This window comes from Lepus europaeus, chromosome 10 (assembly GCF_033115175.1).
Source record: "Lepus europaeus isolate LE1 chromosome 10, mLepTim1.pri, whole genome shotgun sequence".
In the NCBI taxonomy this organism is placed as follows: domain Eukaryota; kingdom Metazoa; phylum Chordata; class Mammalia; order Lagomorpha; family Leporidae; genus Lepus; species Lepus europaeus.
The window spans coordinates 117831574-117902486 of NC_084836.1; the positions used below are offsets into that span (position 1 = coordinate 117831574).

Below are 70913 nucleotides of genomic sequence, written 5' to 3' on the forward strand. Positions count from 1 at the left end.
GTCCCGGTCGGGACACCAGATTCTGTCCCGGTTGCCCCTCTTCCAGGCCAGCTCTCTGCTGTGGCCAGGGAGTGCAGTGGAGGATGGCCCAAGTCCTTGGGCCCTGCACCCGCATGGGAGACCAGGAGAAGCACCTGGCTCCTGCCATAGGAACAGCGCGGTGCGCCGGCCGCAGCGCGCCTACCGCGGCGGCCATTGGAGGGTGAACCAACGGCAAAAAGGAAGACCTTTCTCTCTGTCTCCCTCTACTGTCCACTCTGCCTGTCAAAAAAGAAAAGAAAAGAAAATCTGGAACCAGAATCATTTTCATCATGTAGCGCACACAGGGTGTAGCTGCGGTGTTCAATTTGCACCTTAACAGAAGTTTGGGGCAGGCGTTGCAGCGGGGGGGTTAAGCCGCTAGCCACTTGGGATCCCCCAGCAGAGTGCCAGTCCAAGTCTCAGCCACTCTGAGTTTCTGACCCAGCTCCCTGCAAACGCACCTGAGATGCAGCTAATGATGGCCCAACGACTTGGACCCCTGCCACCCACGTGGGAGACCCGGATGGACTTCCTGGCTTCAACTTGGCCCAGTCCTGGCTGTTGCGGGTATTTGGGGAGTGAATCAGATGGAAGATCTTTCTCAGTCTTTCAAGTTAAATAAATTAATCCCCATAAAATGTTTTTAAAAAGCTCTCTGGATCACGGTCATTCCGTTTGGGGCAGGGGTGAGGGCCCCATTGATTCGAGTTCACCATCTTCAGGTCCCACAAGCCACACTAAGCCCCAACCACTTCCAGAAGGTCTCAATGGAGTGATCCTGGAGTGGGGTAGGGGGCGAGGAATGGAGGTGGGAGACAGGAAAGCAGGAGGGAGGCAGAGAACAAGGGAGAGACTCCCTGCCCCCAAGACAAGCCCCCGGTCCTGCTCCCTCCAGGGCTCGACCCCTCCTTCCCGGGATATTTCATTTTAACTCGCACCTGCCTGCCCCACAGCCCTGCTGCAGGCTAGTGGAGAAGGTCCTGGCAGCCCCAGTCCTCCTCCTCCTTTTTTTTTTTTTTTTATGAAGCTGGGCTTGTGGCATTATCAGAAATGCCCATAAACTCCTGCCTTACTCAAGTACAAGGTCCTGGCCCTAGGTTAGGATCATAAATATGGCTACTTCGTAGAACTTTTGATTTATGAACAATGTTAGACATTCCAATAAAATTGTATCAAGTGTCATATTTCCTGCAGCATTTGAAATAACACAAATGTTCCACCTTTGAAAATTTGTCCCAAAGTGGAACACCAACAGGACATTTGTTGACACTAGCGCCACCTGGTGGTGACTCTGCACAGAGCTCAGTAAAATGGCGGCTTGGTCAGCTCCACAGGGAAAAACAATTTCAGGCGTTCCCTCCTCCCTTCAAGAAGGAACCCTCTGACACAGCAGGCAGAGGCGCGTTGTGCACCTCACACCTCACCCATGCAATCGAATCCTCAATAGCGCTTCAGCTAAACTCACAGAAACACCTGCTACAATGCTATCTCACCCATGAAACCGTGGCAGCCAGCTACCTTGCCCCGTGTCGAGAGCAGACTGAGCTCATCCCTGGAGGAGTCATAGCAACTTACTTCTCTGGGCCTCAGTGTCTTTGTAAATGGGGAGAAGCACAGTGACCATTTTGAGATAACGCATGGAAATCGCAGGCCGCCTCTGGCAGATAAAAGCAGCACGCTTTTATATCAAGTTGGGAGAAAAGGGGATAATTTTCAAAAAAGCTATAGGACAAACCCGTTTGTGTTGCTCATAATGGTAAACAGTAATATGGGTGTAGAGAAACATCTGGATAGATCCTAACTTCTTAAAAGTGGTGTCGTTTAAAATTTTTTTTTTATTTTAAAGGCAAAGAATGATAGAGGGAGAGAAGGACATGGAGGGGGCAGGGGAGCGAATCCTCCATCCACTCTCTCACTCCCCAGATGGCTGCAACAGCCTATGGTCCAGGATAAAGCCAGGGACAGGGAGCTCCAGCCAGGTCTCCCACATGGCAAGGCACAAGCACTTGGTCCATCTTCCGTGGACTTCCCAGGTCCAGCAGGGAGCTGGATCAGAAGTGGAGCACCCAGGACTCAAACCTGTGACACATAGATCCACTCTGCCCCTCTGGTCGACGTCCCCACCATACCCAGTCATCCTCCAACCTGAACGTCACACTCCCCAAGGCTGCCCCAGCAAGAGGACACCTGACCCCTCAGAGTCCACACTGGGCTCTCACCCAGGCCTACAGACCCAGCCCAGAGGCCTCTGCGGCCCCGGGGACACTTGGGGCATCACAGTTGGGGGAGGGGGCACCTGGCATCTGGTACTGCTGAATGTCCGGCGGTGCACAGGACAGCCCCCTCACCCCTCCTCACCCCTCCCCGAGAATTATCTGGTCCCAAAGGTTAACAGTGCTGAGGGCAAGGCCTCTGGTCTCTGTCCAGGCCGGACCCACAGAGCGATGCCCCGGCTCCAGCGGACTGGGGAGGCAGCACCAGGGCCACTGCCCCGGGCCCTCAGCAGGTCTGGGGGAGTCTGACAAGCTGCACTTCTGCCCATCTCGCCAGGGGCCCACAGCTTGAAGACAAAGGCACCACCGAGAGAAACCTGAGCTTGTCATTTAGTAACCGCGTCTCAGTGACATGGCCCAGATTGTGACAATAATTAAGAGGGAGGCTTCAAAAAGCTCATCAGAAGGGAATCCGTGCGTTTTCTGTCAACCTTGTGAAGGGTCCTGCGTGCCAGATACAGCTGGGAAGTCACTGTTCACGTCATCGAACAGTAAGAACTCTCTGAACTGGAACTGGAATACAGCAGTGTAACTCACTGGAGATTCTGCCTCATGTATTTTATTTATTTGAAAGGCAGAGACCTCTTGTCTGCTGGCTCATTCCCCAAATAACCAGGCCAAAGCCAGAATCGTGCAGCTCAATCCTGGTCCCCCTTATGGGTGACAGGGACTCAACTCCTTCACCTGCTGCCTCCCAAGGTGTGCATTAGCAGGAAGACGGCGTGGAGGGCAGCACGAGGACAGGAACCCAGGTACCCTGACATGGACTTAGAGGGACAGAAGTCTTCTGTCCCCTAGGCCACTCCCCAAAGGGCTGCAACAGCCAGAGCAGGGCCAGGAACTCCATCTGGGTCTCCCACGCGGGTGCCAGGAGCCCAAGTCCATTGGCCATCATGTGTGTGCGTTAGCAGGCGGCTAGAACCAGTGTCTAGACTTGAACCAGGCATTCCGGTATGGTTGTGGGTATCCCAAGCGGCATCTGACCAATACACCAGATTCCCTGTCCAAGTGGTTTTTTGTTTTTTAAGATGTATTTATTTGAAAGGCAGGGTAAGAGAGAGAGAGAGAGAGGCAGAGAGCTCTCCCAACCACTGGTTCACTCTGCACTGGCTGCCAACAGCCGGGGCTGGGCCAGGCCGCAGCCAGGAGCTTCTTCCAGGTCTCCCATGTGGGTGCAGGGACCCAGTACTTGGGCCATCCTCCGTCACCTTCCCATGAGCATCAGCAGGGAGTTGGATCGGAAGTGGAGCAGCCGGGACTCGACCTGCGCCCATGTGGGATGTCGCTGCCACTATGCCGACGCATCCACTCACTATGCACAGCCCCCGGCCCCAAAGCTGTCTTTATAAATAGTGAAACAGATCAAGAAACCAGGACCACAAGAAAGACCAGAACTCGAGACTGCAAAACACCAAATCTATATTTACATCCACATATAATAACATAACTTTAAGCTGAAATATATCATAAATAAAACAAGTAAATGTCTACTGTTTGACAACTTAAGTATCAACAATTAAAATAAATCAAACTGGAATGAAATAAATACATAAACAAAAATCCAACGAATTGTACCTCTATTATATGGACTGCTGTCTCAAAGAAATAAAAACATACAAAACCAGTAGTATCCCGATAGTTAATACTGATGGACAGTACAAAGGGCTGTGGAAAATTTAAAAAACTGGTATTTTTATGTATTCAGAATGTGGCTACAAAGGAGACATGTAAAAGCCCCAAAAATTTCAGCGTAACACAAATGGACTTGTTTTCAAATAGATTTGGTGATTTTTTTTAAAATACAGGTTTAAATTTCAGCCCTCTATTTATACCCCTCTTTTAAGATTTACATTTATAGTCACAGCAAGCTCTCTGGAACACTCGTCAGATTAGGCAAAGAGTGAGTCGATCATCTTGCAAAATGTGTTAATCCTCAAAAATAGGCTATAAAAGTGCAAAACTATGAACACAAAATCCAGGTTATGTACATATGGCTCAGCTTGTGAACAGGAGAACAGGCATAGTGTACACGTTCCTGATACAAAGCACTTCACGCAATGCCAGCAGACTCAGCTCACACGTCTCCCGGCGACACGGGAGCGGAGACTTCCATCCAGGATGCCCCACGTTGCATAATGAAACAGAATTCGGATTCTTTGAGGCCTCTCCCCGTGCTCCATGGAGAAGCGCAGGGCAGGGGAAATCAACAGTGCAAATTTACTTTTCAGAACAGTTTCTTAATAAAATATCTTGTGGCTTGCTCAAACCATGGGCTGAGCACACTCAGCCACGGACAGGGTTTCCAACAGCCACAGCGTGGGCTGGCTGGAGGGGACAGTGGGCCCCTCCCCACCGCCAGGAGGCTCAGCAGCCGCTCCTCCCTCAGAATCAGTGTGGCCAGACACGCCAAGATTTCCAAATACAAACCTAAAGTTTGCCCAAACAAAAAATCTTCCATTCCCTTTAAAACTGCTTCCTTCTCACCGTCTGTAATTCACATTGTATATTTTAGCACTTACACTCGCCTATGTTTACTTAGTCAAACACCCCCCCCCCAGAGTGAATTTTCCAACAGAAATGATCAATTTGATAGAAAACAAACTTAAGAAACTGCAAGCGCAGTTGGGTGTGGCCCCTGGCGTGAGGCTGCTCTGCAGAGGTGCCACGGCCCCCGGCCCACAGCCCCCACGTCGCCAAGGGCCACGGGGAGCCGCGGGGAGGCCGGGAGCAGGATGGCCTCGGCGCATGCAGCAGACGCACGGAGGGGCGAGGCTTTCGTTGACAATTTTGTTAAGACAACAAGGGACTGTGGGCGATTCCACATAATACAGATCATTGGGAATTGTTTAAAAAATACATTTAAATGAAAGCACAAATGGCAGAAACTGCTCGAAGCGACGAGCTACACGAGAAGGGGATACACACAGCACTGACACGAGCAGGCTAACAACGGAGATATTTACAGTTTACCTGAGGTGCGAGCGTCATAGACTCTCCCCCCCACCCCACCCCCACCCCAAATGATTTCTTTTCAGCAGCGCTCAAGTATACAAAAACTCCACTTATTTGGTCAACTGTTAAAAAAAAATATTATTCAGGGACAAAATAGAGATCTCTGGTCCCAACTGCTCCAACTAGTTTTTATTGCTATTTGGTACAAAAGTTAACAGAACAACTTTACAAAACTGTAGTGTTCCTTTTATGTTCCTTGCGTGTTGTATGTACAGTGCGGTCACAGCTTATTTCAGTAGCTTTCACCATTCGCTTTCCCAAAGGATGAACTCAAATCCGACCTCACGGCGCACGCGCCTCCACCCATCGAGACCTGCGAGGAGAAAGGTTTGGACAATGAGTAAGACGAAAGGCGGTGGTCAGCGAAGCTCAGGAAGAGGCTCAGGAAGCACACAGGAGTCCAGGCTCTCAGCAAAGCCAAGGGTGCGGGTGAGCCCAGCCTTGACCACGTCAGGACTGGGGCTGAAGCACAAACGCCACGACCTGGCGGTCCAGAAGGCACGGCTACCACCGGAAACTGAACGCTTACACAGGAAGAAAGGAATTGGTCGGGACAGTCAACAAGGCAAACGTGACCACAAGTAACTTCTGTCACCCAAACAGGCCAGGTGTCGACGAGGTGTCCACCCTCTGGCTCGGCCAGCGGTGGGCGAGAACACACATGTGAGGTGCTGGGCTGCGACAAAGCTCACCGCAGGGACCCAGCAAAGACGTGACAGAACGCAGGTGCGGAGCAGCTCTGGGGCAGAGAGAGGCGGTCAGGCAGAGGGGGAGGGGGCAGGGGGCAGGCAGAGAAGCCCAGAGCTGAGAGAAACAGAGACAGAGGTTGGGGCTGGACACACGGCCGTCACCTGTCATCTGCTGCCGCTGTCTGCTGCTAGAACCCACCAGCAGTTCTTTGGGGGAGCGCGTGCCAACGCCACCCACCCACTCTGCTTCTGGGACCCGGGAGTGACTGTCAGAGCCCCAGCCCATGGGAACAGCAGCAGAAACCCTGTCCTGACCACAAGCCTATGTCTTGTCGTCGGCACACCTGACTGGCCAGCAGGTGCTCGGGGTCTCTGTGGCAACAGTTTTAGGGGACAGAGCTGTCTGCGAGGCTGGCCGCGAGGGGGAAATGAGCAGGTTCTGTGACTCGCTGCTCCAACTCTGAGTCAACTCGGCAGACACAGCCTGCTCTCGGGGACCGTTCTGATCATACCACAGGACAGGAACCAGCGAGTCCAAGTGAGCCTCTTGCTTGCTCTGGGCCCAGGCTGCAGCCCCACGCAGGCACGGCCCGCGTCTCCACGTCTCCCATGAAGGCCCAAGGGTGAAGCTGCCCGTGCTGCCACAGCAACCCCGAAGCCACCGCAGGGAACACGGGCACAAGCGGGGGAGGCAGCGGGAGCGCCCCAAGAAAATGCTGAGTCGGTTCAGTCGCTGGCACTGCCGGGATGTTTACTGTTCGCATCATCACTGACAGCCAAAGACCCTGAGCGCTCCAACACAGATGCTAAGACGCCCAGAAAAATACTGTAATTAAGGCAATTTTATTTTGTGTTACAGTGGACAAGCTAGATGTTTATTTTCAAACGAGGAAAACCTGTACAGTACATATTTAATTGAAACATATGCTTACCTTTCCCCCCAAAAAAATAGGAAATCAAGTTTTTTTGTCATTTGGTCGGTAATGTGCGTTCCCAATAAAATTCTCATAGTTCCTCTTCGGCAGCATACTGCTGGACAGGTGCTGATACGACACAGGCCTCTTTCCTGATTGGAGAGAGAGAGATCGCTTAGAGCTACCGTGAGGCCACAGGTACGACGCGCACACAGGCTCAGATGATGGTTTTCAAACTTCCTACCGCAGGGTGCAACCACAACACATACACATCACACAGACGTCTGCACACTTATAGAACTGTTTGTATGAGGACATCTATTAGCACAGTTTCCCTAAGTTCCCAGGTCTCACTAATAAAGATTTAAGAAGCTAGAAGAAAATGGCAGCATAAAATTTTTTTTAATATTTTCATTCATTTGAAGGGCAGAGAGATAGAGACAGACAGAGTGCTCCATCTGCTAGTTTACTTCCCAGCCCAGAGCTAGGGTTGGGCCAAGCCAAAGCCAGGAGCCAGGAGCCTGGAGCTCCATCCAGGCTTCCCCATGGAGAGGCAGGGACCCAACGTGAGCCATCCCTGCTGTCATCACCTGTGGTCTTGCAGGAAGCTGGAATTGGGAGTGGAGCCAGAACTTGAAACCGGGCCCCCCGACACAGGAGGCGGGCACCCCATGCAGTACCTGTGCCACAACACCCACCCCGCCTGGAACACTTTAAACCTACACCCAGCATAAACCCCAACTGTGAAGAGGAGCACCAGCCACGACAGAAGATTCCACTGCAGCGCAGCCTCCGCTCCCGGCCCGCGCTCCGACTCCTGTCCGCTCTACACACCCTGGCGGGCTGGGAGGCGCACTGTGATCAGGACAGCAGGCCCTACTCCTTCCTCACAGGCACGTCAACCTGCAGGGGGGCATGGAAGCTGTTCTTCCACAGCAAGCTACTCCCGGCAGACCAAGGGCATCAGGCCAACCGACGTCACGACAAGAAAACAGCGCAGAAGCCAAGGGCTGAGGCGGATTTGCCTTGTGGAGCAGGCACTGCGGCTACTGGAGTCCCCGGGCACTCCCAGGTGAGCTGCCACACGACACCACTGCCAGGAAACCCTTCCACAGCAGCCCCAGGACTGGCAGCCCACACGCGCCCCCTCCCAGAGATGCGAATCCACGGGACCCCACAGCAGCCCCAGGACTGGCAGCCCACACGCGCCCCCTCCCAGAGATGCGAATCCACGGGACCCCACAGCAGCCCCAGGACTGGCGGCCCACACGCACCCCCTCCCAGAGATGCGAATCCACGGGACCCCACAGCAGCCCCAGGACTGACGGTCCACACGCGCCCCCTCCCAGAGATGCGAATCCACGGGACCCCACAGCAGCCCCAGGACTGACGGTCCACACGCGCCCCCTCCCAGAGATGCGAATCCACGGGACCCCACAGCAGCCCCAGGACTGACGGTCCACACGCGCCCCCTCCCAGAGATGCGAATCCACGGGACCCCACAGCAGCCCCAGGACTGACGGCCCACACGCGCCCCCTCCCAGAGATGCGAATCCACGGGACCCCACAGCAGCCCCAGGACTGACGGTCCACAAGCGCCCCCTCCCAGAGATGCGAATCCACGGGAGCCCACAGCAGCCCCAGGACTGACGGTCCACACGCGCCCCCTCCCAGAGATGCGAATCCACGGGACCCCACAGCAGCCCCAGGACTGACGGCCCACACGCGCCCCCTCCCAGAGATGCGAATCCACGGGACCCCACAGCAGCCCCAGGACTGACGGCCCACACGCGCCCCCTCCCAGAGATGCGAATCCACGGGACCCCACAGCAGCCCCAGGACTGACGGCCCACACGCGCCCCCTCCCAGAGATGCGAATCCACGGGACCCCACAGCAGCCCCAGGACTGACGGCCCACACGCGCCCCCTCCCAGAGATGCGAATCCACGGGACCCCACAGCAGCCCCAGGACTGACGGCCCACACGCGCCCCCTCCCAGAGATGCGAATCCACGGGAGCCCACAGCAGCCCCAGGACTGACGGCCCACACGCGCCCCCTCCCAGAGATGCGAATCCACGGGAGCCCACAGCAGCCCCAGGACTGACGGCCCACACGCGCCCCCTCCCAGAGATGCGAATCCACGGGACCCCACAGCAGCCCCAGGACTGACGGCCCACACGCGCCCCCTCCCAGAGATGCGAATCCACGGGACCCCACAGCAGCCCCAGGACTGGCGGCCCACACGCGCCCCCTCCCAGAGATGCGAATCCACGGGAGCCCACAGCAGCCCCAGGACTGGCGGCCCACACGCGCCCCCTCCCAGAGATGCGAATCCACGGGAGCCCACAGCAGCCCCAGGACTGGCGGCCCACACGCGCCCCCTCCCAGAGATGCGAATCCACGGGAGCCCACAGCAGCCCCAGGACTGGCGGCCCACACGCGCCCCCTCCCAGAGATGCGAATCCACGGGAGCCCACAGCAGCCCCAGGACTGACGGCCCACACGCGCCCCCTCCCAGAGATGCGAATCCACGGGAGCCCACAGCAGCCCCAGGACTGACGGCCCACACGCGCCCCCTCCCAGAGATGCGAATCCACGGGACCCCACAGCAGCCCCAGGACTGACGGCCCACACGCGCCCCCTCCCAGAGATGCGAATCCACGGGACCCCACAGCAGCCCCAGGACTGACGGCCCACACGCGCCCCCTCCCAGAGATGCGAATCCACGGGACCCCACAGCAGCCCCAGGACTGACGGCCCACACGCGCCCCCTCCCAGAGATGCGAATCCACGGGACCCCACAGCAGCCCCAGGACTGACGGTCCACAAGCGCCCCCTCCCAGAGATGCGAATCCACGGGACCCCACAGCAGCCCCAGGACTGACGGCCCACACGCGCCCCCTCCCAGAGATGCGAATCCACGGGAGCCCACAGCAGCCCCAGGACTGACGGTCCACACGCGCCCCCCCTCCCAGAGATGCGAATCCACGGGACCCCACAGCAGCCCCAGGACTGACGGCCCACACACGCCCCCTCCCAGAGATGCGAATCCACGGGCTGCTTCAGAGGCCAAGAGCAGCTCAACCCCAGGTCGGAGCACTAAGACCTGCGGAGGGGCCAGGGACGCCCACATGGCATCCACGGAGCACCCTTCAAACGCTGCCGAGCCCAGGGCTGCACGTGACTCAGGCATATGACACATGGTTTCAGCCACTGATGGCGTGGGGGGGAGGGGTGACAGGACACTGGAAGAACCCCAGGGATGCACGCTGCACACCGCGCATGTGCAGATGACAAAGAAGCTAGGATGAGGGGAGCGCAGGGGTACTCCGTGGCCCCTGGGATTCCAACGACAAAGCAAGAAGGGATCACACCACAGGCACTCAACCACTTTCCCCATGATCGCTCCCACAGCAGAGAGAGAGATCACAGGCTCAGCTGAGGGCAAGACTGAGCCAAGCCCTGACCAGCTAAGCTCTGCGGGCCCACAAACCACTGTGCTAAGCGTCCCCCCAGGGTGTGGGTCTTGGGCAGCCAGTGCAACTCCAACACAGCGCCCGACGCAGTACCTTCTAGAGCCGCGTTGGAGGCCGGGCCGCCGGCAGGTGCGCACGGGTAGAGCGGGCCTGCGCCGCTGTAGGGCTTCTGCACAGCCAGCACACCTGGAGACTCCACCTCAGCAGAGCCCAGGAACCTGGGCTTAGGGGGCAACACCGGCGACGGCGGGCACATGTACTCGTGGGGCAGCAGGGACGTGATGCCCCGGACCACGTGGTACTTGGGCAGCTCGTAGCCCCTCCTGTAATTGGGCCCGGGCAGGTCAACGTCAAGTGTGACCACGCCAGACTTCAGCCTTTTCGGGAGTGGCTCGCCGAATTCCACGGTCGTGGTGCTGCTTGCATTCCGATTACAAAAGTAGTCTCTTCCCTGAGGGGCCCAGGGGCCATCGCTCTTGGGCGCACACTCGCTGGAGCCGCTGGAGCCGCTGGAGCCACTGGAGGCATTGCCGCCGCTGCTGCCGTGGGCGGGCTGAGCTGGGGCCACAGGCAGAGGCTTCATCTTTGCCTCGGGTCGTCTCGTTTTCTCCAGTGCAGGACAAACACTGGTTTTGGAAAAGCCCTCGGGCTGCTGCGGTCGGGGGGCGGCAGCGCTCTGCTGCCTGTGCGACTTCAGGTTACTCGGGGCTAAAGTGCTGGAGTCTGTCCCTGACGTCGGAGGGGCTTTGGCCGGCCCCGAGGGGCTCTGCTTCGTTTTCTCTGGAGGCAGGGGCTTGGGCTGCGCTGGGAAAGCTGACCTGGACCTGGGCTTGTGGAAACCAGACAAGGGAGGCACGTCTTTCCCCAGCAGGGCTGGCGGGCACCCAGTCCGTCTACTTCTAAGCAAAGCCTTGTTCCTACAGTTTTTGTGAATATCGGGATTGTACTTGTGCTCCAGTCTCTGGTGCATCATTAAAACCTCGGGGTAAAATGTCCTGAAGGTACAAAACGGGCAGGTGATACTTGGGATTAGATTTTTACTCAAAGAAATGGCCGGGCAGCTGTGCAGAGCACCAAGGGACAGGTTCAGAGGCTTCTCCTGACACTCCAGGCCAGTCTGGCACCTGCTGGCCCCTGTGGTATCCATTTTCGTCTCTGGGTGACCGCCATCGGCGCGCCGCGTGGCGCTGCTGTCTGCGGGAGGCACCCCCGCTTCCGTTCTGCCGACAGGGCCGTCTGCCTGAGCTTCCCCTGCCGACCTCTTTTTCAGCAGATCCACGAACACAGGGGTGGGAGCTCTGTCCACTGTCTCAGCACCGTCACTGGCTGCGTGCTTACTGAAATCCTGAGTATCTTTGTGTGCTGGTGTCTGGACAGGACTGCCCAGGACATTCTGAAAGACAGAAGGCATCTCCTTAAGCTGCTTTGCAGGTGGACTGCCTTTAACATCTTTGGCACCATCAAAAAATCTTTTCAAATTTTTGGTTTGTGCACCGTCAGCGGCCACGAGCGCATCTTCCACCTCCTGGTTCTTGCCGTCACTCTTGCCCTCGGCAGCACCGTCCGCCTGCTTGTCCTTGTGGTGTCTCTCCAAGTGGTACCGCAGAGACGTCTTCTGGGCTGCAGCATAGTCACAGAATTCACATTTGTACGGTTTTTCACCTACAACAAGAAATGTCGCTACATTACAGAAGTGAACGGAAAGTGCCAGCACAGACCTTCGGGAGCCAGAAAGACCCGTTCCAGACACAACACAGCGAGCACTCTTCCCCCCTTGCCTCTGTGTGGGGCTTCTCCTGAGCTGCTCACTTCCCAAACTATATAAATACTGGATATTTGAAATACGAATGTGTAACAGTCACACTTTTAACTTCCTTCATCTCCATAAGAGCCCTGGGAGACGGAGCAGTCTAGGGGCCGGCGCTGTGGCACAGCAGGTTAAGCCAGCACCCCCTATACAGGCGCTAGTTCAAGTCATGGCACTCCGCTCCCCATCCAGCTCCCTGCTGACGTGCCTGGGAAAGCCAGGGAAGACATCCCACACGCTTGGGCCCTGTCACCCTTGTGGGAGACGTGCTGGGGCTCCTGCCTGTGGGCTTCGAGCCTGGCCCAGCCCGGCTGCCGTGGCCATCTGGGAATGAAGCAGCAGATGGAAGCGTGCACGTGCGGTCTCTTCCTCTGCCTTTCAAATAAGTGAGTCTTCAAACAAACACACGAACAGAAAAGGCGAGTATCATTATGTCACTCTCAGAGCTAAGAAAACCGCACACAGAAAGGCTTCAAGGGTTGGCCACTTGGTGCAATGGTTACATGACCGAGTGCAACACCCACACTGCTTCTCGGAGCGCCTCACTGGAGGTGCCGCTCCTCTGCTCCCATGCCGGCTTCCTCGAAGGCGGCGGATAATGGCTCCAGGAATTCGGTTCCTGTCACCAACATGGAGACCTGGATTGAGTGCTGGGCTCCTGGATTCACCATGGCAGAGTCCTGGCTGTTGCAGGCATTTGGGGAGCGAACCAGTGTTTAAAAGTTCTCCCTCCCTGCCTGTCCACCTTTAAGATAACATGAAAATAATTTTTTAAAAATGGTTAAGTAACTGGTCAGCTAACAGTTTGATGAAATTCAAATCCACACATCCTCCTAAACTGTTAATATTCTAGCTGCTTCTACTACTTAAAGAACAGATTATTAGGCCATATATTCTCATGAAACTACAAATTATCAAAATATTAAAAAGATGTGGCCACATAGCGTGACAGAGGCCTGGGGCAGACCTGTCAGATTCCCCACACCCCCCAGAGTTCCGGGTTTGTTCAGGCCCTGACCCAGCTTCCCGCAGAGGCAGACCCGGGGGGTGGCGGTGACGGTGACAGCTCCGGTGCCTGGGTCCCTGCCACCCACGTGGGAGCCCTGGGCTGAGATCCCACAGCCACTGCAGGCACCTGGGAAGCCGACCAGCAGATGAGCGCACTCTCTCTTACGTCAATAAATTGTTAAAAATACTCAAGTGAGAAGGAGTGGTTTACTGACGGTGAGCGTCAGGGTAAACTGAGCGAGCAGGGCTGGCAGAGGGGCTGGACCAGCGCTGGTCAGGCTGGAGCAAAGGCGCAGCGCACAGCCACACCGCGACTCTGAACCAGTACATGCGTTAAAAAAAAAAAAAAAAAAATCAAAGTCTTTACCTGTATGCGTTCTGAGATGAATATTGAGGTAATAATTTGAACGGAAAAACTTTCCACAATAACTACACTCTCTCGAGGACGTGAGATGCTTTATTTTTCCTCCGTCATCATTTTTATCTTAAAGCAGAAAAAAAAAAACATTTACGTAAGGAGACGGCCGAAGCACGTGGATTAAGGCATGCTTACACCTCCCGCCTGGGGTCGGCTCCAGAAAGCCTGAGAACCCTCTGCCGCCCCGCGGACAGCAAGCACACCGTCTGCCCTCATCCCAGGAGAGGCCTCGGCACGGTGGACCCGCAGGGCCTGCACACAGGCACGCCGACGTCACGCACAGCCAGCTTCTTCAGAACAGAAAGACGGACAGAAAACCGCACCAACACAAACCGCAAACCGACCCCACCTCCGGCGGGAAAATCAGCTTTTCAACTTGAGATTAAACATGCCACCACTAGAGGGCAGCAAGCACAACCTAATCTTGCGACAGGAAAGCAAGCAAGGCATTGGGCAAACACCTAGGAAAGTTTGTCAAATTTTAGCCAGGTTTTGGGAAGTACAAAGTCTGACAAGTCACAATCTGTCCCCCAGACACAGACCTCTGAGTGCAGGATGATCAATGCAGGGTGCGAGAGCCCACTGGGGACGCTGGCCCGGCCAACACAACTGGACGTGAAACACCCCTCAAAAGACATGAAGATATTTCCAGAACTTCTAGTCAGAAGACATGCACATCTTCCATGGAACTGTGGAGGGGCCCTCTGCCTTCAGCAATAAATAAACGCACCCTCACTGCAGATCAACAAGATTCAGCACAACTGAGACCAGCTCTGTGGTACAGCAGGCAAAGCAGCCGCCTGCGACACCAGCACACCATATGGGCGCTGGTTCGTGTCCCAGCTGCTTCACCTCCGATCCAGCTCCCTGCTAATGTACCCTGGAAAACAGCAGAAGATGGCCCAAGTACCTGGGCTCCTGGTCACCCACATAGGAAACCCTGATGAAGCTCCTGGTTCCTGGCTTCAGCCTGGCCCAGCCCTAGCTGTTGTGGCCATTTGGGGAGTAGATGGACAATCATCTCTCCTCTTTCCCTCTCTTAAAAAAAAAAAAAAGCAAAACAAAAAAAAAAAAAACAGATTCAGCATAATTGAACTGGTCATTTTGTTTTGCAAAACTTGTTATATCCAATTAATTGGCCTCTTCCCTGACCCTCCCTCCACATTGCACATCTCACACTGCTCACAGATCACTCATTTTAAAAAGCAGCTTAGGAGCTGGTTCAAGTCCCGGCTGCTCCACTTCCAATCCAGCTCTCTGCTGTGGCCTGGGAAAGTAGTAGAAGATGGCCCAGGTCCTTGGGGCCCTGCACCCACGTGGGAGACCCAGAAGAAGCTCCTGGATCCTGACTGGCGCAGCTCTGGCCGTTCCGGCCATTTTGGGGAGTGAAAGAGTGGATGGAAGACCTCACTCTCTGCCCCTCTGTAATTATGCCTTTCAAATAAATAAGTATTTTAAAAAATTAAAAAGCAGCTTAGAAGCAGGCCTTGGGGAGCCTTCAGGTTTTACAATGAGGACAGGAGTGCACCGTCTGCACTGCACCACAACTCCCATGCAGGGAAAAAGCACCCACATCTAAGACAGAAAAGACAGAGTTGACACCTTTAAGGTGTCCTCTGCTTCTGATCTTCCTGAAAGTCTAAAGAAAGCCAGCTGATCGTACAGTAGATAAGTCTAGACAAACTCTGGAAAACCAACTTCCTGCGTAGAGAACGCCCAACCAGAAGGCTCTGCCTCTGCACCTTGTCACAGCTTCCCACTTCCAACTACACGTCTGGATTTCACAACGCTGAATCATGTAAGATAAAGGCATCTCCTAACTTCGGGACAAGGACATGGAACCCGCACACCTGCCCGGTCCAGGCGGCTCTGTACTGTAATGGGCTGGGAGCTTTTCACCTCCAGCCTGCTGCAACGCTCCCTGGCAGGTGGAAGGAGGGTCAAGGAAGCCATCTTGCAAACAAGGAAATTGGGGCAAAGATGGGCGAAGCAACATGTGGTGAGCCAGAGCACCACAGCGCAGCACCGGGACAGAGAGCAGGGCACCCTACCCACCCTGAGACCACGCCCAGCTGTTCCACCCCACCTGCAAACGACCAGCCACTTCCTGCCTCACATGCCCCTGGACAGAGAGCATCACTCGGACAACAAGCTCAGTGGTTAAAGCCTGCATTATGTCATCGAGCCACCGTTAAGTTTTCCTAAATTCCTGAAAACTGAGGATTTGCAGTGTGCTCAGAGCTAGGTTTCCTGTACCCCAGGGAACACAAAACATTATAGGGGCTGGCGCTGCAGTGCAGTGGGTTAACACCCTGGCCTGAAGCACCGGCATCCCATATGGACGCCGGTTGAGTCCTGGATGCTCCTCTGCCGATCCAGCTCTCTGCTATGGCCTGGGAAGGCAGTGGAGGATGGCCCAAGTCCTTGTGCCCCTGCACCCGTGTGGGAGACCCGGAAGAAGCTCCTGGCTTCGGATTGGCACAGCTCCAGCTGTTGCAGCCAATTGAGGAGTGAACCATTGGATGGAAGACTTTTCTCTCTCTCTCTGCCTCTCCTCTCTATATAACTCTGACTTTCAAATAAATAAATAAATCTTTAAAAAAAATTATAAATATGATAGAAAAACTACTGCCCTCACATCAAACATGTCAAACCATGATCAGAAAGAAGACCTGGGCACCAGCTTCCATGCAGGTGCAGAGTTCAAGGTGCTGTGGTCAGGTTCACCAGGGCCCACACACACAGTCCCTGAAGGACTTCAGTGAGTGAGGCTGAGAGAGGACAGGGCATCCATCCCAACTGACAGCCCCTTGTGTGAGCGACAGTGTTCCTGAGACCACCCCATGCTCTCATCATGCACCTGCTGACTGTGCCCACAGGTGAGGGCTTTTTGTAACCGCTCTGAAGCAGCAGAATCCTTTCTTCACACCGTGTCATGTGGCTAGAAGCTCAGCCGGCCCCAGGGATCGGCCACATCAGACTTCACCAAGCAAACGGAATTTCTTCAAAACAGCCTGGTGCGTTCACATTTCCTGTGTCTAACAAGCAAATCGTCAGAGCTCCTGGTCAGAGGGCACCAGCCTCTGGGACAGGAAGGACGGGCTGCCCCTGCCTAACGCTTCCCGTTCTCGTTCATGCCCAGTAACTCCTGTGGCCTCAGAACCCCCCTGGGATCACACGTGGGAAGCAGCCCCGACAGACACAGAGGGAGCCACAGGAGCTCAAGGCAGGGATGGGGTCTCTCGGCCATCACAAAACACTGGGTGGGGTGCCAGACGCCCTGCGCACCATGCCCTGGCCTCTGCCCCGCGGGTGCCAGCATGTATGGGCACGCACAATACCACAGGCAGAGCTGTGACCACCAAGAATGTCACTACACATCGCCAAACGTCAACAGAGGGCACCATCACCCAACTGTGAAACACCTGTGTCCCCCCTGAGCAAACTATCAGACCACAGAACTGTCACCAACAGGGAGACAGACACCTCCACAGCCAGGGTCCACCCTGCAGCCCCTGCGTGCCCGGGACCCCAGGGATCAGCTCACCCAGATGGAGGCCCTCGGGAAGGCCGTCCTCAGAGCCATCCTCGGAGCCGCCTTCGCCTCGGTCCACGGCCCCGCCCTCGTCCAGGCTGCTGGCGAGCTCGGGCGAGCACGTGCCCGGCTGCCTCCCGTCCAGGGCCGAGGTCGGCGAGCCCGCCTCGGCCCTCCTCTCCTTCCTGTGCACCCGCGAGTGCAGGACCAGCTGGTGGTAGGTGCGGAAGGCCTTGCCGCACTCGGAGCAGTGCGTGGGCTTCTCTTTGCTGGCCGACAGCTTGGGGTCCACGTCCCCAGGGGCCCCGTCGCCGCTCGAGTGCCTGGGCTTCTCCTTCTCCTGCGAGAGCCCTGCGCAGCCGCCTTTCGCTCTGGACTTTCCAGAGCCTTCGGACTTGCCGCCGCTCCAGATTTCTCCCAGCTCTTCTTTCTCTGAGCACGAGTCATCGTTGTCGGTGCTTCCTTCCTGCCCCGACTCCTTCACTTCTTCCTGGGCCACAGCGACCTTGCCCTTGGTGGCCAACTGCCAGGCCTGGTAGGTGGTGAAGGGGTCGAGCTGAGGGATGCACTGCACCTGCTTCTGCAGGCGCTCCGGGTGCGCTTTGGGTCTCAAGTCTAAACACTGCAAGAACTCTTCCCTGGGAGATGGCGCGCCCTCGGGCTGGGAGGCTGCCTGTGCATTGCTGGGGCAGGACGTAGTGTCTTTGGTGTGCACTTTGCTATGCTCTATTAGACTCTCTTTGTTTGGAAACAGGAACCCACAGACCATGCAGATCTTGTAAGGCGACGAGATGCTCCCGGTCGCGTGTGCCTGGACCACCTCGTTGATGGTCACCGGGCTCTCCAGGCCCTGCTGCGCCTTGTTCCTGGCCCCCGACTTGCCGTTGTGTGTCCGCATGTGGTTCTTCAGGAACCACGGCTCCTTGAATCGTCTCCCACACAGGCTGCACCCGTAAGTGAAGGAGTCCTTGTGTTTCTTCATGTGGGCCTCGACGTCGAAGGCCACCCGAAACGCCTGCCCGCACACCTCGCAGCTGAACTCCTCATTCTCCTTGCAGCTCTTGTCCTTCGGGGGCTCGGCGCGCACCTGACTCTTGTCCAGCGGGCTCAGGTACTCTGCTTCCACCCGCAGCACTGCGGGCTCACAGAGAGTGGGCCGATGCTGCATCAGGACGTGCTTGTTGAGGTCGTCGGCGTGGCCGAAGGACTGGCAGCAGAACATGCAGTCCAAGGGCATGCAGCCTTCCATCTGGACGACGCTCCTCTCCGTCGGGGCTCTGAAGGGCACGGTGGCGGCCCCTCGGAGCGCCACGGCGTCGTCCATCTCCACCTGGGTGCCCAGGGGGCTGCCAATGACCTCCGGCCCATCCATGTACACGAGGAGGGACTGGGTAGGCATGTTTCCTGTTGCCTCAGGGCTGGGCACAAGGTAAGAATCTCAAGCTTCCTCTGGGGGACTTCTGGAGCTGGAATAAGGCCACTTGTAGCAAGACTCGTCACTGCCACCTCCAGCAGCCCTGGGTTGCGACGCCAGAGCGAGCGACTAGGACGACAGCGCAGGGAGAGTGTGGAAGTTTTCGGAAGCTCGTGATGGAGACTGGCACTGGTTCTGTCCACACACAAGGCATGCAGACTCCCCAGGGTTTTGATTCAAGTAGGAGTCAGCACAAAGCGCTAGTTCTCTGTGTCTCCATTGAGTGGGTGATTCAACTGAGCAACAAGCCAATCCCAGCGACCCGGAGACGGGATTTCCAAAACCTAGGGAAAAAACAGAAGTGGTCAGCTACACTCAGAGCAAAGAAGGCACGGGGGTGACTCACGTGGTCCCTGCCGGGTCAGAAGGGACCCAGCTCAGGTGCTTCACCTCTAACACACACAATAATGGCTCTTGGTCAACAAGTGGTTAATTAAACCACGACCATCTCATCCAAGCTGGCACACTTACTAAATCAGAATTTCATCTAGCTAAGAAAACGTCAAGACATGGCGCTCTACCGATCTCCCTCTAAAATATGCAACTTTTAGCATGCAACTCTTGAATTCAGCTAAACAAATCTGAAATGCCACTAACACACACATGAATACCCTACAAACAGCCTCTGCAAATCTAATGACCACAAGAATTACAGGAAATGACAATAAAACTACTTCAGGTAAAATTTTTAAAAGCCAGAGCCTGGAATTGTTTCACACACAAACCAACTCACCTACAACAGACACAAGTACCCCGAAACAAGTCCAAAGACCACACTCGCAGGTCTACAACACGCGCGCACACCGAACAGGGCCTCTCCTGCACTCCCCTCGGAAGGAGCGGCCATGGGAACCCCCACCGTCCTGGTCCTCAGGGTACCTACACCTCCATCCACGCCCCCAGCCCCAGACTGCCTCCCACCAGCACCAACACGGACAAGGAAGGAAGCGCGCACACGCACACAGCTGCCTGGGGAGCACACACACTGATGATAAAATCCTCAACACGGCCTAGTCCTTCACCAGAAAATGGCACCAGCGGGGGAGGGCCAGGTGGGACAGGGAGTACTTGATGCCACTCTGCAGGCTCTGACCCAGAAGCTAAGTGTCACTCCTGGAGAAGAAGTAGCCCTCCAGCCAACACCCTGCCTTTTTATGGCACACATAGGAAGGTTTTCTTAGAAGTCTTAAACTTAAGTCAGCGAAGTCCACCCAAGAAAACAGAGACGCACACACCACCCTCACCAGGGCCCGGACAAACCCACACCTGCTGTTTCTGTGCACAGCCTCCAACAGCAAGGCCTTGGGCTCGGGCCAGAGGGGGAACCACTCTTCCCCTTCCTTGAGATTCCAAAAAAATAAAATAAAAATTCTCATACTCTTGTTATCTTCAGTTCTGAATAAACTAGATCTTAGCTGAGCTTTTCTAAAGGAGGCTACAGAGCAGAGATTAGGCAGTGAATGTTTTATCTTAATTTCTCTCTTTTCTTTGTTGCAATCACAATGGAAGACAAATACCAGCTTGTGTGAGCTCACAGAATATTCCAGACACCTGGGTTCTAGTCTGGCTAAGTTCCTACGGCGACTCCACGCAGCTACTTGGACTCCAGGCCCTTACACTCCCAAACTCTAAGGTTTGAGGACAGTGAGACACTTTCAACAGCTCTGCTCACCAGGGGACTAGGTGGAATTTGGATCTGAGACTGATCATTTGGGTGCCCTGCAGTCATTTACTCATTCAACAAGTATTTACTGCGTGCCAATATCCCAGGCAGTGTTTTAACTGAAGAACTAACAGCTACACTAATCAAATGGACACCTCTGATTTCACTGGCCAACAGCAAAATGAGACATGGAAACCAGTCCATCAGTTTTGCACAAAGCCACATAGATTAATCTCAAGTTGAGTAAGAACTGCCACTTAATTGATGTCCTTCCAAGTGTTAAAATACCCTTTAAGAAAGATGGAGGCTGGACACGTGGTGTAACAGGCTAAGCCACTGTCTGCAGTGCCCGCATCCCATGTGGGCACCAGTTTGAGCCCCAGCTGCTCCACTTCCGAACCAGCTCCCTGCTAATGCACCCGGGGAAGCAGCCGAGGATGGCCCAAGTGATGGGGTCCCTGTACTCATGTGGGAGACCCAGCTGAAGTTCCTGGATCCTGGCTTCAGCCTGGCCCAGCCCCAGCCATTGCAGCCATTTGGGGAGTGAACCAGTGGATGGAAGATCTGTCTCTCCTTCTCTCTTTCAAATAAATATTTCTTAAAAAAAAAAATTTAAAAATGGGCCCAGCGTCGTGGCGTAGCATATAAAGTCACCACCTGCAATGCTGATACCCCATGTGGGTGTCTCAGCTGCTCCACTTCAGACCCAGCTCCCTGCTAATGCACCTGGGAAAAGCAGTAGAAGATGGCCCGAGCACCTGCCACCCACGTGGGAGACCAGATGAAGCTCCTGGCCCAGCCCTGGCCATTGTGGCCATCTGGTGAGTGAACAAGGAGATGGAAGATCTCTCTCTCCCTCCAACTCTTTCAAATAATTTTTTTAATGACACAGTGATAACAGCAAACAGTGAAGGGTTTTCTTGTTTATGTTCTTATTTGGCAAAATCAAAGCTTCCAAATCAGGCTTCGACATTATTCTTAGAAATCTGACTTATCTGTAGAATCACCAAAATTTTGGAAATTCCACTTTTCTGTAGACTTGTTTGTTTTCCAGAACAACTATACCAATCCTACATCCATCCTCTGGATTAGAAATACGATGTTGCTGTATCACTGCCAGGAGTCCTCCTGGCCCAGGGAGTAGCACAATTTAGTAATAAGTCTTTATCTTAACTAAGATTGATTTAGTTCCCATTTTCAGCTGTGAAATTTTCAAACTCCTAGGTTAAGCCAGTCACCATCATTCTCTACTTCTCTGGCTGAGGAAAGGGAGCTAAGGAAGCAATGGGAAACCATCTTAGAAAAAGAGCAGTGGCCAGCACTGTGGCATCTTGGGAAAAGCTGCTGCCTATGACACGGGCATCCCACGTGCATGCTGGTTCCAGGCCCAGCTGCTCCACTTCCAATCCAGCTCCTTGCTAATGGCCTGGGAAAGCAGAAGATGGCCCTAGTGCTTGGGGCCCTGCACCCAAGTGGGAGACCCGGAAGAAGCTCCTGGCTCCTGACCCAGCCCCAGCCATCGTAACCATTTTCAGGAATGAACCAGTAGATGAAAGCTCAATCTGTATCTCTGCCTTTCAAATAAATGAACAAATACTTTTAATTAAAAAAAAAAAAAGAAAGAAAGGCCGGCGCCGTGGCTTAACAGGCTAATCCTCCGCCTTGCGGCACTGGCACACTGGGTTTTAGTCCCGGTTGGGGCGCCGGATTCTATCCCGGTTGCCCCTCTTCCAGGCCAGCTCTCTGCTATGGCCCGGGAAGGCAGTGGAGGATGGCCCAAGTCCTTGGGCCCTGCACCCGCATGGGAGACCAGGAGAAGCACCTGGCTCCTGGCTTCGGATCAGCGCGATGCGCCGGCCGCAGTGGCCACTGGAGGGTGAACCAACGGCAAAAAAGAAGACCTTTTTTCTCTCTCTCTCTCACTATCCACTCTGCCTGTCAAAAAAAAGAAAGAAAGGAAGGAAGAAAGGAAGGAAGGAAGAAGGCAGAGCCAGTGCTGGCTGGGGAGATGAGCAGGTGGGAGACTGGCAGATTGGGCCACAGGGTGTCCCAGCCCAAGGGGTCTGCGTGGGTGGTCAGGTGGGAAAGGCGGCCCTGCCAGCCACACTGCAGACCGCTCTCCTCCAGAGAGCCTCGGGGACACACTCTGACCTCCAGGGCTGCACCCTGCGTCCTGAGCTGTGGACACGCACCTCACATGCGGCCTCCCCCACCTACCCAGCACCCACGCAGCACCACTCTCCCTCCTCTATCACAGCCTGGCCATGACTGACTTCCTCTGCACATGACTGTCGTCCTGGTCGCCTGCACTCATCTTTCTGATCTCTCCCCCACCTGCTGCTCTGAAAGGAAGCTCCTGCAGACAGGAGTGGAGTTTATTCGCGCTGTGTCAGTGGCGGAACAGGATCAGGCCCTCAAGGATCACCTGGTGAAAAGACAGCCCAAACCTGGAGCAGACGGAACACCACCGTCCGCCAACTAGAACTTTTCTGCTATCGATTTTAACTCCAAGGGTCATCAGAACTGCCACCTGTGGTACAGTGGGTTAAACCACTGCTTGGGACCCCCCGCCTCCCCCACAGTGCCTGGCTCACCGGCTGCCTACTCTGCACTTCTGATCCAGCTTCCTGCCCAGGAGCCCGGGAGGCGACAGAGGACAGCTCAAACACTCCTGTGTGAGACCCACCGGAGTTCCTGGCTCCTGTTGTCACTCCAGCCCCACCTGTGGCAGGCCTCTGGGGAGTGATACAGCAGATGAAGATCTGTGTCTCCCCTTCTCTGCCACTCTACCTTTAAAAATGACAGTGGCAACAACAGCTTCCACAGGGCTTCCGTGGCTGCCCCCTAACTAGCATCCTCTGCAGCTTTAAGCCTCTGATGGAGAAAAAAAATCCTAGTAACCACACCACCAGCTGACCAGCCCAAGGAACTCTGCCTCACTCGGACTTACACCCCATCTTCTATGACCCTGGGAACAAGTGGCGCTTTCCATGCCCGGGGCATCTGAGTGCCTGACCTGACATCTACAGCACAGGTAGACAAAGCTCTTCCCTAAACTCTAAAGCGGTGATTAATAGCTTAAATTAGCTCTATACCACTTCAACCAATTTGCAGAGCAGAACTCTTTAAGTGGCTGTAATAATAAAGACTGGAATAACAGAGCTGGTCAGGATGGAGCCCCAGGAGTTACTGACAAGCCAGCAGCCCAGGTCTCCAGCCAGCGCGCAGAAGTGTGCCGAGGCGGGCAGGGAAAGCAGCACACCGCACTCCAGCAGTCTAAACGCTCTTCCTCCGCATGTCCAGGGATGCTTCGTAAGACGATTCTTAACAGTTTAAACATTTTTAAATCTTCACTTGGGTGACAGCACTTAACCTGCAGCCTCCATTCCAAGGCACTGCCGCAAGTCATTATGCAACGTAACTTCGTATTCCAAGAACGCTAGAGTTTAATTTATACTAATTCCTTACATTTCGTCTGTAATTGAGCATCGCCTATCTGAAATCCAGTAAGAATCATCCTGCTAGAACTGCCTGAGACCTGTCTGATGCTCTCCAGGGGTCACTACTCAGGCTCGGACTTGTGACAAAGGCTACTGGGAATCCCAGCACTACCTGCAGGTCCTGACACCGGCACGTGATGCACACTGCTCCGCGCTTTACATGTGGCAGCAGCTGCCCCCTTGCCAACGAGGGAGGGCTAGCACCCGGGAGCCCTGCTCTTCACACAGAGCAGTGAACACTGCCAGTCTGCACAGATGATGCACGCCTTTGTTTCAGCTCAACAGGTTATCTCACATTCTTTTTTTTTAAGGTTTATTATTTATTTGTTTGAAAGGCAGAGAGGCAAAGACAGGAGAAACAAAGACACAGACCCTCCCATCCACTGATGCGCTCCCCAAATGGTCACAACAGCCAAGACTGTTCCAGGCTGGGGCCAAAGCCCGGAACTCTGAGTCTCCCACATGGGTGGGCCGGGGACCACGTGGGCACTTGGGCCACCTTCAGCTACACTCCCAGGTCCATTAGCAGGAAGCTGGACCCGCTAGGAGCAGCCAGGACTTGAAACCATGCAGCCACAGGATTCTGGCATCTCAAGTAGAGAATTAACCCCTTGTGCCAGCCCCCATCTTAGAGTCTTGATATGGAACGAATTCTTACTACAGTATGCAGCAAAAGGCATTCAAAGTTATCAAAAACTGCCAAAAACACACATAAACTTGTATTTACAGACAGGTAACGTGCAGTATTCCTACAAACCCACTTTTTCCTCAAGCTACTAAATGCCCAGAGAAACAGTAAAGCATTCAACTTAACACCGCCACTCCACTGACTCATCTGTGTCCTCAAAACCTCAACAGCATCTCCGAGATCTGATCTGAAAACTTGGTTTTCCCTCTGTATTTTACACATGCTAATCGCTTCTTAATGTAACACATGGAGAAAACTCTACATAGAATTTTACAGGGGCAGCCAAAACCTGCAACTTTAAATCCTTCAAAGACATCACCAGTCACACCCATGAGCTAATGGGCCATCTCCCTACAGCGAGGAGGAAGGGAAAGGTGAGAACACTCCCGCTCATGTTCAGATGTTCAGTGCCGCTGCCCAGGCAGTCACAGACAAGGGCTGCTCAAAGGCAAACCCTGGGAGGACCCTGCAGGAAATCCCTCATTTTCTTGAGACTGTATTTAACTGTTCAGCCCTACATAGGATCAGAGGCCAAAATACTGTAAAAATATAATTGCATCAGAATACCTCAGCATTGCTCCCTCAGCAGTGAGGGTCTGTGAAGGGATCTTAATAGGAACTTAAGACACGGCGCGTTAGTTTTAGTTTCAATATTATCAATACCAGCAGACACTGTGATCTGCAACCGGGCTTTCACAATCTCCATCTTGATCTGAAGATTTGTTTAAATGTTTAATTAAGCAAGACAAAGCACTCCTAGTAGTTGAGTTTCTACTATTACTGCTACTTAACCAGGACAACTTTAAATATTTTTAAAAGATTTGACATAACTAACTATACACACACACATACAATTTCAGCAAACTTAAAAAACATTCTGTCTTTACTTGTACTGTTACAACTCTACACGTGTGTTCCTATGTGGGTACATAACACACACACACACAACACACATTGCACCCAGGCCCAGCACTCTATGCCACTCTAAGTTAAAAAGGAGCTCAGGAGGCACTGCCTGTCCAAGGCATGTGATCTTCCTTTAATTTAAATATTCTCCTCCCTATATTTTGCTGAAAAGATAACTAAGGTTGCAGGTCTGGCTCTTTCAGATCTGTTTATTTTCAAAATTAAGGGGGTGGGGGGATAAGTCTCAGCTAATAATATAATCATTATTCAGATGATTTATATGGAAAATTGAAAAAAACTTCTAATCCACTGATTAAAAAAAACCTCCTTCGGAGGTAACCAAATCGCCTTAAGTTATTTTGAAACAGGTAGGACAAGTAAAAAAATCATTTCTCCTAGTGCTGACTCACGAGCAGAGTTGATCTGTAGTCTACAGGGCCCGTCTACCCAACTACATTTTACATTCCAAAGGTCTGTACAAAAGCAGGAGGCCCACAGCAACACAACACTAAGAACCCATTACACACCATTACCCGACTCCAGGGCGGTTCTTAGCCAGGAAGCAGGGGTGCGCGTCGGTCCCAACAGCCCGGGGAAAGCTTAGAAACAAAGGCTGTGGAATTAAACTAATTCTCTCACACAACTTACTCAGCTGTCTCTTCAGGTTTGGTAATTTTATTTCTCAACTTTATCATAAAATTACCAAACTGGCCCCAAACTTCCAGTAACTCAGTCGCTACCCAGAGCAGGAAGTACTGGGGATGTTTGGAACAGTCAACAGATTCTCGAATGTAAAGTTCTTTAACGAGCATTCCAACGTAAATGGAACAGCGTAATCTGCGGCGGCACTGGCTCCCAGGGGCTCCCCCCAGCTTATCTGGAAGCGATGTGTGTGCCAGAACTGAGCTCACTCGCAGAAGCTGCGGATTTTAGGAAAGCGAGGTCCCCGTTCTGCCACTTCCTTGAAGTCAGATTTCTATCTCCCCTCGTGGTGGCAATTCAAAAGCCTTTGCCCCACATACCACTGCACAAGTATCTGACCGTGTTATTGGTGTGGGGGGCGGGGGCAGGGGACAACCCAGATCACCACCACCAAGAAGCAGGCCGTTTGGGGGAAAGTTTCCACGCTGCCCCCAGATGAGGCCGTCACGTTGCACCCGCTCGGGCTGCTCGCACCCTTTCCTGCTGTCTTTGTGTAATACATTCTTCCTTCCACGTGCATTTCAAACCAGCTAACGCCCCTCCCCCAAATCTGGAGATGAGGTGTGCAAATCAAGCCTCCCCATTGTCCCAAGTCTCATTTGCATGCGGTGGCCACTAAACCCTGTGCTGTTAACCCTTCCACGGTGCCGGCACCCCGCATCCCTGAGATTCTTGTACTATCACTGGGCTCCCAGCTCGGTGGCTCTTCCAAGGCCCCTTTCTTCTTAAATACCGCGGGAGTTTGCCATAGTCACCAGAGCCTCACTACGTGCGCTCTGTGCCGCTGAAGAACGTCAGCTTATACAGCTGTCTCTTGTGTTTCATTCCTACTGTGTAATAACCTCAGTGCTGTGGCGTCACCTTTCCCAGTCACAGGGATTAAACTCAAACAGTAGGAAGTCAGGAGTGAACCATTAAAAAAAAAAAAAGAACCTCAACTCCATTGTAGGCCATATTAGCATACTCGAGGTGGAGCACTCTGAACTGTATTTTTTGGGGGGGGGGGGCAAATAGAAATACATCCTCACATAAAACCTAACAAAGGCCCACTCACGCACTCCCAGAAGAGAGCCAGATACAAGGAGCTTCTCTTCAGGAAAGCAGCGTGTCTTAGGCAGTCAAGAGTCACTAAAGCTACTCCGAAGTTCTTATCAACCGCTACCGCGCCTGGGCCTGCGGGGAGCCCAGAACGCTGTCTTACAAAGTGGGCAAACAGCCCATCTCTGGGACCCCTGAGGCTCTCATCAAGCATCCTGGAATAGGCGCGCTCCAGGGCTGGGGAAGGGCAACCCCGCTGCGGCACGGACGGACGGTTTCAGAATACACGCTGCCCAGGGAGGAGAGACCTCGCCACCGCCAGCCAGTGCGTTCCTGGCCATTCCATCCGTCTACAAGGCGAGCTCCAAAACAAGCCCAGTGGAAGGGGTCGGGGCTCCGGTTCCTCCCGCCCCGGAGTTCCAGGGCCAAAAATGGAGGCTCACAAAGAGAACGCAAATCCACCCCCACCTGGGAGGGAGCCACTGCCCGCCCCCCCCCCCCCCCCCCCCGCCGCCCGGTACCTGGAAAAAAGGAGGAAAAAAAAAAAAAAAATCCTGTGCCATTAACGAAATCGAAAGACTCCTCAGGGTGAAGGGGAAAACTGGGGGGAGGGGCTTCCACAAGTTTTGGCCAAGTTTGCACCAGTTCCTTTTTTTTTTTTTTTTTTTTTTTTTTGAGTTAAGAAGTGAAAGGGAAGAACGCGAACCCAAGACAAGATAACTGCTAAACTCCGATCGCACGAGCTGCTAAAAAACAGCAAAGGTCAAACGGGAAAGGGCCGAGAAGATAAAAGGCTTAGCACCAGCCGGGCGCCCAAGTTCCGCGTCCTCGCCCAGGAGAGGCACCATCTTCCCCACTTCCTCCTCACCCCAAATCACTCCGGCGCCGTCCACACGGCCGGGGACGCCGCGGGAGCCCGCACCCCGGCGGCGCGCTCGCCTCGCGTCTTCAGGACTCCCCCGGCAGCAGGCGGGCCGCCCCCGGCCCAGGTGCGGGGCCTGCGGACCCCGGCCCGGCCCTAGGCCGCGAGCCCCCCGGGCCCTCGGGCGGGGGCTTCGTGCCGTGTCAGTCACCCCGCCGCCCCCGGGGCCGCGCAGACGTTCGTGGAACCCACCTGAGCGGCACCAAGACCCGCGCCTCCGCCCCGGACGGCCCGAGGGACCCCAGACCCCGCGGACCGGAGGGGAGCCGGCCGGCACGCGCCCCGCGCCCCCCGGGCCGAGGCTGCGGGGGCCACCCCGCCCCCACCGCCTGGGCGGGGGGAGGGGCGCGGAAACACTCCCCCTCCCCAACCCGCCGCGCACCGCCCCGGGCGTGGCCAGGCCACGGGGGTCCCGACCTCGCCCCACCCCCACCCGCTCCGAGGGGGGCGCCGGCCCGCGACCCCCGCCCGGGACCCCCAGCAGCGCCCTCCCGGCCCGCGCGCGGATGCCTCCTCCGCTCGGCGCCTCCTACCAGAAACTTCCCTTTTTTTTTTTTTTTTTTGAAAAAAAAAAAAAAAAGGAAGAAAGGAAAGAAAGAAACACTTTTCGGCTAACATTTCCATCCTGCCCGCCCCGCCGCCCCCAGCCCCGGGAAGCCGCCCCGTGGGAGCCGCTGGGGGCATCCGAAGTTGTTGTTTTTTTCTTTTGGCCTTTTAAATCTTTTTAAAATTAAAGTAGAAAATGTAGAAAGAAGAGAACAAAATCCACCTTATCACACACCTCCAGGACTCGCAGCCCCGTGCGCAGCCGCCGCCGGGGATGGGCAGGCGCCCCGGGGCTCCCGGGGACGCGCTCGGGGGGCGTCCGGGGCCCGGGGGGGGGTGGGCGCGGGTCGGCGGCCGGGCGCGGCCCCTCCCGCGGCCCCCGCGGACGCGCCCTCCGCCCGGCCATTGTTCGCGGGGGCCGCCCGGGAGGACGCATTGTTCGGGTCGTCCCCACCTCGCCCCGGCCCCTGGCGGGGGGACCCCCGCGGCCGCCCCCTCCCCGGCCCGGGCGCCCCCGCCCCTCGGCCCCCGGCCGCGCTGGACGTGGCGCACGGGCGGGCCGGCCGGGGAGGGGGCGCCCGCGAGGGCCGCGCCGGGCGCGCCCCTTTACCTGCGGCGGCGGCTCGGCCGAGTCCTCGCGCGGCGGCGGCCGGGGCGGACTGAGGCGGCCGGCGGCCGCCGTTTGAATGGAGGGCGAGCGGCGGGGGCGGGGAGGCTCGGCCTTTTGTGCGGACACCTCCCGGCTTCCGCGCCCGCACCGGCCCCCCGAAACACGCGGGGCCCCCCTCCGGGCGGCGGGGCCCCCCATGCCCCGGGGGGCGCCTCGGGGACCCTCCCCCGGAGAGCGAGCCCCCCACCCCCCGCCACCCCCGCCCGGAGAGGGTAGGGGGCCGGGCTCACCTCGGGCGCGGGGCTGAGGTGAGCGGGGCGGGGGTGCGCACGGGGGGCGGAGGCGCGGGCGCCCCCTACTCGTCCGCGCGCGGACAGTGCAGGCGCGGGGGGTCCCTAGAGCCGCCGGGTCGCGGCGCGTCCGGCGCAGGGGGACTGTTGGGTCAGAAAGTGTTCAGGGAGCAGCTGTTGCGCCCTCCCTCGGCCCCGCCGCTCGGCAACGCCCCGCCTCCGGCCGCCACCGGCCGCTCGGGGCCGCCCCGGGCCCGCCCCCCAGGCTCACGTGACGCGCGCCGGCGCGCCCCCGCCCCGCCCACCGCCGCAGGCTCCGCCCCGGAGCGCGGGCGCGCGCCCGGCGGCCGCCGCGCATGCGCGCGCCTCGCCCCCGCCCCCGCCGCCCGCCTCCCGCCATCCGGCTTAACGTGGCCCGCTCGCGCCGCGGCCGTTCCGCTGACAGGTAGCCGGGGAGGGGGCGGCGAGAGCAGTGCGCAGGCGTGGGCCCGGCCCTCTCGCCGCCTCCCCCGCCCTCGCAAGGTGCGCCCGGCGAAGGGCGGGGCCGGCGGGCTAAGCTCCTGGGTCGTCCAGGCTCTCGGACAAAAAAAAAAACCTTTTACCCTGGCTTGGGCAGAACACAGCTGTGCACGGGAAAAATAAATAATAAACTAATGAGCACTTTTTCTGATTTTTCTTCAAATGTGGAGGAGGCTGGCTGAAACGACATCACCAAGCTTTTCCCTCAAGTTGGCGTCCTGTAATTGTTTGATTTTGTGTCCTCGCCTCGGATTTCTGAGTTGGCCCAGGTTCCAAGAATCCGCTCGGATGAAGCCGGGCTTACCGTGGGGACCAAACCTAAACCCACCCCAGCAGCCTCTCCCGGCCCCGGGCCGCAGCCCGCGGGCTTCCCACCGTCCGCGCCCTCAGAGAAGCGAGGGCGGACGGGGAACGCGGCCCAGGGCCCCACGGCCCGCGCGACGGGGAACGCGGCCCAGGGCCACACGGCCCGCGCGACGCCCGCGCCCCTCCCGTGCCCGCGCCGGGATGCGAATAACGCAGGTGTGCACCGGCCCACGCCACGGAGACACGGCCGAGGTCTCGGTGCCCTTCAGGCCGTCCCCGCTGCAGAAACGTAAAACCAGAACGGCGTTGGAAACATCTAGTTCCTAGAGCGAAAGACCAAAAAAGAGCCGGAAGCGATGAGCGCCGCGGTCCCTAACACGCGGGACGGGGATGAGGCGCGGCTGCGGGTGGGGGTGCCGGCGTCTCACGCGGAGCCACTCGGCCCACGCGCGGCCCGGCTCGTCTTCGGTCGAGAGGAAGCGCATCGCTGGCCCCTCGCACTGAGCTGCCGAGCGGCGCCGGAGTGGACTCCTGGGCCGCACTGATGTCCGTGTCACTCAAGCCCCGGGACAGTACTGATCCCCCCGGGGAGCTGATGCAAACTCGGCCTTCGCTCACCCCACGCCGCGAGCACGAGTGGCCGTGGGCCGCGCCCGCCAGCCTCGCTGCACCCGTTAACGGATAACCTTTGAACTCCGAAAACCTTGGAGGCCTGAAAAACCCAAAACCCGCCCAGAGGAGCGGTCCAGACTCGGCGGCGGGGCAGGGGGAGCGATCAAATATTTTGACAAGCCGAGGACAATGGGGCTGCGGACCCCGGCCGCCCCCGAGCTACCATCTTGTGTGCGAGATAGCATCCCCCGGCTGGGGACGGCCCGGGGAGGGCTCGCCTTTCAATCCGAAGGAGTTGTATTGGCCGATCGGCCCGCCCAGTTTTTATACGCGAGCCTTAACGGTGGAGCAAAGGGAATTACAAAGAACCTTTACTCCTGGAGACTCGCCTACCTAACTGGGAAATCGTTGCGAAATCCTGCAGGTGCCTGGCCGCTGAGCCGCCCAGGGGGCGACCCGCCTGCCCCCAGAGCCCCCTACCCCAGGTTCACTTGCAAGGCAGGTGTCGTTCACAACCACGTTAAAAAAAAAAAAAAATGGCAACTCTCAGAGTACATCGGGAACGCCTGCTACGACCCCAGGAGGCGCACACTGGCAAGGGAACCTTGCTCTGCATCACCCCTGGCTCCGCCCACGCAGAACCCGGCTCGGCCGGCACCCCCGGGCCCGACGGCCCCCAAGGAGTCGGGAGCCACTGACACAAAGAACGGACCCAGGAGCAACCTCCTCCGAGGCCAGCCCGAGCCCCTGCACTTGGGACCCCCAGAGAGGGCAGAAAAGCACCCCCGGGCCTATCAGCCACACCTCCTCTATCACAGCCCTCCCTGAGACGTGCTAAAAGTCACGCCATTAGCTCTGGTTTCATCCCGCACTTAGCCCCCATCCTGTTTTCTATCCGGATTCTGCCTGTCCCAAGATTCCCCCATCTTAGCAACCAGGACGGCGGCAAAAGACAACCTTTCCTATTCGCTGTAGTTAATATTTATTGGAATCATCGCTTGAGCCTCAGCCTTAATTAGAACGGAATGCGGTATGATCATCATTTTTCCCGCGGATCACTACTAGACAAAAACAATTTGGAAATTCTGTAAACCCCTGGAGCGCCAACAAAGATACTGTGCGTAAAAGAATTCAGTGTTCGGAGCAGGAAAACCTGAAAAACTACAGTGAGGAGTTAGCAGGAAAAGAGGAGAAAGGCAAACCTGCCAGTCTTTGCAAAGTACAAAGGACATTGGAGAAGGACGCAGGGGGAGCCCTGTTCACAAGACTCAATGCACTCAATTAAGAAGGGATCACAAACAGCCCCGGGGACACCAATCTTGTCTCCTCTACATTCAGGCTCAAGAACCCAGACGAGTCACCTCTGAGTGCCCAGACTCTCTATAAAATATCAGTGATGTCCGATTAAAAAAAAAATATGCAGAAGTTACCTTTCAGAAGTAAAGGCGGTGTCTGGAGCTGGGAACTCCCTCTCCAGGTAGCCGCCAGAACACCTGGCTAGGAACAACACTGGAGAGATGTGACTGTTGGTTTTTATAAGCAAACTGAAAAGGGAGGGGCCAAGAGGGAGGCTCCTTTCAAATAGAGGTTCTGATAAAAGCCTGGCTTGATTAGATCAATCAGTGGGAATCTTTCATTTTAGCTGGATCAGTCCTGATGATACTTTTGATGCCGTGCCCCTCCCCCACCCCGGCAAACACAGCTTACACTTAGGTCTTCTAATATTCTGGATGGTTCTCCAAGTTTCTAACATGTCACTGTAAACTATCTTAGAAATCCCAAGGGGCACATGGAACGAGGAGCACCTCTGGAAAGCTCTCAGCACCCCCGGGATATTCCGAACAGGGAGCTCTGGGAAGAGGGAAGGCAGGGACGGGCAAAGATACCGCCATTTACTGAAATCCCGTTAGGAGTTGAGCATCTGAAACCCAAAATGCCACAAAATGCGAAAAGTTTTGAGCTTCAACATGAGAGATAGCAAGCTGAGAATCCCACACCTGACCTCCTTTGACCACAGTGAAAAAACCTAGGCACAATTTTATATATATATATATATATATATATATATATATATATATATAGCTATTTGTATAAAGCTTTTGGAATATAAATGGATTTCCTGTTTACTTGTGGGTCCTATCCCCAAAATATCTTATTCTGTAGATGCAATATTCCAAAATAAAAGGTCTGAGATTTGAAACAATCCTGGTCCTTAGCATTTGGGAGGGGTCTTCACCTGTACCACCATCCTCTCAATGCATGGAACCATCTTCCTTCCACGCCCGTAAGCCAAACGCTCTAAGTCAAATGATGATAGTCCATCGTCATCTCTCCCACACACACACAATTCAGCAAGCTCTGAAGTCCCTCTCTTAGCCTGTGTCAACAACAGAGCCATAGTCCTCCACTTACCTTCATCATAACGCAAGCCTACCCCAAGGCATGACCACCGTCTTCCTCCAGACGAGCAGAGAGCAAAGTGTGCCCAGATTACTCCCAGCTTCTTCCTTTCTAGGTTTGCCTTAATGCCTTCTCCGCCCATAACCCAAGAGGCCTTTTAAGGAGGATCTCAAATCCCGCACCGCCCTACTTAATGGCTTCCTATTGCCTTGAGGGAAACAGAACAAGCTCCGTAGTTTATCTCATCAACCTGGTGAACATGGCCCCTGCCTCACTCTCCAGCTGTGAGTCTGGGCACACCCCTCACTTGGCGCCCTGACCTTGAGCTCGGGCCTGACCTGGAGCCTTCAGCCCATGCCTCCCTTGGCCTACCACCTCCGTATTCTCTCCAGGAAAGCAGCTTTCCTGCCTTTCCTAAAAAAAAAAAAAAAAAAAAAAAAAAACAATTTATGGGGCTCTAATAGTCCACTGGGTCATACAGATTGAATATGTATATCCCAGATATAGATATCTACAATTAAAATAGTATAAATAAATATTTTCAAAATAACCTAATTCTACCTCTTGAGAGCTGCCTAATCCTAGATTATTCAATCTCTCTTGGGTTTCACTTTCCTTATCTATAAATGAGGATGCTAAACATGATGAAGTTAATTATAACTGTATTACTTACATAAATCATAAAATGTTTATATCTCTATGGGACTTTGCAGAATTCAAGGAGACTCACTGTACAAAACTCGTAAATGTAGAGTTTTGGGTAGCTGGTCCTGCTGAAGACCTGGGAGTCGGAACAGGAAGCAAAGTAACTGAAATCTATCAGGAGGGAGACAGTTTATTTGCAGGCCTGAGACACTGGGGAGGACACCCGCTGTGTTGGATTGGGCCCCCAGGAATTAGGTAGCAAATTCTATGCTGGGGGCCAGCACATGTCCCTTTCAGAGGGGACCCAAGAGGAGAAGGCCCGAGAAGGAAAGACCTGGAAGGCAGCCAGTCTCATGAGAACAGGGGGAGTAAGGAATGGAGGCGAACGGTGGCCAAGGTGCTGGGACAGTCAGTTCAGTTCTGCATCTAACTCTGCCAAGCTGCAGGACTTGGTACGTGGGAACATCCTCCTAATTTCTCCCCGTCCTCACCTGCTGGTTCTTTCTCCTCTCCTGGACCCCCAAATGTTGATGTGAGTGCCCCAGGTCCCACGGCTGGCACCTCTTTTCTGTTCGGGCAATTTCCTGCTGTTAATTACAGCCCAGCAAAACTGCCCCCTCCACTCCCAAAACACATTTCCAACTGCTGACTGCATCTGCCAAGTCCAAGGTCCTGTCTCCGTGCTGTTCTTCCGGCAGACATATACAGGGCCACCTCTCTGAGCAGCCACACACCGATCTCGTCAAAAGTCAGGCCTGATTATGTCACGGCCCGGCCTAATCGCCCCTCCCCCCACGGCGTGTCTCAGATTAAAAACAAAATCCTGATAACATGGCTGGCATGTTCACGCAGGCCCTGCTAAAACTCTGGATTGTTTTCCAAGAGCACGGGCAAGCCAGTGAGAGGAATGCAAGTAAAAAGTGAAAGCAGCATTGGACTTCAGGACCGGCTTTCTCCCTCAGATGATGGGCCTCAAGGTGTCACAATCCTTTTACTGCAAGCTGGCATTTTCCTCTCTCTGTCCCAACAGGACAATCCCAGAAGTCAAACTGCTGCTGATCCACGTGCTCGGCGCCCCCACCCCTAATCTCGTCAATCTCTATCCCTTCAGTATTGCCCCTTCCTGAAAAAGAGTAAGCTGGACCTCAGGATGGTCAAGTACCTGCCTGAGATCACACAGCTAGCTTCTTTCCCTGCCTCCCGTCTGAACCCAGCTCTGTCACCAACCAGAAGTTCCTTAGGTCTAAAAATCGGCACTGGCACCTATTGCTGTTTCCTGAACTCTCACCACTCAGCTGTGAGTCCTCAGGGGCCAGGCTCAACCCTCTTCCCCCACCTACCTCCCCTCCCCCTCGCTGGAACAACTCCATTTCCCTGGGCTTGCCCTGGGGCCAGTCTCCTCCCACCTCCCAGTCACTCGCACAGTTCTTGGTGTCTCCGTGTCCCTGGGTCTCTTCTCCCATAGACTGCGGAATCTCCTTAGAAAGTGGGGAAGAGAGGCCACGCAGATTTATGTCCTAGCAATCAGCAGAGCGCTTTGTGCCCAGAGCTAGCTGGCAATAAATGTTTGTAAAGTTAAAATGTCCTGGACATTGTAGCAGTCTCCCTTCCACTCCCTCGCTCCTGGCTCAGCAGTGGATCTTACAGATCCTGTAACTCCAGGATCTTCCAAAGGCACCCTCTCCCTCCACTCCCACTATCCCTGAATCCTAACCCGTGCCATGATCTCATAACCCATTCTCCTCTGTCTTCTCCAGAGCGCAAAATTCTGTTTCCCAACCCCACTAATAATCACCCTGCTTACTTTCTTATGTGCAAATCTCCTGTTTTACCAAAATCAGTCTTTGTTCCAGTTCCTTCTTACAAGGCAAAACCACACCCTGACTCCAGCCAACCTTTCAGCCTGATTCATTCAATAAATATGTATTGACTACTCTTTCTGGTAAGCATGTGTCTAGGTAGTAATTAGAATGAGGCACAAAACAAATGGAATTCCTGCCCTCGTATAGCTTCTATTTTAACAAGAGAAAGACATTAATCATTTAAACACACATAAATAAACATGTAAGTACAGTATTTACCCTAGAGAAATCATCACTTATATGCACAAAGGATCATACACAAGGATGTTCACTGTAGCACTGTTCATAAACATGAAAAAATGAGAAACAGCCTACATGTCCACCAAAAAGAAAATAAGCAATACTACAGCCACCTTTTGGGACACAAACACCAGTTGTAAAAAAAGCTGTGCTGCATTTATTCATGCGAACAGATCATCAAAAGGAAAAAAAAATCAAAGTACAAAAAGCTAGTACATTTTTGTTTTAAAATACACACAAAATATATAATCTAAAGGAATGCCTGTCTATTGTACATATACATATACACAGAGCGAGACCAGAAATCACTGTGTAAATGCATCAAGAAAAGTTGGAGAGGCTCACACTAAAAGTTATTAATTCTCTAATATGGACAAGGACACTTGTTGGATGCTAAATGCTTGCTCTTTTTATATGTAAAACATTCAGATTTTTATATGCAACCCATAGAATTAGAGATCAGTTGCCTACAAACATATAATTACATGAAACAAGCCGGGCACAGAAAGAGCAATATTTCTGATCTCATTTATCCATGGAATCGGAAAACAGAGGGCTCCCGGTGGGAAGGAGACGAGGTGGGCTCAGGCACTGGGGGCACCGTGGGGAGAAGTGAGCCCTTAGCAGCAGTTAAGTCCTGCAGCTCCATCACACAGCACCAGCGTGCTTCCTCACAGCGCCTTGTCGACCTGAAGACTGCTAGGCGAGATTTCAAATATTCTTAACCACACACAGGAAAATATATCAGGTGGCGGATATATTAATTAGCTTGATGTAATCCCTCCACAACGTATACCCCTATTAAACCACACTGTACCCTATAATGTATATAATTATTATTTGTCAATGAAAATAAATTTAAAAAAAAAAAAAAACGCCTACCATTTCACAGTGTTAAAGGGTCTGGGGAACAAGAAATGTGGAAAATTGTTCATGTTTCCATAATTCTAGACTTAACTCTCTCCTGGCTGTTCTGGCTTCTGCCCCACCCTGGACCCCAAAGCGCAAACCCAAGCAAAGCTCAGACTGTAACCCCCAGCACCTGGCGGCCACCTCCTTCAGCCCCTGTCTCCGCTGCCCAGTGCTCCTTTATGGGACACTGGCTGGACCACGCCTGGCTCTGGATGTGGGCATTTGTCTCATTTGTCAGCACTGCCGACCCCTCTCTGTGCTGGAAAGGTGCCCAGCTCGCAGGAAGTACTCTGGTGTGTGATCCATCTCCTTAGCTAAACATGCCCCTGGAGTCCCACAGTCACTCACTCCCTCCCTCTCTCACTCAGCACATAGGTGTGACGCACCTGCTGTGTGCCAGGCACTGCTGTAGGGGCTGGGGAGGCCGCATGGTGGGTTGGAGGATAAGTGCTATGAAGAAAGAAAAAGAAGACAGAGGGGCTGGGAAGTGTGGCGGGGTTGGTGCTAGGAGTGCTGTTAAATAGCCTGGTCCAGCAGGTGGGGGATGGCCATGCCGCCATCCCATGTGGGCACCAGTTTGCACTCCAGTGCTCCACTTCCGATCCAGCTCCCTGCTAATGGCCAGAGAAAGCAGCAGAAAATGGCCCAAGTACTTTGGCCCCTGCCACCCACACATGAGACTCAGATGAAGCTTCTGGCTCCTGGTTTTGGCCAGGACTGGGTCAAGCTGCTGTGGCCATCTGGGGAGTGAACCAGTGGACAGAAGATCTCTCTCTCTCTCTAACTCTGACTTAAATCTTAAAAACAAAAAACCTGGTCTTGCAGAGGCTTCACCATGGAGACCTCAGCTAAGTTCTAAAGGGGTGACGGGGAGCCACGAGGTGTTCTGGAGTGAGAGCGTTGCAGCCTGGGGAGGCAGGTGAGCTGGTAGGTGAGGAGCACTGTGACCGCATGGGAGACCAGAGCATTGAGCCTTCCGATTTTATTCTGAATGAACCTGACACTGAATAGTAAAATGAGCAAAATGACAACCTGACTCTGACTGAGCAGCTTATGAAACCATGATATAACCAAGAGCACTCCTACAACAGTCACGTCACGGAAGCAGTGTCCTTCCCGAAACCACGCAGGTACCGCGGCGAACGCACACTTCCAGGTTGCTTTGACAACAGTAGTCATGGTAAGAAGAGGAACAACAAGGGGAGAAAAAAGGCGACTTACGGGGCCCCGCACGTGCTGCAGGGCCAGCCCGGGGTCTGTTTATCCATCCTGTTAGCTACTCCCCTGGAACCTGCTACTCGGGCACTTCCGAAAGTTTACAGAAAACAGAATTCATGGAGACGCTTATATTGGTACAAAAACATTTGAAATACTTGTGTCGTTTTCACAACATGTATTTTCGTGAACTTTTTGAAGAACTCTCATATCCATGGGTTTCAAAATTATTTTGTACTCTGGCACGGTGTGGCTGAATGGTAAGGCTGCTGCCTGCAGAGCCAGCATCCCATATGGACCCCGGTTCTGAGTCCCAGCTGCTCCACTTCCCATCCAGCTCCCTGCTAATGCACCTGGGAAAGCAGCAGAAGACGGCCCAAGTGCTTGGGCCCTGCACCCACGTGGAGACCCGGAAGAAGCTCCTGGCTCCTGGCTTTGGCCTGGCCCAGCCCGGGGCCAATGCAGCCATTGGGGAGTGAGCCCGTAGATGGAAGATCAATCTCTCTCTCTCTTTCTCTGTAACTCTGTTTTTCAAGTAAGTAAAAATAATTCTTAAAAGGGGGGAGGGGGCTGGCGCTGTGGCATAGTAGGCTAAGGCTCTGACTGTGGCGTTAGCATCCCATATGGGCGCAGGTTCATATCCCAGCTGTTCCTTTTCCAATCCAGCTCTCTGTTATGGCCTGGGAAAGCAGCAGAAGATGGCCCAAGAGCTTGGACCCCTGCAACCACATGGGAGACCCGGAAGAAGCTCCTGGCTCCTGGCTTTGGATCAGATCAGATCAGATCAGCTCTGGCCCTTGCAGCCATGTGGGGAGTGAACCAGCAGATTAAAGAGCTTTGTCTGGGGCCAGCGCTGTGGCGCAGCGGGTCAACACCCTAGCTGTGGCACAGCGGGTTAACGCCCTGGCCTGAAGCACTGGCATCCCATATGGGCACCGGTTCTAGTCCCGGCTGCTCCTCTTCCAATCCAGCTCTCTGCTATGGCCTGGGAAAACAGTAGAAGATGGCCAAAGTCCTCGGGCCCTGCACCCGCGTGGGAGACCCGGAAGAAGCTCCTGGCTCCTGGTTTCGGTCCTGGTTTCGGATCGGCACAGCTCCGGCCATTGCCACCATCTGGGGAGTGAATCAGCGGATGGAAGATCTGTCTCTACCTCTCTCTGTAACTCTGTCTTTCAAATAAATAAAATAAATCTTAAAAAAAAAAAAAAAGCTTTCTCTCTCTCTCTCTCTCTCTGTAACTCTGAAATAAATAGATAAATCTTTAAAAAAGAACCCAGAACTTTTAAAAAAATTATTTTGTAGCAAAAAAAAAGTTCTCTATCCATTTTCCCACAAACCTGAAATTCTTCATTATTTAGGACCAGTTACAGACGAGGAGACGGAGGCCGTCAGGAGCTAACTTTCTGCCTTGCCACCCTCTCCTGAGCTTCTACAACCAGAACGGAGTGGTCTCTTAGCACCATCTGATCCCAAAGCTGCCTCTCGCCATTCTCTTTGTCCTAAGTGGTTGCCCTTGGCCTCAGAGGCATCGCAAATAACCGTAGGGGTCACGGATGGAGAACTTCCTCCAGGCCAAGCTCCAGACGCCCTCCTTGGGGTGCCCAGGCAAGTCAGCATGCGTGCCTCCCCCCTTAGAAAGTGCCTCTCAGAGCCCTGAACTTGCAGGGGTTCAGAGGCTGAGCACTTGAGACCGGCTCCTTTCTGGGCTCAAACCAAGCCTCCATCACCCAGTTGTCTCCTTTGCCAGCCGGCCTGAACCGTCTTTGCCTCTGTTTTCCCATTTGCAACAGATGGAGGTAACACAGTGCACTAACAGGTGTATTTGGGAGGAATAAGTCGGTCCTCACTCCTAACACGCATTAGAGAGATGGGGCACACAGCAAGCACCCAAGTAAGACACAACAAACCAAGGTGGGACACCCACAAACATGTTCGTAGCCCAGGCAGGGTGCTCACCAACCATGGGCCGGAACAGGAAAGCAAAGGTGCTTCTCTCAGGTAAGGGAGCCAGGTTTGTCCACCCCAGAATCCCAGCAGCTGCATCTCCAGCTAACCAGCCCACCGTTAGACAAAGCAAGTCTTGGAAGCCCCTACCTGGATCTGGGCAATCCTGGAGGCTGGTGGCAGACGGCTCTGTGTCCCTGGGGCTTCTTCTCCACACTGCAGGTCCTGAGAAGAGGGCAGAGCCAAGGTGAATGGAAGCGTTCCCTCCCAGCCAGCAGGTATGGCCCTAGGGGAAGGCTGGGGGATAGGGAGCGGCATGCCCTGATGGGCTCCCAGTGATGGGCTTAGTAGTCCCACAGGTGACCCACGGCCACACCCCTTCATCCCACAGCTCCCAACATAAGGTGCAGGTTGTCCCAGAAATGGGCAAAGCAGCCATTAGAACCCCCGGCCTCCATCACTGCCTCAATGTAAAAGGAGACAAAGAAAGCAGAGTAGGCAGGGCGGTGCTGGGGGGACCTGAGCCCCTCACAGGAGCCCCAGATGGTACCTGCACCTGTGACCCCTCTGAGGCCGAGAGGGACAGTGGTCTGGCTCTCCCTGGACACCTCCCCTGCCCACCCCAGCCCTTCAGTTTCACAAATCCTTTGGGCTCCTCTGACAGCTGTGTTTTTAAAAAATTGTGGTTAGCACATCTTGTTGACATATTTTCACGAAGCTCAAGCGAGCATGGCCTCTTAAAATATTTTAAAGGGATGATGTTTGGGTCCCACTGGATGGAGGCAACACTTGGAGCCCAGGGAAGGCACGGAAACCCCCAGAAGCCACCAGGGCTCACAGGACCACAGTCCCGGAAACTTAAACCCAAATGGATAAAAACCTCAGAGTCTGGGTTTCTCTGGACCCCCATGCTAAGTTACGATCTGCATTTTCTTCTGCACCCCCCATGCCCCATCCACACAACAGCGACACCTTGTTCTGTCTCCCTGCCTCAGAAACAAACAAAAAATCTGTCACCCAACCCATCTCTAGACCAATAGGGTTTGAAATGTTGTGATGTTGCCTTTTTTTTTTTTTTACAACAATTTGTAACCGATAAGATTTCTCCCTCCCAGAACACTGAAGCGCCCTGAGCAGACAGAAGCAGTGTTCTGAAGATGCTGTGCTCAAAGTCCACAAATACAGAAACAGCGCGTCCCCAAGGGGAAGCAGTAGAAGCTGGCGCTGCCCGGGCCCTGCCACCCAGCACGGGGCGGAGGGCGGGGGGATGCGGCGAGCCAGGAAGCCCCTGCCCCCCAGACGCGGAGCCGGGGTGCAGCGCTGGGCTCTGCATCAGCGCCCCTGGGCTTTGGGCGCCCCTCCTCCTCCGGCTTCGCGGCGCAGGGCACGGGTGCTCGCATACCGGCCTTGCAGCAGGTTCACCCGGCTCCTCCTGGACCAGCCCGGCCCGGGGGCCGTGGGGCCGTCTGCGTGCTCTCACAGCTGTAGACAATGTATGCACTTATTTATTTCCCGGGGACGGGGGCCCTGGGACACAGCAAGCGAGTCAGCCACTTGGAGCTGGTGATTTCTAAGAGCCCTGAAAGGCCCTGCCTCTAAACCTTTAATAGCAGCTCTCTCACCCCCTGGGAAGTGGAAGTGGAAATGGGTACAGCCCTTTTGTAAACAGCTCAGGAGACCGGCAGGGGCCTCACAGAAATTCCGACATTTGGAGGCAGAAGTGGCCCCTGGAATCCAACAGCCCAGGGGAAGAAAAGTGTTCAGGGACAGAGAGATTCAAGGGAACAAGACACACACATACACACATACTCACACACACGCTCTGATTTGTGGGGAGACGCACAAATAAAGGCATGAGTCATCACCCAAGGTGGCACCAGGCTGCCACTCAGCCACTTTGCAATCAGAAACTTTGGGGAAATGGGTAAAGTAGCAAATGGAAAAACCCAAGAGGCGAAAGCGGATTTTTAACAAACTATAAATCTTTTTATTAGTGAGCATAAAGGTAGGCTGTAAACACCCAGAACAATGCAAATATGAAAACTGTTTCTTCTTACCAAGGACATTCTAATGCGGGCTGAATATTATGGGATACCAAACAACGGCTCATTTCACCAGCTGTGCTAATGGCATTATGGATTATCAGGGGAATTGGATATGGGTATTTTCACAGACCTCTCCAAAGCAGATGGGAGGAAGAATAGGATATGTAGGAATTTACAATACTTTAGCAAAGAAAAAAAAAAAATGGGAGAAATGAAGCAAATGAGGTTAACTTCTTGCCCTTGTAGAACTGGGTGTTCCACGCCCTGATGGGCTCCCGGTGACAAAGTCTAGGCTGAAGCTTAGTAGCCCCACAAGTGACTAGAAAAGTTGCTACTTTTTCTATTCTCTATTTTTGCATCCACTTCAAGACTTTTATTAAGAAAAAAGTTCTAAATGGTTGTTTTCAATAGTGGTCCATACACGACCTGTTTTCCACTTCCTGTTTTTCTCCATTTCTCATCATATGCCTGGATTACCTATGAACTCAAACAAATGAGCATTCATTTTACCAAAAAGAAGTTTCTAAAAACGAAGAGCTTCCCGGTGCCACGGAGCTGTTGCCTCGCTGTGTGATTCTAGTGACTCCCCAGAACGCTACCATAAGCCTGTGTTCCTTCCGCTGTGAGCCCATAAATGGTCTAAATCCTCTTTGGGGAGGGTAGCAGGCTCCGCAGTAAATACGAGCACGATCAGCTGATAAAAAGGCCAGCTGCAAGGAACCATTTTAAAGATTAGGAGCCATTTAAACACCACACACACACACACACACACACACACACCCCACCTCTTGCCTCTCAAACGTGAAGTGGCGAGATTCTCTGCTTTTTAATTCTGCGGTCCCACGCGATGGCCCTGCAAGCAGCCGGCCAGGCAGAGCTCACTCAGCACGCCGGCCGGCTCTGAAGGAAGGCTCCACATTCCTTAATTCGCAGCATCAGAAAAGCTCCACTTCCGGCAGCAGGGCTCCGGGCCAGCCAGCTACTCAGCTGGCTCCACACAGCCCAGAGTTCACGCAGGCGATTTTCAGAACTCTGGGGAGGCAGATAGTGCTGCCTCGCGTGTTTCCTTTTGCTTTGCTTTCTTGTACTCTGTCTCAGGCTGGTCGGCTGTATCCTGCCCCACTCCAACTTCTGCAGGTTGGAGATGACCCTTTGTATGTATTTCCTCGTTTCCAAGGAGACGCTGTACGTAGGAGGGGGTCACAGTTGGAGGCAGACTGGATGAACACTTGACCAACTTGAAAACAGCTTTCTTGGGTGTAGTTAAGAAGTTTCTTTTTTAGTAACACTCACTTAAATGAAATCTGTGATTTGTATTAAATTCCCTGGCAGAACTCCTATATGAGATGCAAGAACCTGAGGAAAAATTCCAAACAAAATTACACGGTTTTCCAGTGGGATAGGTTTGATCATATTGGAAAGCCGTGGCAGCAGGATTACAACCTCAATTGAAATGTCAAATTCTCGGGAAACATTTTCTCGTTGCAAACATTGGATTTCGCTGTTGTCACAGTTACTTACTTGGAACGTCGGAAGTTTTGAAGAAATGAAATAATGCTAAACTGACAATTGACAGATCTGACAGACAATAGTTTTAACTCTTTGAAAGGTTTTTGTCCTTTGAGGGATCCCGAATCTGTTCTCCTGTGCATGGTTTCATTTCTCCCTTTTCTTTTTTGAAGAAATTATTTATTTTCACTGTATTTGAAAGGCACAGAGATGGAGAGAGAGAGCATTCATCCCGTGGTTCACTCCCCAACTGTGCAACAGCCAGGGCTGAGCCAGGCCCAAGTCAGGAGGCCAGAATCAATCTGGGTCTCCCACATTGGGTGCCAGGGGCCCAAATGCTTGAGCCATCTTCCGCCTCCCAGGATGAGCCTCAGCAGCGAGCAGACGGGGCTAGAACTGGCTTTTGCACCCATTTCGGAGTGAAGCAGTAGGTGAAAGATCTCTCTCTCTCTCTCTCTCTCTCTCTTCTCTGTAACTCTGCCTTTCAAATAAATCAAGTGGAAGTGGGAAGGAAATTATGGGGGGGGGCATTGTAATCCATAAACTGTACTTTGGACATTTATATTTACTAAATAAAAAAAAAATAAACAGAAAAAAAATCAATCAATCTAAAAAAAAGCCATAGTTTGAGTCTATCCCTGACTCGGTTTACCTTCACGCTCCTGAAATTCCGAGACACTATGAGAGTAATGATGTTGTCTTAGTGGAGACATAATATGTCATAGATGGTTCTTCTCAGAAATGAAGTTTGCAGGGGCTGACGCTGTGGTGTGATGGACTAAGCTGCCATCTGCAGCGCTGGCATCCCAGAAGAGCACCTGTTCGAGTCCCAGCTGCTCCACTTCTGATCCAGCTCCCTGCTAATGCACCCAGGAAAGCATCAGAAGGCAGCCCACGAGTCTGGGGCTCTGCCACCCACATGGGAGACTCTGAAGAAACTCCTGGCTCCTAGCTTTGGCCTGGTGCTGGCAGGCATTCCAGCCATTTAGGTAGTGAACCAGTGAACAGAAGATCTTTTTCTCTCACTTTCTCTCCCCACATTCCCCCACACTGTCCCACAACTCTGCCTTTCAAATATATAAGTAAAATCTCAAAAAAAAGAAAGTTTACAAAAAAAAAATCTGTTGTGGAAAATGATCCTTAACCCAAGCAGCTAAGTCTTCTTTCAATGTCAAAGAAATCAAGGTTGAAATGAAATCATTCTTATTAATACTGGGAGCATATTATTCATATCTCCCAAGTAGGGGAAGTTAGGCTTTTGACAAAAAAAAAAAAAAAAAAAGTGATATTTGAATTCACTCTCAAGTTTGTCTCCTTCCATCCCTGTACATTACACAGATATTTCTGCCTTCCTTTCTGATTCCCTGTTTTGAAGGCTTTTCTGCCACTCTGGGTTTCCAAGGAGAAACAGTAACATTTGAACCTGTGCTACCAGAAGGTGCCTTGTGCTCCGCTCCTGTGTCAGCCAGTGGGAATGCGCTCATCTGGCCTGGCACTCAGTGCGTGGGAAGCATCTTAGCTCCGTGTAGCGGCTCGGGCTCAGCTCCTTTGCCATCTCACTGGGCCTGCGGCTGTTGCCAGGGCTGTTAGATAGCGACGTGCGAGGCCTCCTGGCTGCGTTGATAGTTCCCTGCCTATCACTGCCCCCCTAGTTGGAGCCTTCCCTTAGTCATGGGCTGGCCGTTTATTCGGATGTTCTCAGTCGGAACAATATTTGAAGATAACAAGTGGTTATTTAGACAGGAGTGGGAAAAATATATACTTCTAGAACAAAATAAAACTTTACAAAGAGTTTTTTTAAATCATAAAAATATATATGCACTTTCTTTTTGAGGGCTTGGGCTGGCTTTTGCTATTTTCTGATTCTGAAATTTTAGCTGTTTTTAAGAGCAGAGAAATGATTTTTTTTTTTTTAGTCTTTCCTAATGATATTTGAACACTGAAGTCTTTGGAAAACACATTTTCTGACCAGCTAGCAACACTTAATATCTTCTGTAGTTTCTAAGATTAAGGAAGTGGGAGAAAGCCAGAGAGATTTGGCAAACCAGGACGCAAGAATCTGGCAGGGACTTTCTCGAGCAAAAGTATATGGGTTTGAATTTATTGGGACATTTGAAAGCAATTAAAATGTTTTTTTCCCAAAAACTTATTTTTGTCCTTTTTAAAAACACACATAGGCATCTAACTGAAAAGTACCAGTACAAGTATAAATGAACCATTAAGCCGATTAAGACAAGAAGCTCCTGCAGGGGACTTTGTGGTGTCTTCGGGTGGGACATCTGTAACCCACCCTCAGGCTTATCATAGGTGTCAAGAGTAACCATTTAAGAAAAGCTAGTCCCATCTTCAATGTTCCAATCTAACTCATCTTTATTGTCCTAACCCAGACTGTGTAGGGTTAAAAATACCATCTTCCAGGAACCAGAGGTTCTGCTGCTCCTCTTCCAATCCAGCTCCCTGCTAATGAGCCTGGGAAAGCAGTGAGAGATGGCTCAAGTGCTTAGGCTCCTGCACCCACGTGGAGCTCCTGGCTTCTGGTTTGGGCCTGGCACAGCCCCTGCTATTGCTGCCATTTGGGGAGTGAACCAGCAGATGGAAAAGTCCTCTCTCTCTCTCTCTCTCCCCCCTTTCTCTTTGTAATTCTGACTAATAAATAAATCCAATTTTTAAAAAATCTTCCCAATATGGGAACAGGCACTGAAATTATTTTTGTGCAGTTAAGCCACAAATGTGTGCTAAGCAATGTAAACAACGCAGGAGAGGCCACAGCGATGAATCCCAAGTATTTGGGGGAAGACATTATCATCAGGTTTGTGTACCTGCCATCTTTCAAAGGCGAGGGTTTGCGAATTGTAGAGGATGACTCTGCATTGCAATGCATCGTCCTTACAAAGTACTTTTTGGCTTTCTATGATTAGAAAGCCTTGCTGTTCATTACTGCACATTTGAAAGCTTCAGAAAAAAAAAAAAAAAAACAAACCATGAGCCCACCACGTTAACAGACAGAACAGCCACTGTCCTGTCGTGCCGCCTTCCTTTGCGGCTTTTTAAAACGCTGGGACTTACTGGTGTCCTGCTTGCTGCACCTGCTAACATACGGTGATCATTTTTCTCACGGGTGGCCAATAATGTAAGCTTCTTATCACACCTTGGTTTTCTTCCTTTTATAACATTTTGTAAAATATAAGTGCTCAAGAGCTCCACCTCCCAGCCCCTCTTGATTGAACAAAATGGCTTAGAACACCTCTGGAAAGTGAAACAAACAAACAAAAAAAGTGGTTTCACTGACAGTTGAGTTAAAATCCCAAGTAATGAGCACCAGGCCAATGAGACTTTTTTTTCTCTCTCTCTGTATCTTTAAGGTATTTCAGAACAAAGTATCCATCCGGGAATAGAGGCCACACATTTTAATGGGCACCCCAATTGACAAGCTAATGATCTCCTCTAAACAGCCCCCACCCCCACCCGGCCATGTGGCCCTCCTGAGAAAGGGAGAGATGGGCCAGTCTGGGGCCAGAGCCAGAGGAGCCCAGGCTTTGCTCTGTGTACCACATTTTCAACTTCATTAAAAATAAAAGCATATTTTCAAACTTTTGTTTATTTGTTTGAAAGGCAGAGAGACAGAGAAAGATCTGTCGTTTTCTGGTTCACTCCCCAGTTGCTCACCGTAGCCCTGGGCCACACAGAAGCCAGAAGCCAGGAGCTCCATCCAAGTCTCCCACTTAGGTGGCAGGGGCCCAAGGACTTGAACCATCACCTGTGGCCTCCCAGGGTGTGCGTTAGCAGGAAGCTGGATCAGGAGGGGAGGAGGGACTTGAACCCAGACACTCTGATACATCCCAAGGGAAACTGAATAGCTGTCTACAATGCCCACCTCATGTGTATATGTGTGTGTGTGTGCTTTCTTCCTTCCTTTCTTTCTTAAAAAGATTTATTTTTATTTATTTATTTATTCATTTATTCATCTGAAAGAGATACAGAGAGAGGGAAAGACAGAGGGAAAAATCTTCCATCCTCTGGTTTATTCCCCAAATGGCCACAAGCCAGGAGCCAGGAGCTTCCTCCAGGTCTCCCATGTGTGTGCTTGGGCCCAAGCTCTTGGCCCATCTTCTGCTGCTTTTCCCAGGCCATTAGCAGGGAGCTGGATCAGAAGTGGAGCAGTCGGGACACGAACCAGCGTCCAGATAGGATGCCGGTGTCACAGGCATTGGTTTTACCCGCTCTGCCTCAATGCTGGCCCTTAGTGTGTTTTTCTTAGGTACAGTAACACACTATGAGCATCTAAGGGGATCAAGTTCATTAAATATGAAACATCACTTCAGTGTCTTTTTTTAAAATTTATTTATTTGAAAGGCAGAGTTACAGAGAGAGCGAGACTGGGAGTGAGAACGAGAGCGAGAGAGAGAGAGAAAGCAAAAGAGATCTTCCATCTGCTGGTGCACTTCCTCAAATGGCTGTAATGCCTAGGCTGGACAGACCACAGCCAGGAGTCAGAAACTCCACCCAGGTCTCCCACATGGGGGACTGGGGCCCAAACACTTGGGCCATCTGCTGCTTTCCCAGGCACATTAACAGGGAGCTGGATAGGAAGTAGAGAAGCCAGGACTCAAACTGGTGCCCATATGGGATGCCAACCTCACAGTAACCCGCTGCGCCACACCGCCAGACGCCCTCTATTTCCAAGTACATAGATTTCTTATCAGTTTCTACTTCACAAATAGTAGCTGTAAGATAGAACACCTGTTGCATTTTGTCCACGAGTAACTTCTGAAAAAAGGCTTAGTAACATCCCCAGTACCAGACCACGCACCATATAGCATAGACATGCCTTACTCTGTCTGTGAAATGAATCTTTATTCGTGGTTTCTATTCCAAGGGTTGTTCACTCGTTCTCTAGATGTGTCAGAGCTCAAGACGGTGACCCAGGACTGACATTTGGCACTTCAGGTAAGTCAGTGCTTGGGATGCCTGAATCCCATATCAGATCATCTCTGCCTCTGCTTCAGCCTCCTACCCACGGGCACCCTGGGGGGCTCCAGTACTGCCACTCACATGGGAGGGGGCCTGGTTGATTTCCAGGCTCCTGCTTTCAACCTGGAGCAGCCTCCAGCTGTAGCAGGCATTTGAGGAGCAAACCAGTGGATGGAAGATCTCTCCTCCCCCCAACCCCCACTTCAAGTCAATAAATAAATAAATAGTTTTTAAAAGAATGGCGAGTCTGGAAGGTGGACTAAGGTAGGTCTCGCTGCGCTCTCCAGAGTGGCAGATAGTGAAGTGCCTACTTCAATAGCACTTCCTTCAGCTAGGCCAGGGGGCTTCCTGCTACAGACACACGTGCTGGGGGCTGTCACCACTCTGGGCCACCAGGGAGATCAATGTAGATTTCTTTTAAGTATTTGTCTCAACCACCTTCTCTTCCCAAGTATGGCCCTGGCTCACCCTGTCACCTGGAAATATTTCCACCTGACACAATCAATTATAGGCCAATGAGCTTCTTCCGGAACACCAACAGATAATCTGCATTTACATAGATGGAAAAAAAGAGGCACCATTTGCGTTTTCTTTCTAAAGGGACAAGTGGTTCTGGTTTTAATTCACAGGATTCCATGTTGCAAGATTTTTGACCTGATATCTAGCATGAGAACCAGGTAGGCAGGCCTCTCTCTGCCTCTCCCTGATGCCTTTCAATAGAACTGCTTGTCTGGGGAAACAGGCAGGGACCCACACGGTGATCAGCCCAACGACCCAAGCAGGGGACACTCTTGAAACTGGAGCAGTAACCGAATCAGCCCTGACCTGACACAACAGACACGACTGACAAAAAGTTTGATTGTGCAATTTTCTCGGTAAGATGACCTAAGGCTGGCTCTCTACGCACTAGAAAATGTTTTCAATGCATTTTGGATTCTTCCACACTCAGCATTTTTGGCTTGTGAACTGTTGTACCTTATTATGAGATTGTATTTTGAGAACATGTGGTGAAAGTTGGGATTTTTTTTCTTTTCCTCCCCCTTTTTTTTTTTTCCCTCTTCTGCTTTAAAAACAAGATAAGCCTGTATGCAAATAGAGTTCACGGTAACCACAGCAACATTCTCAACTTTATTTATTGATTTACAGAATCTTCCTTCACCCGTTTAAGCTCTATTTGCATACCATTGTCATTAGAAACATGTATTCCATTAATGAGTCATTTGAGAAGTCTTCTGCCTGTGTTGATAGCTCTGGGGCTGGATTCTATCCTGCCTGGGCTGGAAGAATGGCTGTTTTCTGTATTAAAACGTCACGATTGTGTATGTGGAGGGAGAAAGAGACAACAGAGAGGAACTTTTTTAAAAGAAAAAAATTCTACAATTGAACTGTGGCCCAAATGAATTAGAGATAATAGCTGAAATGTGTTTACCTATGTATTTCATACATAACTGAAGAAAAAAATCAATGGGTTTTATTTGAAGAAATAAATGACAGTTATTTTCCTCTGGTGCTTACACAGAACTTAGTTTCTCGAAGAAGAGCAATAACTTTATAGGTTGGCTATTTTTAAACGGAAAAAAAACAAGAAGGAAAGAAAGAGAGAAAGACAACCTCAATGCTTTTCTCAGAAAGAACAGGAAGCCTAGAGGAGGAAGTGTGTGACAGTTTATTTTTCAACAAGAACACGTTATCAAGTGAATGAAATTCCTCCGGAGGCTATGAAGATGGGCACGCGGCTGTGCTCCCATGGCAGGAGGGTCTCCTCGGTATTGAGAGTCTTTTTCCAAAGCTGTTATTAATGAAAGCCAATTATTGCACTTTTCCAAAAGGAAACACTGAGTCATTCATGAAATGATCTAAGATTTCGAAACTTGCTTACACCATTTTTTTTTTTTTTTTTTTTTTCCTCCTCCTTTCCTACCTGCTGCCAAGAGCAGGCTCGGAGGGCCAGGGAGCCCAGACTAAATGAGCTTTACTGGAGTGGTTTATCAGACCCGCGATGCCCTGGGGGCCCGGTCCCACCATCACAGCCAGTCATGAGTGCCCACCGGGGTGCTGGTGTAGGGGGCCTGGTCCCTGGCTCGAGGGCCTGTGATTAACTGGTTCTGGCACAGCGATTATTTGGCCATACCCCTGGCCTGCCTCCAAGTTTCATGTGGGACAGCACATGGGCGTGGGCCCCCAGACAGGCAGGCCCTGCATGTTCACCACCGGGGCCCTGCAGAATCTGGCCAGCCCTGGGCTGCAGATGAGAACGTACCCACCGGTGGACCAGGAAAGCCTAAGCTTCAAACCGTGTCCAACAAACGTTTGTGCGGGGAACGCGCCGGCAGTGACTTGGCTGCAAGCTGGCAGCAGCTTCCTCCCTTTCCTGCTGAGGCACAGCGATTCTTGGTACTTCTTTTAAAAACACGATTTGAGGTGAATTCCCTGAGAGTTAAGCCGCTGAGGCTTTTCGGGAGGCCGTCAGTGGAAGCCGCTTATTTCAAAAACAACTGTAGGTCCATGTAGATAAATAATGTAGACAAGGAAACCGTGTTTTCATCCAAACAATACAGAAACACTTGGAATCATGCCTCCTCCACACAGCACCTTATGTTTGCCTTGTGCTGCTAAAAGGATTTCCAAGATACAGTCTCGACTGTGACTCTGCCATGTGGTGGGGGAAGCAGAACACCCCATTTCAAAGATCCTCAACAGGGCCGGCACCGTGGCAGAGCGGGTTAAGCCACTGCCTGTGACACTGGCATCCCATGTGGGCTCTGGTTCGAGTCCCGGCTGCTCCATTTCCAATCCAGCTTCCTGCTAATGCGCCTGGGAAAGCAGCAGAAGATAGACCCAGTGCTTGGGCCCCTGCACCCACGTGGGAGACCCAGATGAGTTTTGGGCTCCTGGCTTCAGACTGGCCCAGCCCCAGCCTGTGTGGCCGTTTAGGGAGTGAACCAGGAGATGGAAGACTTCCCTCTCTCGGTTTCTTCCTCTCAAACAAACAGATGTTAAAAAAAAAAAAAATTCTGAAACAGTGGCTCAGAAGAGAACTTGACCTTGCTAAGTTCACAAAGTTAGTCCTTTGCAGAGGGCAGACTTGCAGCCAGGGCTCAGATAAAGAGCTGGTCCCAGGCAGGCAGATCTGAATGTTCCCTTCTGGCTGGTGAAGTCTCTGCTTTCACTCCCTCCACTCCCCAGGAGTGTCAGTCCTGTCCCTGCTCCCCACTTGGAGGCTCCGGGTCCTTCTCCCTGGCAGAGGAGGCAGGTGGTCTGGTCTGGCATTGGGATGCAACGTCTTCTTCCTTGCATTTGTTCTGATGTTATCCCTGCACGCACAGGATCCCTGGATTCTGCAACCACAGATGCGGCACTTGTAAACAAAACAAAACAAAGCAAGCCTTTCTCATCCTCCAAGATGTAACACGAGCCCTAGTGAATCTTAGTTTCCTCTGTGTGTATGTTTCACATTTTCTACAATGATGTTGGGGTTTGTGGTTTTTTCTTTTCTTTTCCTTTTTTTTTTTTTTTTTTTTTTTTGGTCATTTAGGAGGAAAAAGTATTAAAAAAACAACAACACTGTCGTATCTTTTTGTGTGCGTGTAATTCACAGGCTGGGCTTTCTGGGGCACCATGGGGGCCTGGGGCTTCCACGGGTTAAAGGCGCACGGGCTCCAGGGCGGCGTTCTCCAAAGAGTTTTGTAAAACACCTGCGAGAGGAGACGTCACAGCTTGGAAGTGGGGGGGCAGGGCTGGGGCCCTGGGGAGCTGGGCTTTTGCGGGGCTAGCTCCCTTTCCACTGTCTTCCACCCTCCGGGACGATTTCATTTTCAAAACATGCAAGAGAAAACTCTGGTCTTTTGGAAACGATTTCTCTTCCTCTGCCCCCGCCCTGCCCCCTCCCTTGGCCCCAAATCCCTCGCTGGCAAGCAGAGCTTCCTTATCTCTGATTTGCAGGGCAGGAGCCCTTCTGGGGAGCGGGCGTGGTCAGGACGGTGGCCCACATTTCTGGAAAGCGCTCAGCAGGTCCCCAGCACCATGCTAGGAGCATCTTGTAGGGCGCACTTCCTCTTTGCTACAGACACGTGCCGTCCATCCTGCTGCCACCCCCATTTTACAGAGAGGCAGACTGAGGCACAGAAAGGTTCACTAACTTGCCCGAGATCACACAGCCGAGTAACGCTCTCTGACCCATTTCTCATGGCCGCCTCCAGGGAGCCCGCAGCCTGCAAGCCTTCAACGGACTCTCCCTGGCTGGGATTAACTCTCTGACCTCTGACCCAGAGGCTGAGGCTTTTTAATCTTAACCAGAGCAGAGGTGAGTCAGGGAGAGGTAGGTGGGCTAGGGAGCCGGCCCGCAGCGAGGAGGAGAGGTGTGTGGTGTTGACCCGGGCCAGCGCCTTGTTTTTGCCCACTAATATTTCCTTTAAATCTATGAGCCAACTCAGCTGTTGCAACACACACAGTGGTTCCGCAGCCCAGTCAGGCCAGCGAGAGAAGAGCCCGTGTGTTCCAGGGTAAGTGCTGGATGCTTTTGAACAAAAAAAGATTCCTTTCAATCCATCTCGGCGCTTACAAAACTTCAGTTCTAGGACGTTAAAACTTGGAGATTTTTATTCGCTAACCAGAGGCCTCAAAGTGACTAGCTTAGAAAAACAGCCATGAGCAAGCAAAGTAGCAACAAACAAAACCCAACACAACAAAGCAAATCAAGTAGAACCAGCCGTACACGGAGAATTTATTTGCTTAATTATATCGTCTGGTTACTCAGCCACAAATAAAAATTCTGTTTACTCTTTTGTATATTTCACAGTATATATTTGTATGTGTAAAGACATGTTTCTTGCGCATCTTTCAATGTGTAAGACACATTTTTCAATCTTTAATAAACATGTGTAATATGGCATCTATGTCCTCTTCAGAAGCAAGGTTTGAATATCCAAAAACTAGACCACAAGCAGAAAGCAATATCATTTTTCACGGAGATTTTGCAATTGTTCAGTGCCTCCATTCTGAAGCTAAATAATCATTCATGGTGAAACAAGCAAGTCAAGCCATCCCCACATGGAACTCAGAGCATTCCCTGGCAGCTTCTGGATCAAATCCCTAATTTTAGTTGTATCCGTATGATTTATTTCTTCCTCCTTCTAGAAGGGAAGTGAAAGAGAAAGACTCGGTTTTTACACATACACACACAGCGCAGCACAGGCCACTGGAGCAGGCAGGGCCAGTGTAACAAAGAAAGCAAGCTGTTTGCGGCCACAGCTGAAGTATGCGGACTTCCACGGTCATTAAAGCTTGTCTTTATTATCCAGTTGTAAACACCGAGGGACACAGGCAAATGCTCATGACAAACACACTTGGATCAAACTCTCCATGCTGAGTGCTGAATAGACCTGTGGCCTTTCATCTGTGAGAGAATTCAGTGTGAATCCCACGGGGGGAAGTTGAACGATTTTATTGTACAGAAGCGTTCGTGAACTTGCACATTTTTATGGAGTATAATAGACCTGCTCCCTCCTTCTCCAGAGGGGATATGCTCCGAGGCCACGCCTGGATGCCTGAACCCAAGGATAGCACCAAACCCGGATGTGCTATCTTTTTCTATACCTAGGAAAAAGTTTCATGTGTAAATTGGGAACAATAAGAGGTTGACAACAATATAACATAGAACAATATATTATAATGAAAGCACCAGCATGGCCACATTGGAAGGTACACACAGTAAGAGGTACAGGACTCCAGCTCCGGTCCTGACCGCCGGTTTGATAAGTGAGACAGCTACAGAGTAAGCACAGGGCAGCCGGGGCAGCACGGGAATGCAGTGTGGATGCACTGGACGGGGGTGATTTGGGTCTCTGTGGGCTGCTGCTCAGAATGGCACCCTATTCAAAACCTAGGAATTCTTCCTCTCTGGATTTTTCCATTTCATACTTTTCAGACTGCAGTTGACCGTGGGTTAACTGAAACTGTGGAAAGTGAAACCACAGATCCGAGGGGGCCACTGGAGAAGCTAGAAAGAGGAAGAACTTTCTAAGCAGAGGGAACAGAATATGCAAAGGCCCGGGGGTAAGAAGAAGCATGAAAATTTGAAGAACTGGACGACAGAAAGGTTAGGGAACAGCCTGGGAGGAATGAGCAGAGGCAGGAGCCACCCAGTGCTAGGCTTGCAGGCACGGGAGAAGTCACGGGTCTGTGTCTTCATCCTGCTTGGCCTGATTCCTAGTTTGCTTAAAAGAGGAAAGAAGCCTCCCGATGCACTGGTTTTGTCTTACTGATTGGCAAAGTGTTCGTGAATGTCCACTTTTAGTTATTATTTGTAATGCTATTAACCACTTGGGGTTTTGTTGATTTCTTGGAGCTCAGGGATACTTTTCAAATAAAGGAGGATGAAACCATCCCACATTTCTGCCTAGAGAACGAACCAACTTCCTCGTCTTCCAGAAGTTTTCGTGGTTTCTTTGATGGCACAGCAGGACAAACATGTTGTCAGCATGAGTTCCGTCATTTGGATGGGTCTCTAGAGCTTTAGGACTGATTGTGAATAGTCCTGAAGATTTTAGCTTCTAAATACTAAATACTATTTAACCTTACAGATTAAAGGTCTTTGGGGCCAGCATTGTGGTGCCGCAGGTAAAGCCACCATCTGCAACACTGGCATCCCAGATGGGTGCTGGTTAGAGACCCAGCTACTCCACTTCCGATCCAGCTTCCTGGTAATGGGCCTGGGAAAGCAGCCGAAGACGATCTAAGTCCTCGGGTCCCTGCATCCACGTGGGAGACCTGGATTAAAACTCCAGGCTCCTGGCTTTGGCCTGGCCCAGCCCCAGCCGTTGTGGCCATTTGGGGAGTGAATCAACAATTGGAAGACCTCTGTCTCTCTTTCTCTCTCTCTCTCTCTAACTCTGCCTTTTAAATAAATAAAAAATAAATCTTAAAAAAATTCTCACTAAGAGCCGGTGCCGTGGCTTAACAGGCTAATCCTCTGCCTTGTGGCGCTGGCACACCGGGTTCTAGTCCCGGTCAGGGCGCCGGATTCTATCCCGGTTGCCCCTCTTCCAGGCCAGCTCTCTGCTATGGCCCCGGAAGGCAGTGGAGGATGGCCCATGTGCTTGGGCCCTGCACCCGCATGAGAGACCAGGAAAAGCACCTGGCTCCTGGCTTCGGATCAGCGAGATGCGCCGGCCGCAGTGGCCATTGGAGGGTGAACCAATGGTAAAAAGGAAGACCTTTCTCTCTGTCTCTCTCACTATCCACTCTGCCTGTAAAAAAAAAAATAAATAAAAAATAAAAAATCTCACTAACTACTAAAAATAAAATAAAATAAAAATGTAAACAGTGGTTATATTGGTTTAAAGTTCTGGCTTGTTTGTTTGTCCAGGAGCCAGGAACTCAATCCAGTTCTCCACATGGGTGGCAGGCAGCCAAGTACTTGGCCATCATCTGCTACCTCCCAGGGTGCACTTCAGTAGGAAGCGGGAGCGGGAGCAGAGTAACCAGGATGGAATCAGACGCTGCAGTATGAGGTGGCATCCCAGGCACCACCTTAACGATCATGCCAATTGCCTGCCCTGATCAAATCGTTTTTAAGGAGGGTTTTTTTTTTTTTTATCATTGTTATTGTTATGGACAATTTCAAGCAAATGCCAAAATAAAATAGAATAAAATAAAATAAAGTATAATGAACCATCACCGTCTGTTGGTGTCGCTTTCCTGAAATCGGGTCATTTACAAAGAACAGAGCTGCAGTCTGAGCGTCAAGGCCCCCGCGTCTGGTGCAGGCTTCCTTGTGAGTTCCTGCAGGGCAGGAGCCGGACGGACAAGAAAGTGAGCCCAGCCTCAGCACTGTTTTTGTTATTATTTTAGAAATCCTACTTTTTTCTACAATTTTTATTTCTTATTTTTGAAAGGTATCGGGTCAGACAGAGGGAGACCTTCCATCGGCTGAATCACCCCCTATGGCTGAAGCAGCCCAGGCTGGGCCAGTCGGAAGCCAGGAGCTCAGAATTCAGTCTGGGTCTTTGGTGTGGGCACCCAAGTACTTGAGCCGCAGTCTGCTGCCTCCCAGAGTGAGCACTGGCAGGAAGCCGGAATCCAAAGTGGAGCCAGGGAGCCGGGGGTAAGCAACTGCCTGCAAAGCTGGTATCCCACATCAGAGAGCTATTTCTTTTTTGCTTTTAAAGATTTATTTTTTATTTATTTGAAAGACAGAGTTACAGGGCAAGGCGGGGGGGGGGGGGGGTGTCTTCCACCTGCTGGTTCACTCCCCAATGGCCGAAACAGCAAGAGTTGAGACGATCCAAAGCTAGGAGCCAGAAGCTTCTTCTGGGTCTCCCTTGTGGGTACAGGGGCCCAAGGACTTGGGCCATTCTCTGATGCTTTCCCAGGCCATAGCAGAGAGCTAGATCGGAAGTGGAGCAACTAGGACTTTCACCAGCCCCTATATGGGATGCCAGTGCTGCAGCCTGGGACTTTAACCTGCTGCCCTACAGCACCAGTCCCCAGAGCATCATTTCAATTGTCGGCCGCTCCGTTTCTGAGCCAGCTCCATGCTAAAGCGCCTGAGCCTCTGCCACTCACATGGGAGACCCAGATAGAATTCCTGGCTCCTAATCTCAGCCTAGTCCAGTCCTGGCTATGAACCAGCAGGTAGATCTATGTCTCTGTCTCTCTTTCTCTCTGTCACTCTGCCTTTTAAGTAGATGAAAATTTAAAAAAATTAAAAATAATAAAATTTATATATAATTGTTTTTTCCAGTATTTATTTATTTTGTTGAATTGAGAGGCAGAGAAAAAGAGGAACAGAGTTCCTACTGAGTTCCCAGCACCTGCTCGGGGCATTTGGGGCATCACCAGTGGATGGCAGCTCTTTCTCAAATTAATGAATTAATTTAATTTTATTAATTTATATATTTGAAAGGCAGAGTTACAGAGAGAGGGAGAGATAGAGAGATCTTCCAGTCGATGATTCACTCCCTAAATGGTTGCAATGGCCAGGGAGCCAGGAGCCAGGAGCTTCTTCCAGGTCTCCCAGGTGGGTGTAGGGGCCCAAAGACTTGGGTCATCTTCTGCTGCTTTCCCAGGCGCATTAGCAGGGAGCTGGATTGGAAGTGGAGGAGCCGGGTCTTGAACCAGAGTCTAAATGGAATGTTGACGTTACAGTTCGTGGCTTTACCCACTACACCACAGTGCTGGCCCTAATTTTTAAAACTACACACAGGGAGATCAATATCTGGAAGAATACACTCAACAAATGAGCAGTCTTTATTTCGAGGAAGTAGAGTGACCTTTTTTGCTGACTTTTATTTTACTGGTACGTTTCCCCTGTGAGCAGGGTTTCGAAAGAGGGACAATAGCTGGTGTTCACTGCAGCACTGTGCCCAGCCTGGAGCCGAGCTCACTTGGTTAGGTCACGGAATCCTCGCGACAGTCCCGCCAGGTCACCGGCATCTCCATTTTGCAGTAAACACTCAGAAAATTCCACGACTTGCCTAAGGTCTCATGGACAGTGTTTGGTCAAGCCTGGGTTCCATCTCCAGTGGCCATCAAATGCACCTGCCTCCCACCCCCTTGCACCTGGGGACGAGGCTGTCACTCAGCCGTTACCACCGCTCCCGCCTCCTAAGTAGTCTCCACCACTCTACTCCACAGCCCCTCCAGCCTTGTTGGCTCAGCGGTGCCCCCCACGGCTCACGGCTGACGAACTCCACTATGAGAGAACTTCGGAAAGTTATGGGAACAGGAGTGAACAAGTGACCTGAGGGGCCTGTGTTGTGTGTAGCAGGGTAAGTCGCTGTGTTGCCAGCATCCCTTGTCAGTGCAGGTTTGAATCCCGGCTGCTCCGCTTCGGATGCTGCTTCCTGCTAATGCACCTGGGAAAGCAGGGGATGGCTCAGATACTCGGGTCCCAGTCACCCACGTCGGAGACTTGGATGGCCCCTTGCTCCAGCCTGGCCCAGCCCTGGCTGTCAAGGCCATTTGGTGAATGAACCTGTGAATGGAAGCTCTCTCTCTCTGCGTGTCTCTCCCTCTCTTTCACTTTGCTTTTCAAATTAATAAGCAACGTCTTTAAAATAATGCACGTATGGATTTCAAAATATTTTGCATCGTATATTTAATTCCATTTTCCATGAAGTTTTCAAAGTCCTCCTCTCTCTGTTTTTTCAAAGATTTATTTTATTTACTCGAAAGTCACAGTTAGCAGAAAGAGAAGGAGAGAGAGAAAGAGGGAGAGAGATTGATCTTCCATCCGCTAGTTCACTCCCCAAAGGGCTGCAATGGCTGGGGCGGGGCCAGGCTGAGCCAGGAGCTTGAGCCTCCTCCAGGTCTCCCATGTGGGTGGCAGGGGTCCAAGAATTTGGGCCATCTTCTGCTGCTTTTTAAAAAAATTTTTTTTAAGATTTATTTTTTATTATTTTTATTTGAAACTCAGAGTTACACAGAGAGAGGAGAGGCAGAGAGAGAGAGAGAAATAGAGAGAGAGAGAGAGAGAGAGAGAGAGAGAGAGAGAGGTCTTCCATGCACTGGTTAACTCTCCAAATGGCCACAACAGCCAGAGCTAGGCTGATCGAAGCCAGGAGCCAGGAGCTTCTTCCGGGTCTCCCACAAGGATGCAGGGGCCCAAGCACTTGGGCCATCTTCTCCTGCTTTCCTAGGCCATAGCAGAGAGCTAGATTGTAAGTAGAGCAGCTAGGTCTTGAACTCGTGCCCATATGGGATGCCCATAAGGGTTGCCAGCACTGCAGGTGGCAGCTTTACCTGCTACGCCACAGTGTTGGCCCTCGCCTTTTTTTTTTTTTTTTTTTAAGATTTATTTTTATCTTTTTCTTTTCCCAGGCCATCACAGGGAGCTGGATCGGAAGTCAAGCAGCCAGGACTTGAACTGGTGCCCCGTTCCTGCTCTGCACAGTGCCAGCCCCAGGCAGTCCTTTCTCGTTTGTCAGGTGCACTGGGACATGTTAAGGTACCCAAACAGACACAAATGTCTCCTTTATGGAGGAAGTAGTTGGGAGTTTGGGAGGGGAGATAAAAAAATAAACAAAATAGTAAGTTAAATGTAGAGGAAGAACAGTGGTGATGAGCTGTTAAGAAAGGATGGGATGAAAAATGATTATGTGTGTCTGGCAGAGGGTGAGAATTCCAAAGAGGTACTGCCTAAGGCAGGGATCAAGAAACTGGATGAAGCTCCAAGTGCAGCCTACTGTTTTGTTTTTGTTTTTTGTTTTTTGTTTTTTTTTTTTAAGTTTTTATTTATTTATTTGAGAGGTAGAGTTATAGACAGAGGGAGAGACAGAGAGAAAGGTCTTCCTTCGTTAGTTCACTCCCCAGGTAGCAGCAATGGCTGGAGCTGCGCTGATCCGAAGCCAGGAGCCAGGTGCTTCTTCCTGGTCTCCCACGTGGGTGCAGGGGCCCAAGCACTTGGGCCATCCTCCACTGCTTTCTCAGGCCACAGCAGAGAGCTGGATTGGAAGGGAGGTAGCTGAGACTCAAACCAGCGCCCATAAGGGATGCCGGCACTGCAGGCGGAGGATTAACCTACTGCCCATGGAGCTGGCCCCTGTCTTGTTGTTTTTAAAAATGTACCAATTTACTTATTTGAAAGGCAGAATGACAGAGAGAAAAGGAGACAGAAAAAGAGGGATATCCCATCTGCTGTTTCACTCCCCCAGATGCCTGCAACAGCGAGGGTTGGGCCAGACCTAAGCCAAGAGCCCAGAACTCCATCCAGGTCACCCACAGGTGTGGCAGGGGCCTACGCACTGGAGTCATCATCTGCTACCTCCTGGATGCACCAGCAGGAACCTGGGGGCAGGGCTCAAGCCAGGACTCTGCACAGGATTCGGGGGTCCCGAGCGGCAGCCTAACTGGCTGTGCCATATTGCTGTCTCCTTCGACTGACTGATTTTATACAGCTGCAAGGTAAACATGTTTTTTTTTTTTTAAATTTTTATTTATTTGAGGTCAGGGGACAGATGGATCTCCCATCACACTATCCAAATACCTGTGGCAGCCAGGGCTCAGCTCGTTCAAAGCCAAGAGCAGAGGAATCAACCTGGGTCTTCCACGCGGGTGGCAGGAACCCAGCTCTTGAGCCGAATCAACCTGGGTCTTCCACGCGGGTGGCAGGAACCCAGCTCTTGAGCCCCAGCTATGGCTTCCCGGGGGTCTGCATTAGCAGGAAGCTGGGAACAGGATCCAGAGGTGGGAATTGAACTTGGGCAACCTGGTGTGGGATGCAGCGTGTAACCCACGCCTTAGCCACTACACCAAACACCTGCTCCTGAGAATGGCGTTTGTAGTTTTAAATGGCTGGCAAAAAGGCAAAGGGAGAATATTTTACGACACTTGAAAGCTAACTGAGGGGCTGGCATTGTGGCACAGTGGGTTACGTCACTGTTTTTGTTGTCAGCATCCCGTGTCGGCGTGCCCGTTTGAGCCTGGCTGCTCTGCTTCCGATCCGGCTCCCTGCTAATGCCCCGGGAAGGTAGCTAATGATGGCTCAGGTGCTGGAGTTCCTGTCTCCATGTGGGACACCCAGATGGCATTCCAGGACCCTGGCCTTGGCCTGACCCAGCCTGGGCTGTTGTGGCCATTTGGGAAGTGAACCAGCAGATAGAAGAGCCCACCCTCCTCCCCCTCTCCTGTGCTCTCTCTCTCTGACTTTCAAATAAACAAATAGATCTTTTAAAAAAAGTTAGATGAAATTTCATTTCAGTGTCCATATATGAAGTTTCACTGGAAAACGGTTATGCTCATTTGTTTACCTGTCATTTATGGTTGCTTCTGCCTGACAATGGCACAAATGAATGTTGTCACAGAGCCCTGTGGCCCACAAAGCCTAAAATATTTGCATTCTGGCTCTTAGATGCTTTACAAAGAGACTTTGCTGACTCTTGCCCTAAGGAATCATTTGAAAAGAAACCTGAAACAGGTGAGGGAGCAAGTCTGTTTGTTTTGTTTCTTTTTTTCTTTCTTTCTTTTTTTTTTTTTTTTTTTGGCACTTTGAGTGCAAATCCCATAATTATTATGATGGCTAAGCCAATGTCACAGCAAATGCAAAGGCCCTGAGGCACCGTCTTGTCCAATACATTCTTGGCGAGACAAGGGGCTCACTGTGGCTGGAGCAGCATAGAGGAGCACAGAAAGCCAGGGCAGGGGGCACCAGGTCAAACACAGTGCATCCAAAGGCCTTTGGTCCCAGCCTAGAGAGGTGGGAGCCATGCTGCTTCCAGGCAAGGGGCTGACTGCTCTGGCTTATTCCAGCAGGGCTCCCTCCTATAGGAACAGACTGAGAAGAGGGCAAGCATGGTACCAGGGAAGCCAGCTATGAAAGCATTCGGATCACCTCCGTGAGAGATGATGCTGCTTTGGCCTGCGCCGCGGCTCACTAGGCTAATCCTCCACCTGCGGCGCCGGCAACCTGGGTTCTAGTTCCAGTCGGGGTGCCGGATTCTGTCCCAGTTGCCCCTCTCCCAGACCAGCTCTCTGCTGTGGCCCGGGAGTGCAGTGGAGGATGGCCCAGGTCCTTGGGCCCTGCACCCCATGGGAGACCAGGAGAAGGCACCTGGCTCCTGGCTTCGGATCAGCGCCATCAGAGGATGAACCAACAGTAAAGGAAGACCTTTCTCTCTGTCTCTCTCTCTCTCTCTGTCCACTCTGCCTGTCAAAAAAAAAATTAATTAATTTAAAAAAAAAAAAAAAAGAGATGATGCTGCTCTGAACCAGGGAGGTGACACAGGAGCTGGGATTTATCTAGTTGGATTCTGGACAAATTTGGAAGGTAGAGGCAATGCTTCCTCTGCACTAGACCCATGAAGGAGCAGCAAAGGTTGACACCAAGGTTTTTGGTCCAAGTCAACAAGTTCTGGAGTTTTCTTTAATGGAACTGGGAAGAGTGTGGGAGGAGCAGGCTGGATGGAGGAAATGAGACGTTCAGTTTGAATTACGCCAAGGTCTCTCAGCTGGGCACCAGCAGGTGTCCAGTACGGAGTCCAGTGGGGGGGATCTGTGAGGTGTGTGGCTGTCCCTCATGGTTCCAGGAGGCCCCACAGACACCAAGAATCACAGATGCTCAGGTCCCTTGGAGTAAATGATGTGTATTTGATATAACACAGGCCCACCCTCTCATAAACTCTGAATCATCTCCAGATAGAATCTCTACTGGGGTGGGGATTATAACGTCCTTCATGGGCCATACACAATTATCAGCTTAAAAATGAGCCTGCTGGGGCTGGCGCTGTGGCATAGCAGGTAAAGCTGTCACCTGCATTGCTGGCATCCCATATGGATGCTGGTTCGAGTCCCGGCTCTTCCACTTCTAATCCCGCTCTCTGCTATGGTCTGGGAAAGCAGCAGAAAATGGTCCAAGTCCTTAGGGCCCTGCACCTGCGTGGGAGACCCAGAGGAAGCTCCTGGCTCCTGGCTTTGGATTGGCGCAGCTCTGGCCGTTAGCTGAGTGGGATCAGAAGTTGAGCAGCCGGGACTTAAACCGGCACCCATTTAGGATGCTGGCATTGCAGGTGGTGGCTTTACTCACTATGCCACAGAGCCGGCCCCAATAAATAAATCTTAAAAAAAAAAAATGAGCTTGCTGTAGATTTATTGAAGTTCAAGTAACCACTGTGTTTGGGAGAAGGCTTTGCTCTCGGCTTCAGGCTTCAACACCAGCCACACACGCAGGAGCAGAGGGGCTTAGGAGCCCGGCACTGCCTCTTCCCCGAGGAGGGCGAGATGGAACAGTGCTGAATCTGGCCACTTTAGCTCAGAACACGAGGACAGGCAGCCACAGGGGTGGGGCAGGGTGGGGTGGGGTGAGGCGAGCTCCCCTACCGGTTCCTTGCTTGCTTGCTCTCACACTGCAGAGGAAGGGGCTTCCTCTCGGCTGTTTTGCAAAACAGGTTTTGGTATCTTCCTGGGAGAGTTTCCAGGGATATCCAAGTTGCAGCCAAAGTGACCTTGTGCAGGTCTCTTCCAAAGAGAGTCAGTCAACTCTCGGCTACTAAAACACAAGCCCCGTGGAGGAGGAAAAACAGGTTTTAAACACTGAGCAGTTCGTTGGAAATGCAGGATTCAGAATGGCAGCTTGTTGCAACAAGACAAGGGGGATTGTTAGCACAGGGAAATGGGTTTGTCTGGGGCTGCGACGGTGGAGACTTGTCATCCTGCCCTTTGTCAAAACTTAAGAGTCAACCCCCATGCAAAGTGCGGGCTTTGGTGAGTGATGACGTATTAACACCGGTGGGGCACGGCCACGCCAGATGCTACTAGCCGGCGAAGCTGAATGGGTGGGGGTGGAGGAGAAGAGAGCGGATGGGAACTTTCTGCCCTCTGTTGAATTTTCTGTAAGCTGCTCTAAAAATAAAGTCTGTTAATTTAAAAATAAATAAGTGTCTAAAGGCACGCTGGTCCGTAAGTACAGAAATCGGGGAGAAAATGGTCCCTTCATTTCTATGCCCCAGGAAGCGGAAATAGGAAGAGTTTGAGACGCGCCAGCCTCCCCAGAGTGAGATGGAACACGATGCCAGCCACCACTCATTAACTTGCAAGGGATCCCCTGCTCTCGCGTGGGAACCCTACCTGGCCCGGCTGTGCTGCTGTTGCTTTTGAATGTGAGCGGTTTTGTGATCCCAAAGAAAGCGCTGGAACCTCGAGACTCTTAAAAGACAACCATCACATGTTTCAGCAGCCAAGAAACCCCAGACTTCCTGTGTCTCTGTAACGGGCCCCCTCCCTCCTTCCTTCTTTTAATTTGTTAATGATCTGTGCGGCCACGGGCTCGGGCGGTCCCGGGTCTCTAAGTAGCTCAGTAGATCAAAGGTGAGTGTTCGCTAAGTCACAGGCGTAATTTCACCGGTGTAGCCAGCTATTAAAACAGACCTGTGGGGTTTCTCCCGGACAGCCGGGGTAGCGATCTGGCAACCTAAAACTCCTGTGGTGCAAACAGTCCCCTCCCAGGGCTGCTGCTTCCACGTCACCACTGCTCCCAGCTCCGTCCCCTGGCGGGACCCGGGAAGGCTCAGCCCCCACCCCCAGCCTCTGGGGCAGGGGACTCTGACAGGCATCCCCCCCCCCCCCCCCCAGATTTATTTATTTTCCTGTGCACAATCGTCCCTCCCAAATCGTGACACCTTTAGGTGGCCTTTTATTATTTATTTATTTTTTCCCTCTGAACAACACATTTCTTACGTAATTCGTTTTGCACTTCTGCAACGGAAGGAGGAAGCTTTTCTGCTCGCGTTGTTAAAATCCAGACCAGGCGCCGGGTGGTGCAGCCCCCTGAGCCCTGGAAGGGAGCGGCGCCCCGCGGCCCCTCGCCGGGCGGGGAGGCGGTGACGGACGGCGTCGCCCGCACACGGCAGCCAGCGCCCCGCACCTCCCCTCCGCCTTCAGGGACCCCGGCCGCCCGCCCCCGCGGCTTGGGTCACGCTGTTTCCTCTGTCCCCGGAACAAGATGCTGGGACTCATCCTCCATTTTTAATTGTTTAAAAGAAATCTGCAGATTTGGGGTTGGTCATGAGCCACATCTGTCCAGATGGGCCTTTTACTTTTGCACTTACGTTTTGATTTATGCCAATGTATGGGAGAAGTGAACACCGGGCGGATCTATCAGGAGTAAAAAGATGGCAAACAAAACGAGAGAAACCAAAAATGAGAAATCTGTGTTTTGTTTCCCTCTCTTCTGGTGAGGGCAGATCACAGCTACCCCCTGGGGCAGGAAATGCAGAAGTTCATTGTTCTTGTAGATAGTGATGCAAAGTGGGTTTCATCTTCCCTTACATTTCAAATGAAAAATTCTATCAATTCTATCAAGGGGACATTCTTTCACAAGGTGAGATTCAACTTGTTGCTTTCGTTCCACTCTGCGCTGGTGCAGCCGGCTTTGATCCATGGGTTTTAAATACAATTTCTAAATTCAGAGAGGGCTAAAATATGACTACTGGGAGTGCCTTCCTCCGTTAAAAGATAAAAGTTATATTTTACAACTGCATTGGAGTAAGTATGAATACATTTTTATTAAATATGAACAAGTTTTCCTCAACATACTTTTTCCTTTCTGATTTTAATATATATTAACACTTGTTTGTGGGCCCCTAGAAGTACTATGGGTCCCTGGAATTGAGCCCAGAGGGTCTAATAAACAATACTTCCTTGAGGGAGGAGCCTTCATAACCATTCAGATTAAATAATCATATCTGAGACAGGTTTTTCTAACTTGAAGAAAACTGATCAAAAGGTATAAAGTTCCAGTGAGACTGGAGATATAAGTTTTAGTAATTTATTGTACCCACATGATGACTCCAATTAATAATATATTGTACACTTCAAAATCGCTGAACAGGTAGGTTCTAAAAAAAGATTTAGTTATTTATTTGAAAGGCAAATTGCTACAGAGAGAGAGAAGAGAGAGAGAGAGAGATGATCTTCCATTCACTGATTCACTCCCCAAATACCCCCAACAGTCAGGCCTCTGCCAGCCTCTGCCAGGAGCCAGGAACTCCATCCTGGTCTCCCACATGGATGACACGGGGCTCGGCACTTCTGCTGCCTTCCCAGGAGCAGTAGCAGGAAGCTGGATCAGAACCGGAGTAGCTGGGACTCGAATCAGCACTCTGATATGGGATGCTGGTGTTGCAAGTGGTGGCTTAACTCATTGTGTCACAATGCTGACCCAAAAAGAACAGATTTTTCACATTCTCACCACCAAAATATAAGTTGATAGATATGTTAATTAGCTCCACTAGCTCTTTCTACAATATATACATAGATCAAAATATCACATAGATATCTGCAATTAGCATTTGCCAATTAAGATTAAAAAATCAATTGTCACAATTATGAAAACTGTGTACTTACTTCTTTTTTATTAAAGATTTATTTGTTTATTTGAGAGGCAGAGTTACAAAGAGGCAGGGGCAGAGGCAGAGAGAGAGAGAGAGAGGTCTTCCATCCACTGGTTTACTTCTTAAATGGCCACAACTGGACTGATCTGGAAGCCAGGAGTCTGGAGCTTCTTCCAGGTCTCTCACCTGGGTGCCGGGGCCCAAGCACTGGGCCATCCTCCACTGCTTTCCCAGGCCATGGCAGGGAGCTGGACTGGAAGGGGAGCAGCCGGGATGCGGTGCTGCAGGTGGCGGCTTTGCCCGCTATACCACAGTGCCAGCCCCTGTTCTTATTTCAGAAAAGGAAAAGGCCTAGGGACAGCATTGTGGCGTCTGGTCCAGCCCTGGCTGCTGCTGCTCTCTGGGGAGTGAACCAGTAGATGGAAGATCTCTCTGTCTGTCTGTCTGTCTCTGACATTCTGTCTTTCAAAAAATAAATAGTTCTTTAAAAAGATAAAGATAAAATACCTTAATGAAAATAAAAGGAAACTGAGTGTTAGCCATTAGGGGAGTTTAGAGAAATTGTGGTGCTTTTATTCAATGGAATATTACTCCATCATTAAATCAGGCAAACAAACAAGCCAAGATTTTCAACCAACCTAACCACTTTTTATATTTTTATTATTTTTTGTGCTTATTTATTTTAATCTACTTGAAGGCAGAGAGAGAGAGAGAGAGAGAGAGAGAGAGATCTTGCATCTGCTGGTTTACTCCCTGAAGGCAGCAATAGCCAGGGCTGGGCCAGGCTGAAGCCAGGCGCTAGGAGCTCCATCCAGGTCTCCTACGTGGGTGGCAGGGGCCCAAGTTCTTGAGCCATCACCTGCTATCTCCCAAGGTGCACACTAGCAGGAAACTGGATGGAAAGCAGAGGAGCTGGGACTTGGACTGGGTACTCAATATGGGGTGGGGCATCTCACGTGGCAGCTTCACCTGTTGAGCCAAAACTCACAGCCCCTAAGAAACATTTTATTCTTTATTTATTTATTTATTTATTTGACTGCGCCAGCATGTTTATTAGAAGGTTGGATTTCGATGTGTGCTCTAGGCAGAATACAGAATAAATACCTGCGCCTTGAGAACAGGAAGTCCACGATTCATACAACGTGCTCACTACAGGAAGTTGCTGTGTCAAAATCCAGGCAAGGACCCAACTTGGGGCAGCTCCTCCTCCTTCTCCACTGACCCTAACAAGGGCTGTGCTATTGGTTTTTTATTTATTTATTTATTTCATTATTATTAACATTATTATTATTTGCTTTTGCTGTGGTCACTCTCATTGGCAGAGTTCCTTTTCCCCTTTCCTGGACGTGGGTTCCTGTCTTTAAAAGACTCCACTTTGAGGCTGAAGGTGCCAAAAGCCGCTTGAGAAGCCGCCTTTGAACTCCGTCTGGGAAGATGGTGAGAAGGAAGCAGGAGAGATCACTCTTGATTTTAAAAAATTAAAAGAAAAAAAAAAAAAGTCCCACAATCTACAGGTCATTCCTTACTCCGTCAGTGATGAGACTGCCCGAAAGAAGAGGAGAAACAGGCCGGTGCCCCAGGCCTTCCTCCCAGGGCCAGGTGAGGAGGGTCGCCCCCCCCAACACACACACCCCCCACCCCCCCACCCCGCTGGAGCGGAAGTGGAGCTCCTTCCGGCCATGGGGGTGTGAAGGGGAAGGAGTGGAAGGAAAAAAGGAGAGACAGAGAGAGCTGAGTGCCTTGGAACAGACACTCCACCCACTTCCAGGCCCACCCGCTGCCCGGCCCAGGCCAGCTCCCACTGCCTCCTCTGAGTCCAGAAGAAATATTTTAAATTAGGTTTTTTCCCCCTAGAGTTAGTGAAGATATGTGGCAATGAGCTGTCATATATTTAGTGAGTGAACTAGCATGGAGCTTTTTGGAAGGCACATGATTGACAATCTTGGAAATGTAAACTGTGCATAATCTTTATTTCATAATTCCACTTCTTGTGATTTATCATATAAATTAATTCCCACAAGTGTACAAATGTATCAGTGTGTAGATATTTGTGATAACTTTGTTTACAACAACATAATGTTTAAAAAGAAATGGATATTTGTGGGGCAGGCACTGTGGAGCAGCTGGTTAACGCCCTGGCCTAAAGCGCTGGCATCCCATATGGGCGCCGGTTCTAGTCCTAGCTGCTCCTCTTCCGATCCTGCTCTCTGCTATGGCCTGGGAGAGCAGTAGACCTGCACCCACGTGGGAGACCCGGAAGAAGCTCCTGGCTCCTGGCTTCGGATTGGCTCAGCTCTGGACGTTGTGGCCAACTGGGGAGTGAACCAACGGATGGATGACCTCTCTTTCTCTCTGCCTCTCCTCTGTGTAACTTTCAAATAAATAAATAACTCTTTAAAAAAAGAGAAATGGATATTTGTGAATAGATTGGTTATATAAATAATGGGCTATGTCTACTGGAATACTACGTAGTCATTAAGAACACAGTACACATGTAATGAATGGCACATTGGCCAGAATTGCATTGTTGGCTTTTTTTTTTTTTTAATCAATAGTTCTTTTTTTTTGACAGGCAGAGTGGACAGTGAGAGAGAGAGACAGAGAGAAAGGTCTTCCTTTGCCGTTGGTTCACTCCCCAATGCGCACCACGCTGATCCGAAGCCAGGAGCCAGGTGCCTTCTCCTGGTCTCCCATGCGGGTGCAGGGCCCAAGAACCTGGGCCATCCTCCACTGCACTCCCAGGCCACAGCAGAGAGCTGGCCTGGAAGAGGGGCAACCGGGACAGAATCCAGTGCCCCAACCGGGACTAGAACTCGGTGTGCCAGTGCCACAGGCAGAGGATTAGCCTAGTGAGCTGCGGCACCGGCCAATAGTTCTTTTTTTTTTTTTTTTTTTTTTATTTTTTTAAGATTTATTTATTTATTTGAAAGGCAGAGAGAGAGAGAGGTCCTTTTTTATGATTTATTTATTCTATTTGAAAGGCAGAGTTACAGAGAGGCTGAGGCAAAGTGGGGGGGCGGGGAGCTCTTCCATCCACTGGCTCACTCCCCTAGATGGCTACAACACCCAGAGCTGAGCTGATCCAAAGCCAGGAGTTAAGACCCTCTTCCGGGTCTCCCACGCGGGTGCAGGAGCCCAAGGACTTGGGCCATCTTCCACTACTTTCCCAGGCCATCGCAGAGAGCTGCATCAGAAGTGAAGCAGCTGGGACTTGAATTGGCACCCATATGGGATGCCTGCACTGCAGGCAGTGACTTAACCTGCTTTGCCACAGCGCCAGCCCCAATCTGCAGAATTTTAGAACCTGGGAGTTTTTGGAGTATGTATGAAACTTGAATTAATTTGACACTTTCTGACATAAGCTTGACTTTCAAGTTTCCACTGAAAAAAAATTTTTTAATTCATTTTATTTATTTGAAAGGCAAAGTTTCAGAGCAATCTTCCATCTGCTGGTTCACTCCCCAAATGGCTGCACGGCTGGGGCTGGGCCAGGCTGAAGCCAGGAGCCGGGAGCTTCATCCGGGTCTCCCACGCGGGTGCAGGGGCCCAGGTTCTTGGGCCATCCTCTGCTGTTTTCCCAGGTGCATTAGCAGGAAGTTGGATTGAAAGTGGAGCAGCTGGGACTTGAACTGGCACTGGTAGATGTCAGCGTTGCAGGTGGTGGCTTTACTTGCTGCCCCACTGAAATTCTTGAGCTGATGCGAATGTTCAGGTTCCCCCCACCCCGCCCCCTTGGGTATTTTCCATACATAGCATTGAGTGGAGGGAAGATTGAAATGGGAGTTAGAAAGCCTGTTTTCTAGGGCATAGATATAAGAAATTGGACCGGGCCGGCGCCGCAGCTTACTGGGCTAATCCTCTGCCTGCGGCGCCGGCACACCGGGTTCTAGTCCCGGTTGGGGCGCCGGATTCTGTCCGGGTTGCTCCTCTTCCAGTCCAGCTCTCTGCTGTGGCCTGGGAGGGCAGTGGAGGATGGCCCAAGTGCTTGGGCCCTGCACCCACATGGGAGACCAGGAGGAAGCACCTGGCTCCTGGCTTCAGATTGGTGCAGCACTGGCCGTAGAGGCCATTTGGGGAGTGAACCAATGGAAGGAAGACCTTAACAAAAATTAAAACAAAGAAAGAAAGAAATTGGACCTGTTATTATGTGTCTATTGTAGGAGCAAATACTTCTAGAAAACAGAGCACGTGCGTGGGGGTTGATGTGTTTTTTAGACATTGGCTCCCTTAGTCCTCACGGTGACTCTCTGAGGCAGGTGTGATGTCTCCATTTCTAAGTCAAGAGTTGTGGATTCCGGGGCCAGCGTTGTGGCTCAGGGGCTTAAGCTGCCACTTGCAACGCCACCATATTGGAGTGCGGGCTCGAGGCTTAGCGGCTCTACTTCTGATCCAACTTCCTGCTAATGCAACCGCTG

The 70913-nt window shown here is 51.8% G+C and overlaps 1 protein-coding gene across 7 annotated transcripts; it reads right to left on the reverse strand.

Annotated features, from left to right (window-relative positions):
- Window positions 1–5467: 5467 nt before the first annotated feature.
- ZNF217 (zinc finger protein 217) lies at window positions 5468–43266 on the reverse strand. Of its 7 annotated transcripts, none has more exons than XM_062204378.1 (7): window positions 42979–43266; window positions 40299–40373; window positions 17167–18912; window positions 13569–13685; window positions 10480–12048; window positions 6928–7061; window positions 5468–5619 (listed from the first exon to the last, which is right to left on the reverse strand). In XM_062204378.1, the coding sequence occupies exons 3-6, from the start codon at window positions 18551–18553 to the stop codon at window positions 6952–6954; spliced, it is 3183 nt and encodes a 1060-aa protein (XP_062060362.1). In that variant the 5' UTR covers window positions 18554–18912; window positions 40299–40373; window positions 42979–43266; the 3' UTR covers window positions 5468–5619; window positions 6928–6951. The 7 variants fall into 7 exon arrangements, with proteins under 7 accessions (XP_062060362.1, XP_062060365.1, XP_062060368.1 ...); XM_062204381.1 differs by lacking the exon at window positions 42979–43266 and adding an exon at window positions 42704–42723; XM_062204384.1 differs by lacking the exons at window positions 40299–40373; window positions 42979–43266 and adding an exon at window positions 33343–33367.
- Between the last annotated feature and the right edge of the window lie 27647 nt (window positions 43267–70913).

Coding starts and splice junctions, on each gene's coding strand:
- ZNF217 (XM_062204378.1), bottom strand. CDS start 18,553: ATGCCTACCCAGTCCCTCCTCGTGTACATGGATGGGCCGGAGGTCATT. Junction 13,686..17,166: donor TCCCGAGGGCCTCCATCTGG/GTGAGCTGATCC, acceptor TTCTGCTTTAAG/ATAAAAATGATGACGGAGGA. Junction 12,049..13,568: donor TCATCTCAGAACGCATACAG/GTAAAGACTTTG, acceptor TTCTTGTTGTAG/GTGAAAAACCGTACAAATGT.